This window comes from Bos taurus, chromosome 13, assembly GCF_002263795.3.
Source record: "Bos taurus isolate L1 Dominette 01449 registration number 42190680 breed Hereford chromosome 13, ARS-UCD2.0, whole genome shotgun sequence".
NCBI classification, from domain to species: Eukaryota; Metazoa; Chordata; class Mammalia; order Artiodactyla; family Bovidae; genus Bos; species Bos taurus.
Window position 1 is genome coordinate 38,211,795 of NC_037340.1, and position 59,457 is coordinate 38,271,251.

General features: G+C 46.5%; 2 protein-coding genes and 2 non-coding genes across 10 annotated transcripts; 1 reads left to right on the top strand and 3 right to left on the bottom strand.

Moving 5' to 3' along the window:
• Nucleotides 1-3,313: 3,313 nt before the first annotated feature.
• SNX5 (sorting nexin 5) lies at nt 3,314-28,368 on the bottom strand. Of its 5 annotated transcripts, XM_059892569.1 has the most exons (14): nt 28,271-28,368; nt 27,942-28,023; nt 17,466-17,570; nt 16,311-16,421; nt 15,358-15,479; nt 13,937-14,060; nt 13,149-13,244; nt 11,906-12,011; nt 11,748-11,823; nt 10,744-10,801; nt 10,563-10,649; nt 8,433-8,592; nt 5,199-5,284; nt 3,314-4,041 (listed from the first exon to the last, which is right to left on the bottom strand). In XM_059892569.1, exons 2-14 carry the CDS (start codon nt 27,990-27,992, stop codon nt 3,991-3,993), a joined length of 1,233 nt encoding a protein of 410 aa, XP_059748552.1. In that variant the 5' UTR covers nt 27,993-28,023; nt 28,271-28,368; the 3' UTR covers nt 3,314-3,990. The 5 variants fall into 5 exon arrangements, with proteins under 5 accessions (XP_059748552.1, XP_015329516.1, XP_059748553.1 ...); XM_015474030.3 differs by lacking the exon at nt 27,942-28,023 and having other exon boundaries at nt 10,744-10,783; XM_059892570.1 differs by lacking the exon at nt 27,942-28,023.
• LOC112449402 (small nucleolar RNA SNORD17) lies at nt 22,017-22,252 on the bottom strand. Its single transcript, XR_003037975.1, has one exon. It is a non-coding gene; the product is annotated as a small nucleolar RNA SNORD17 (small nucleolar RNA).
• On the bottom strand, nt 27,749-27,820 carry MIR12034 (microRNA mir-12034). Its single transcript, NR_162396.1, has one exon. It is a non-coding gene; the product is annotated as a microRNA mir-12034 (primary transcript).
• A 233-nt stretch (nt 28,369-28,601) lies between the features above and the next one.
• MGME1 (mitochondrial genome maintenance exonuclease 1) lies at nt 28,602-39,009 on the top strand. 3 transcript variants are annotated; one of them, XM_059892475.1, is made up of 5 exons: nt 28,602-29,647; nt 30,559-31,140; nt 34,456-34,675; nt 37,342-37,474; nt 37,822-38,985. In XM_059892475.1, exons 2-5 carry the CDS (start codon nt 30,627-30,629, stop codon nt 37,981-37,983), a joined length of 1,029 nt encoding a protein of 342 aa, XP_059748458.1. In that variant the 5' UTR covers nt 28,602-29,647; nt 30,559-30,626; the 3' UTR covers nt 37,984-38,985.
• Nucleotides 39,010-59,457: the final 20,448 nt, after the last annotated feature.

A 59,457-nucleotide genomic window follows, 5' to 3' on the forward strand; every position in this document is an offset into this window, starting at 1 on the left:
TGGCTTCTCACTCTAGGAGGAGGACCAAGCGTTCCCACAGGCACCCTTTAACCTGTGTGTCCAGCTGAGACTCATGTTCCTCATCTGTAAAATGGGTTTAATGAGCACTTGGCTCATGGTAATAACTGGATTCACCTAAACAAGGGGCTCTGATCCTGCCTCTACATCAGAACCAGGGGTGAGTGCTGTCCACTAACCCCCTACACTGGAATCAGAAACTTGGGGGTCGGCCCAGGCATCAGCAATTCTAACACATTTTGTTGTTTTGTATTTTTTTGGGGGGTGGGGGGTAGGTCGTGTAGGTCTAGGAGTCTAAGCCGCTGGACACCAGGGGAGTCTCCGGGCTTCAGCATTTTAAGTCTCCCACAGTAGCTCTGAGCCAGAGCTACCACCCCTCTGGACCACACTGAACCTTCCCATCCATCATACGTTAAGTCCTATTGGTCACCGGGGGTCTGGAGATACCTTCATTCACCTGCCTGGCTCCCGGGCTGGGAGGGCTTCAAGGCTGGGCTCAGCTGGCCCCTCCTGCACGTGGCTTGGCTTCTCCCAGCATTGCAGCTGGAGAGACAGACACTGGAAGAGACCAGAGGGAGCAGAGAGCAAGGCTTCCTCCTGTCCCTACGGGAAGGTTCCACCCACACCCACCCACAGTGCTGCTCTGTCTCATCCCATGGATTACAAGCATGTCACCAAAGCCAGCCTGGGTACGGGGGGAAGATCAGACTCCTGGGGCGGGTGGTCCCATTATAGAAGTACACGTGGGGTATGGACGCCTTGGGAGCAAACCACCTCAGGGCAGCATCTGCAAATCAGGTGGGGCTTTGCAGTTGAGGACTGGGCCTTTATGTCGCATCAGAAGAGTCTTTTGTAGACCAAGGTCATGATCAGACGTGGCCAGAGTGAACTCGGGCTGAAAGTGCTGGTGACGCACGGCTTCCTGACAACCCTGACCCCCACCGCCCTCCTCAGCTTGCGCACACTGGCCTGTCTGGGGCCCTGACTCTGTCCCAGCCCTGCTCTGTGGGACAAGCGCTCTGCAGGCAGTGCAGACAGGTCCAGAGGACTGAAGACACAAACAAGAAACACTTGTGCAAGCCCCACAGGCTTCACAGCAGTTTCCTTCTGGAAAAATCCACCCAGACTTGCCACTTTCTGGGCCAGGGCAGCTTTCCAGAACGAATGGACTTCATCCATCACCTGCCTGTTCAGTGGCTGCATCTCCCCTGGTCCTCAGGAGCCTCTTCCTGGGTTCTTCCTCCCACTCTTGCCCTAAAGTCTATGCCTGGCCACTTGCCTGCTAGAGTCTGAAAAGGTTGATGATACAATCAACTGCCCAGAGCAGAGATGAGTGACACCCCCGAGTGACTCACTCAGCTGTCTGCAGGCACCTCCCTTCCCTGGCAGGCCAGGCCAGCGGGGAGCTGAGCATCCATCACTAGGTCAGGAATTAGCATATTAGGCCTATATCTGGGAAAAACTGGCCCTAGCCTAAACCTAGCAGGGCTTTAACTTGCTGCTCTGGAATCTCGCCTGGTCTTAGGTCTCACAACAGGGAAGAGTCCCCTCCCGTGACCTTGCAATGTGTTGTTCAGTCGCTGAGTCATATCCAACTCTGCGACCCCAGGGACTGCAGCACACCAAGTTTTAGATACATCGTTCCCACCCCAGTCTTCAAACTCTACCAAAATGACAAGTCTGCAACATGGAGGTTAAAAAAGGCCAGTCTTTCCTGACCCCCTCAAAACCTCCACCCCTTTGACTGATGCTAAAAACCCTTGATAGGCTGAGGGTGCACATGAATTAATGCAAGAGCTGAAAGGCAGGTGTAGGATGAAGTGGCTGTAGGCTGGGATTACCGGCTCTCTTTTCCCAAGATTACAGGTCTCACGATTTAACAAGCTTTAAAAAGAGGTTTTGTAAAGCATGAAAGTTAAGACCCAATTAAAATTAAAATCCTCCTAAAATGGCTAGGCTAAATCTTTCTAAGTGAAGCCTTTGCAGAATGGGGAGGAAGGCTGCTGGAATGGGGGTGGGGTGTGTGTGGCCCACCCTCACTGCCTCCACACTTGTCTGCAGGGGGTCCTGCCGTTTCTGGTGGGACTAACAGTCCAGACAAAAAGATGTACAAGTGTTCAGGCTTCAGGACTCCAAGGCTCAAGAGACCAAGCCCTGGATCATTTTCTGTAAAATACCAACAACCACATGCATAGGTAGAGGGGAAATCAGAAACATTCAGTAACTGACTTTCATGGGATGCCGTATGATTGAGGATTTCTTCTAGTAGTCAGAAATAAAGATTATGAACAGAAAGTGAACACCTTTTGAATGGCAACAAGGAATCACCTCGCTCTGCTTGAACAGGCAGGGGTGCCTTCTGTCTGTGCTGAGGGGTGTAGGGACAGGGGAGCCTGTCCTCGGCACCAGTTCATCTGGCCCCTGGGGAAGAGCCCAGGTTTGCAGAAAGGCAGTAATGGCTCCACTGACAGACACGGGGTGAGAGGTGATAGGACTAGAAATGCCCCCACCTACCCAGAACCCCATGGAGCTTCATGACCAGCAAGATGTTAGTGCAGAAGGTAACAAGCCCATTACCATGAGGGGCACCTAGTTTAAAGCTCTGCTGCACTACAGACCTGGCTGGCTCAGAAGAGGAGCCCCTTAAGCCACTAAGCATGACCAGAACCTGGTCCCCAGCATCCTGGCCACCTTTACCACACCCAGCAATGGCTGTCCAAACCAAGTTCCCCCCATTAAGCCCTGAGGCAAGGTGGGCCGGCAGCCACCAACTCCTAGGTCCAGGTGCAACCCCAGACACACCCGAGTGTTGGTTACCGGGCCGCCAGGTGAGCAGGACGGAGACATGGTTAGGAACCCAGACTGTTTAAATCAACAAGAGAGCAGGAACGACTTGTGTCCAGGCCTGTTTTTAGCTGCTTAACTGGCTGGGAAGACAAGACTTCAACATCAGTTTAACATTTGTTCAAAACCAATGTTTTACAACCCCCACACCAGTTACAACTGATTAAGACTGCTAAAAGCAGTGCGGTGGGTGAACTTTTTTACAGTCTCCAAGTGTATCTTTCAAATAATTATAAAAGATGTAATAAAACTTCAGAGGTGGAAATCTGGCGGACACCACCTCAAGGCTCAGTGACGGACAATGGGGCAGATGGACCCTTATGAACAGGCCTGTCCTGTGAATGAGGATGAGAAGAGAGGCCAGGACAGCGCCAGGCAACTACCCCACCACCCCAAAGCTGGGCTGCAGCCCGGCACATTGGGCCTGTTTCCCCCAGAATCACTCCACAGACAGGAGAGCATGGATTATTTTATTGGATGCTTTATAAAACGTCCAAGCACACACATACTGTGCCCCCACCAGGAAGGGAGGGGTTCACATTAGTTGTTCTTATACCTTCAGGATAAGCCTCTCCCCACAAATATTTGTATCCCAGCTACAAAAATGGAGTTGCAAAGGGTATATATAAAGATATGATATTTTTCTTGCTCTTGTTATAGTACAAACAACTGAAGGTGACTACCGATCTGTGAGAGTAAGAAAGGGGAAAATCACTTGACAAAGGGATGGAATGTCTGTCACCTGCAACAAGTAGCTGACTCATCTGCTATTAACAGGCACCTACCCTAAATTACAGGGACCCGAGCACATGAAACTGGAGATGACATGTGCAGGGCCCCTGCTGATTACACTCGCTCCAGAACCCCTTCTTCATTACTACAAATTAGAGGAGAACCCAGTACTTAAGATTCTACCCACTGAGGTATTAACTGCATCAAGATTAGTTATGTCCAAGGAGCATGCAATAGAAATATTTTTAAACCAACATGGTTAAGTGTTAAGATCTTTAGAAATCAAAATATGTATTCACATAATTTTAAACTGAAGTCAAGATAAATCAAATCAATCTTCTGTGGTAATGATTTAAGTGCAAGTGATGCGGGCTTTCTTCACATTCCGTCCTTCACTCAGTTGTTCTTGAACAGGTCGATGCAGCTTTGCAGGAGGGACACATTGTTCTGGAAGAAAGGAATCCAGTGAATGCTCCAGACCTCGCACCTCAAGTCAGCTGAGCTCAGGCCTCAGACCCACGGACGTCTGGGCTGGTGCTTGTTTTTCACGCAGTGACACCTGAACCACAAGTCCCCTTGCCTGGTCACTGCTCTCAGCACCCTCAGCCCACGCCCACCCTAGGTCTGCTCCCACTGTAGCCACGCCAATCCCGCTGATGTGGCTGAACCTACACGTGATATAAATGAGAGGTCAAAGGCCTTGGAAAGACTGGATAAAAAGTTGCTAAAAATCAGTTGTGGGTGAGATTACAAATGATAAATATTCACATAGGACTTGGCGGGATATGTTTTACAAAGTTCTCACTTTAAAGGAATTCAAATAACTTAGAATACTCAGGACATTATGTATAAATGACACATAGACGATACTTTAAAACTCCAATTTAGAAGGTCAGATACAGTAGGACTTAAAGAACCAAGTGAGGAAACATCTCTGCTGTGATCAAAATAAAGGAATTCAACACACACACAAATGTCCAGTCTCCCTGCTTTAACCAGTGCAGATGAGCAGTGACACTGACCCAACCGCCCTGGACCAGACAGCACCCTAGGGGGTCAGGATCAGCTGCACCCAGGAACCACCCAAAGAGCTTTGGGCGTGGGCACAAAAACCCTGAAGAGCTCGAGTAGGACTCTAACATGCTCCAGCACTGAGAACCACTGCTCTCCATCTCTTCTGGGCTAAATTATCCTACACACATTACATACATGAGGACGTTTTTCTTCCTTTTTAAACCAAAAAGGAATTAGTATCAGAAGTCTAAGGTTAGTAAATTGGCAAACTTAAGCTTGCAATTGCTATGATGGCTGCTTACAAATTACTAGGACAAGCCCTCCACAGCATGGCCCACAGGGCGTCAGGAGGGAAGCAGGGTAACTGCCACCAAGAATGCTCTTCTCACAAAGCAGCTTTTCATCAAGACTACACTTCAGATTTTTGGTTTGCAGTGGAAAAAAAATACTCCATCAAGTGGCTCTCACCCACCCCCAGGGGATTAAGCCACAAAGCCAGCCCCCACTGCATGACGATACTGGAATAGTGAATTGGGAAGTTAATTTGAAAAACACCCTCCAAAGCTGACTCGTGTGAAGATAAGACTTACCCTGGCATGCTTTATTTCCAGTTCAGACATTTCAATTAGATTCTTCCTGAACGCTGCCACTCTCTTCCGTTTGAAATTGATCAGCTCTACAAAAGAAAGATTACCAAGAAAAACTGAGCAATTTCCATCTTTAACTTCCATACCTCATTTTCACAAACAAAATGATCTCCAGAGCTCTGGTTCCCACCACACCTCACCTTTCACTTCTCTGCCATTGGTACACACACCTGACATGGAAACTGTCCCTGAACACCTGGGGTTTCCTGAGCTGAGCTGCTTGGCCTTTTCCCTCCAGGATGCAGTGTGTGTGGGGAGTGGGCGGGGAGAGGGTGGGCCGCACAGACTTGCAGCAAGGGTCTTTTTATGGATTATTTTAAACTTCCTTTGATCAAATCCCCCTCAGCCTCAGGGGGTGCTGAAGGTCCGAGAAGCAAACTCACCCTTTCGGACCTTATCTACACAGCACTGAGTAGAAAAGAAATGTCATGTTAAGAGCCACGTAAAAACTCAGAAACATACTGACGTTGACAGTAGTTCAGATATTAATCAGGCTGGTCATGCAGAGTGTCATAATAAGCTCTCCTCCTTCCCTCCAGGACCAGACAGAACTCAATAGACACCCATCCGTCTCCCAAGACGCCTGCCCACTGTGCTGTGCTTGTCCAACAGCTCCCATCTAGTCAGCCACAACTTGAGAGCCTCAACCTAGGGCCATGAGGCTAAGAGCCACTCATCTTGGTATCCTAGAGGACACTGCACTTTTACAGGCAGTACATCCAGGCTTATCAAATGCCATCAGCACAAAACTTCCGCAATAGAGTTCGGCCTAAATTGGCACCATTTAAAGAAAAACACAAAAATTATCAAAGCCACTAACTCTGGTCTATATAATTACCTGAGATTTCAATGTGGTAGCTTTGAAGTCTCCTTTTTCCTTATACATTTAAATTAGCTATTTTTTTTAAGCTAGAATTTTACTTTAAGTAGACTGCAAGGAGATCCAACCAGTCCATTCTGAAGGGGATCAGCCCTGGGATTTCTTTGGAAGGAATGATGCTAAAGCTGAAACTCCAGTACTTTGGCCACCTCATGCGAAGAGTTGACTCACTGGAAAAGACTCTGATGCTGGGAGGGATTGGGGGCAGGAGGAGAAGGGGACGACAGAGGATGAGATGGCTGGATGGCATCACCAACTCGATGGACGTTGAGTCTGAGTGAACTCCGGGAGGTGGTGATGGACAGGGAGGCCTGGCGTGCTGTGATTCATGGGGTCGCAGAGTCGGATACGACTGAGTGACTGAATTGAACTGAACTGAACTGAGAGAGGAGGAGGTGACTCTCCAAAAGAAATCCCAAGGGCAGCCACATGGGCGTGTCCACAGGCCATGAGCAGAGATTCTGCACAGAGGAGCCCAGTTCCTCCCAGGGAGGGCCCCATGGTCCTGGCCAGACTCAGCCAAAACAAAGGAGCAGAACCCTCCAGATCCACAGAGGAGGGGAACATTCTGAGAGAACAGTCTTATGATGAGATATGGGTTTCACATGGAAACCTAGAGTTTTGAAGGGAGAGGGTGTCTTGAGGATGAATCAAGTACACAATCCACCATAACGTACATTCACATTCTGTAAGACCACAGTCCTCAACTTTTGCTCTGCTATGTTCCATGGCCCCTAAGAGTTTCACGGTACTGAGATCCCCTATGGAAAAGGCCACCTATTACACTCATATTTAATGGAAATGGTATGCCATCTCCCAATAAAGTTATAAAACTATATTTTATCTTCGTATTTTTGACATGTGGAATCTAAGTTTCCTGACCAGGGATTAAACCTGTTCCCCCCGTATTATAAGTGTGGCGTCTTAACCACTGGATCACCAGGGAAGTCCTAAATTATTTTAAAAAGCCCATTATCCAGGAATGGAAGAGGGCAAGAAAGAACCGTGGAGATGGACCAGAACTGAGTCACTATCATGGACTCATGATCCCTGGGGAGTAGGTGTGTATGCACACACCCTGACACTTCCTCACCGTCAGTGGAAGGGTCTAGAAGCACCGCCCCAGAAGCAATGTACACAGAGAGTACTCAATATGGGCTCCTGGAAGAGATGGTGATTTTCAGGGCTGGAGTAGAAGTCTAAGACTAAAACAGAGTATCTAAACGCTCAAAAATACGGGGGTGTCATAGGACACGCCAGCTTAAAGGCATGCCCATAGGCTCACTCTGGACGGTAGAAACACCAAAATAGCTTAATACACTGAAAAACTTTAAAACTTCTGGAAAATAGGAATCCAGACATTCTAGTAAAAATGATTTTAAAAAGTAAGGGAGAGAAAGGAAAGCTGCAGTGCAGGAGAGACAACTGCCTCGGCTACATCCGGGAGGAAGGGCGATGCCTGGTCTCATCAGCGGCTCGCAGGAAAAAAAAGTCAAGTACACAGTGGACAAACCCCTGACTGTGTCATCAAAACACACAGATATGAGGGGATGATGGATTCAACATATCCTCAAATATGATGCCCTCGAAAGGACACAATTACACAGCATCCAGAACCCAATCGTGAGGAGATAGACCAAACAAAAGTAAGGGACATCTATTAATATTTGTAAAAAGAAATTGGTCTTCCAAAAGACAACATGATTTAAAAAAAACCAAACAAACAAACAAACAAAAAAACCAAACTAAACCTGAAATGTGTTCTTTCTAGATTAAGGGAGATTTTAGAGTGAAAACTAAATGCAACCCACATTGGTAACTGTATTGCAGAAACATAGCCAAGTTTTTACAGATAAAACGACTAAGGATATAACTTAATCTCAAACAGTTAAAAAACAAACAAACAAACCACCCAGATATGTTTATAAAATCACACAAGTAGGAACTCATGAACGTGTGCAGGTGACATAGAGGACATGTGCGCATCTTCTGCACCATTTGGACAACTTCTCTCTGTAAACTTTTTAAATTGTTTCCCAATAAAAAGTGAAAGTAGGGACTTTCCTGGAGGTCCAGTGGGTTAAGAATCGGCACTGCAATGGTGGGGCTATGAGTTGGATCCCTGGTCAGGGAACAAGGATCCCATGTGCCAAGGAGCAACGAAGCCAGCCAGCGTGCCACAACTAGAGTCCACGCACAGCAACGAAATTATCTCACATCCTGCAAAGATGATCTGACAAAGCTAATAAAAATATTTTTTAAAAAGATAGCAAAAAGAAAGAAGAGGCCTCACTCACCATCTTTTGCAGATTCAGAGAGTTGTTCAAACTTCTGGCAGCATTCCTGCTGGTGCGCCTCGGCCAGCTTGACATCTCTGCTCTTTAACCGGGCCTTATCCAACGCTTTATTTGAATTCTCATAGTCGATGAGGGCTTTGGTGCGTCGGTATAAGAGATCCTAGAAGGCAAATCGACAGACATGATATACGGTAGTTAAACCTATACTGAAAAATCTCTAGAACAGAACAGGAAGACCAGCTAAAGTCTCTAAGAACCAGACAAGTACCTTGGTTTACTGCCTGAAAGGTCAGACGGCAGCCACCTCATGTACTTCCACCCCTTAAGATCTCAACATGAGGCAGGGAAGGGCAATTAATTAATGCAATGTTGAGTCTTCCCAGACTTCTCTACATGCATCAAGAGAAGGAACCAAACAGTGATGACCACAGGGTTACTTCCCAAAAGAAAACATGTCAAAAGACTAATCGCTTAAAATAAAACTAAACTATGGGGAAAAGAATTTCAACTTCCTGATGACCTTTCCCCATTAGCTTAAAATTTTATGCTGCCTAATTTAGTACATTTCATATAAAAATCGTATCAACAACCTCAGATATGCAGATAATAATACCACTCTAATGGCAGAAAGTGAAGAGTAACTAAAGAGTCTCTTGATAAGGGTGAAAGAAAGGGAAAAAGTTAGCTTAAAACTCATTCAAAAAAAAAAAACAGATCCTGGCATCCAGTTCCCAGCACTTCATGGCAAATAGATGGGGGAAAAGTGGAAACACTGACAAATTTTGTTTTCTTGGGCTCCAAAATCACTAGACATGAGTGCAGCCACAAAATTAAAACATACTTGCTCTATGGAAGAAAAGCTATGATGAACTTAGCATATTAAAAAACAGAGACACCACTTTGCCATGGTTTTTCATCTATGGTCATATATAGATTTGAGAGTTGGACCATAAAGAAAGCTGAGAGCCAAAGAATTGATACTAACTGTGGCGCTGGACAAGACTCGAGAGTCCCATGGACAGCAAGGAGATCAAACCAGTCAATTCTAAAGGAAGTCAACCCTGAACATTCACTGGAAGGACTGATGCTGAAGCTCCAATACTTTGGCCACCTGAGGCGAACAGCCAACTCAATGGAAAAGACCCCGATGCTGGGAAAGACTGGGGACAGAAGTGGGCCACAGAGGATAGATGGTTGGATGGCATCACCGATTCAATGGACATGAGTTTGAGCAACAGACAAATTTGAGATAGTGAAGGACAGGAAAACCTGGTGTGCAGTTCATGCGGTCGGTCGCAAAGAGTTGGACATGACTTAGTGACTGAAAGATGACATAAATAAAAATAATTTAAACATGTAGTCAGGACAGTGTAGACAGTGGAGATTACGTGTTCCATTCCCAAATGTCACTCTGCTTACATCTTGCTTTTGGTTAAGCAATGCTTCATGACTCAAAGGATGCAGTGACAACTACAATTCAATAAAAGATAACAAACCCCAAAGCCCTTCCTGCCTCACAAAGAGCCCCTTAGGTGTATGTCCACTTATGTCCCCATCCAGCAGCATATTAACTTCCCAAACTCTTATCTGTCTGTATTAACTGCCCAAACACTTATTGGCACCAGCCCTCCTCCTCCAGGGCCCTGAAGAACACACATTAAGGACTTGGTATCACACCTAAGAAGGCACGTCACTGAGAAGATCTGAACCTGGGGGACCCACGCACCCTCAGAGTAGGACGAAGGAACTGAGAGACTAACTTCCACAAACACCTGATGCACAGAAGACCCAGCCTGAGCTCCCCTCCCGAGCAGTGAGCGCCCAGCCAGTGAGCTCCTGCTCAGGACCAGTGCCCTCAGGCCAATGACATGCCTTCCCAAACTCTTTGTCTTTGCACTCCTTGCCCCAAAATACAGCCCACTCCAGACCTTCAATGCAATCTCCTGTGGCGTCCCATGCGGCATGCAATTTCTCTGCTCTTCCTGAATAAACTGGCACTTGCCTCAGTTTACTTCTTTATTTAGGGTGACATCACTTACATGAATGATCCTAACAAATTCCCATCTCCCTTCATTTCTAACCCAGAGAATACACTTGCATCACCAGGCCTTGTTTGGGAGGAGCCCGCACCTTGGCAGCCTCTATGTTGAGCATGTAGTATCGCAGGAGCTCCGTCAGCTTTAAGTCTTCATCTGAGGAGACTCGACTCTCCACTTTCTGTTAAAAAACAAAACAAAAGGCCACCATCATCTAAGAAGAAATCTACAGATTATGAAATGTCTACTATGAAGACCAATGTAAAAATCCTTACCCTAAGTTTTTCAAACAGCTCAGCCACCTTCAACAGGTACCTGCAAATATACACGATTCTGACATAAGGTCTTAAATATACTACCACCCACTAGACCAGGCCTAGTAGAACAGGCATTCCATGGTAACAGCTGAGCAGTGGCTCTAGGACCCAGCCCCACCCTGAATGGACCCTAGAATCCAGATGCTCAAGCTCCTGATATATATAATACATGTACACCGTCTTATATATGTTAAATCATCTTTAGATTACTTCCTGTGCCTGATAAAATGTAAATGGATACAAACAGTTTTAAGTACAATGTAAATGCTATGCAAATAGTGGCTGATGTGCAGCAGATTCAAGTTTCACTTTTTGGAACTTTCTAAAAAATGTTTTTCTATCTGCAGTTTCTTCTAGCTTGCAGATGCAGAACCCATGGATATGGAGGGGGCCAACTGTACCATCTCATACCAGAAATAACCTGAATAGAGACGCTGAAAAACCTCATTCAGTGACAACTCCAAATCAAATTAATCAAACCACCTGGTGGTTCAGGCGATAGAAATCTGCCTGCCCACACAGGAGACAATCCCTGGTCTGGGAGGACTCCACATGCTGTGAAAGGGAAACCAAGCCTGTGTGCCCAACTACTGAGGCTGCATGCCTAGAGCCCTGAGCTCCGCAACAAAAAGTCCACGCACCATAATGAGAACAGCCCCAGAGCAGTCAAAAATTAACTTAAAAAAAAAACCCCACAAAACAGACACATTTATGTCTGACAGCAATCAAGTCCTTGACAACAGTTGCCACACTTGGTACAGAAGTGCCCTGCATTACCTATAGACGGCTTAGGAGTAGTCCTGTTTGGAGGGTGTATAAAATGCATGCTGGAGACCATCCACCTTTGATGGGCTTGTACTCAGGACAGAACTGAACTATGCAGCCCTTACCCATTATACTCTTAATTGCACAACAGTTTTCAATTAGGGGATGAAAGAAAATGTCTCCCAACAAAAACTTACTTCTTGATGACTGTAGGCTCCTCTAAAGCCAGGCTATGCAAGCAGGCTGCGGTGTGGATATAATCATCTGCGACATCTGTGGAACAAGGGCAGTCCTTTCATGTGAACAGAGCTGGCACTTAAGCAGAGGTAGGGAGCTAGTGGGTGAGTGCACTCACTTTTATGAGATCTGGTCATCCTGTCAGCCTTTGCACAGGAATCCTTGATCCTGTTGTAATAGTTGATGAGGAAAGTTTTCTCTTGCTCAAAAAAGTCATCTACCTCCTAAAAGGGAAGGCAAAAAAGTTTCAAAAAAGCAAAACTTCTACGTACGAGTATATATTTTATATTTTAAAAATAAGCTTGGGCATAAGAAGCTTAACCTCTAAGGACCAGTGAAATTTAAATTATTTTTTAAATTAACATTTCACACCAGGGATTTAGCCAAAGTGAAAGGCTGGCAAGAAACATCGAGAGAACCATTTTGAAGAGCCATTTAGCACAGCCCAGTAAAGCTTGCTGACCTCCTGAGGCAATTCCACTAAAGTGGTGGTCCAGCTAGATGGGTTGCTACCTTGTCTCAGATACCTGCATTTCTGAAACATGGCCTAGGATGCAATACTGGCATCTGGGGGGCACTGACCAGGGATGCCGAACACCCCTACTATAGACAGGTATCAGCACACCTTCACCGCCACCCAGAGACAGCCCCAGAGCTTCCAAACTTCTGACCAGGCCTGCGTTACCCACATCCTAGTCTCCTTACTCAAGACCACAAGTGGCAAAGTCAGACACCAGACAGTAACTGAGGAGCAAAGAAATAAACCACACCTAGGCTGCTACTGAGAAACCTGGACATCTATTTATGTTCCAGAACAGCACTGTCCAGCAGAAGTAACGTGAGCCAAATGTGCCACTTAGAACTTTCTACTTAGCAGCCACAGTATAAAAAGAAACAGGTAAAATTATTTCTCATGTTTTATGTTTTCTTCATTACTAAAGGCCTACAAATCCAGTGTGTAAACAAAACAGAAACCTCAGTCCCTTAACTACACCAGGGCACAGCACCAGTCAGGCGCTCAACTCCACACAAGGCTGGGGCTACAGGGACAGTGCAGCTGTGGAGACAGCCAAGACTGGTCACGTAACTTATTTTCTTAAGGATAACTGAGTGTCATTTCCTTACAGAAAAGGAGACAACAAAAACCAAAGAGTGAGGCTCTTATCCCTTCTCCTGGGAAAGAACAGGTATTTTGGGAAAATGAGCCAAAGTTCAGTAAGTTGATAAAAATAACCAAAACTTGAAAATATTTCCATTTTGAGAAGCTAATACCATTTGTTTCACAAATACCTATTCTGAAGAAAGAAAAGGTCACCTATTCACACAAAGAAAATTTTCTTAAACAGCTAAAGGCCACTTACCTTAACTCCTGAAAAAAGAACTTCATCAGCACTTTTCACCACACTTTTAAAAAAGCCACCAAACATCTCTTTAGTATTTTTCCGCCTGACACTTAGCTGAAAAGAAATTCAAAATAATTAATGGTACATATATTTTCTATCAAGTTCTGAACACATCCCAAGTAACGTAAGCACACCCAAGCCACCTTTAACCCCACTGTAACCACATCTAAAAAATCAAACAAAACTAAACCTAAGGACAGGTGATAATTCTGACTCAGGAGGTATTCTGAAAAACTATCTATGTACCAAGTCTTGTGTGTGCGTGCTTAGTCATGTCTGACTCTTTTCGACCCCATGGACTATAGCCCACCAGGTTCCCCTGTCCATGGAATTTTCCAAGCAAGATACTTAAGTGGGCTAGCATCTTCTACTCCAGGGGATCTTCCTGGCCCAGAGTCTCTCGCATATTCTATGACTCTGGAGATACTTTGAAAAACTACCTAGGCATCAAGTCTTAGTGCCCTTAAATTCTGGGTAGAATTGTTGTTATGCTATTATTCACTGGTTAAAGACTATGAGGAAATTTGTAAGTCAGTGCTTGTCTCATATATAATAAAGAAAAAGAATGTATTAAGGCAACCATATGTCCCCTTTCGATGAAAAAAACTAGGATCAACTTTCAAATAACCCCAAAATTAACTGAAGGGGAAAAGGGAAATCCAACTTTGAAAGTCAACTTTTCAGAAAATATGTATTTTTTTGTACATTGCAATTAAGATTGTGGAAATGGAATTAAAATGACTTACATCTTGATCATATTCCAAAAACACGTGGAAGTTGCGGTCTTTACTGAGAACAGGGTGGGAGGAGAGCCGCTGGAGAAAGACTTCGTGCGAAGACACCGTCTTCTTGAAGACAGCAAGGTACTCCCTGCAACACAGGGCACACGCGCCGCTCAGCCCCCCGCCCAGCACCACTCCCGGGACGCCAGCGCTGCCCCACAGCTACACACACCACCTGAACCGGCCCCGAGCAGCCTGGCGTAATGCAGTATCCAGTTAGGTGATGAGGCAGCTCTCATTTGGGAATCTGTGGAATAGCCATGGAAGCGGAAGGAGCCGGCAATGGCACCCCACTGCAGGGCTCTTGCCCGGAGAATCCCAGGGACGGGGGAGCCTGGTGGGCTGCAGTCCATGGGGTCGCAGAGTCGGACACGACTGAAGCGACTTAGCAGCAGCAGCATGGAAGGGGAAGTGACATAACCAGAGTTGATGGACACACCTGTCAAACCCAAACCCACGTGCAATTACAGCACACAACAATGGCTTCTTTAAAACCATGGCAGTCCTTTAATTTTGCAGCCATGTACACAGCCATGTGTCTAACAAAGCTGGAAACTATCAGAAATTACAAAGTGGCTTTATCTCAACATACACACTCTACGCTCAACAGCAGAAGACCAAGTCTGCAAGTTTGGTGCTCTATCCTCAGAGCTGCCCATGCGGGCCTGGCAGGAGTATGAGCCCGGGCCTAGCTCACCTGGGCCTGTGGCAGCATATTGGCAAAAACTGCTGAAATGGACCCCAATGAATAGGAGGAGGGCAAGAGGAAGGAGCAAGAGGATAGTTCGTGCAAGCCTCCAACTATGGCATAAAGAATCCATTTTTGTTGCAAAGAATTACAATCAGATTAAAATAAGCTTCTTGCAGACCTGGACTTCTTTCAAGCCATCAATGTAGCCATTGTGAGAATGCTTCCTTGTTAACAGCATTTGCTACAACCTAATTTCAACTGTATTTCCAGTAAACAAACGTCAGGGAAGAAAGCTTTTGTACATTACAGTCAAAGGTTTAGTTCTTCACTTTGCCAGACCAACATTCCATGACTAGCATTGTTTGCAAAGAGAAAAATTAGTCTATCCAGTATCACCAGGTGGTTCAGTTGCTAAGTCGTCTCCAACTCATGGACTGTACGTAGCCTGTCAGGCCTCCTCTGTCCCTGGGATTCTCCAGGCAAGAATACTGGCATCAGTTGCCATTTCCTTCTCCAAGTATCATCAGGGAATCGTCTACAGACCAGGCCCCCACACCCCCATGCAACTTACTGACAGTAGCCATGCAAGTCATTAACTGCTACACTTGAAAACCTTAGCTGGCAGATTCTCTTTGCTGTACAACAGTCATTTTTCTCCTCAGAAGACAGGGCCCCATCAAGGAAAGTCACTTACGCTTCTAGCTCTTGCTTCATCTTGGCAAATTCTTCTTTTGTCATTGACCCTTCACCCTCTCCCAGCTTCTGCATCTTCTCTCGAGGGCCATCAAAGTCGGGCTTGGTCGGCGCTGGCGGGATCTGCAGGCAAGGCACTGACTTCCTGAGCACCCTCACCCCACAGGAGGCGGGGGAAGGGGGGCTCTCTGAAAGTCAACTATGCTTCTTCTTACCTTCGTTCCTTTTGGCCATTTAAAAAAGAAGGGTCCTTCCTACAACTGGGCACTCACTTTGACATCTGTTCAGTTAACAACTTAATTTATAAGGCAAACTGTATATCCTGCTGCAACTATCTAATTGATATATTACAACCAAGGCTAAAATAAAACCAATGAAGACGCAGCATCCAGGTAATAACCTCTGGACTTACAAGGAATTTTTTTATTCCAGGACAAAAGATTCTAATTTTGCATGAAGATTCTTAAAACATAAGCTTCAGTACTGATTTTGTTCAGTACTGATTCAGTACTATCTGGCCAGATTCTTGGCCCGGCAGGTCAAGCCACATTTCTCTGTCCTTTAAAATCAGCTAAGTCTCTTTCTGTAGCCAGGCATCAACTCTCCACAGCTGAGCACAAAGACAACTGCCTTCTCAGCAGACTACACACACCAACCACCACCACCACCACCAGGAATCAATTCAACCTGACGGCTGAAAGGAAATGCCACACCCAAAAGTAGACAAGACGGTACACCATGGAACTGCTTACCCTCTTAGACTGTAGACTATAAAACTGTGCTTCTAACAGTGTTTTCACTTACTTTAGACTTTACCAGTAACAGCTAACATATACTCTAGTTGACAGATGAACTCAGACTATTTTCACAACCCATGGGTAAATCTCTCAAAATGAATAGCAAAGTATTAGATACTTGCTTCGATAATTATCTGATTATTCAAAATGTACTTACAATAAGCCCAGCATAGTCTGTAGTTTCAATAAGAGTGTCATGTAGCCACACAAAGTCTTCATGTTGCCTTGTAACAGAAAACTCTGGGCTCTGAAACGTGGGCAGTGTGGTCTGTCAAGAAAAAACAAAGTGACAGTTAACTACCATTTTCTGAAAAAGTGGTTTGGGTTTCATGCAGTGCACAATGGGAAAATGCACAATAAATCATCTGGTTTTTAAGAGATCTAATAAAGAACAAAGTGGCAACACACGACCTCCCTACCACCAGCAAAGTCAGAGCTAAGATTCAATGTGTTCTTCAAGGAATTCTAGTCACACAGCTCCACCTTTCAGGTCAACTCAGACAGATACACGCACACTGCCTCCTGAGGAACAGGTATGCTAATCATGCACCAGGGCAGCAGAGAAACCCACGAGGGAGAGGACCTCAGGGACACACATGTGCTGGGGAGGCACCCGCCAAGGGCTCTCGCTCAAATGTCCTGCCTCACACTGTGCCTACGCCACTTTATCTAGACCTGTACCTCAGACCCTCACCTGTAAGATGGCCATCAGAAAAAATCATAATGGAAATCACGTCCAGAAAATCAGGTCCATGTAACCCCTTTAAAACAGTGCCTGGCGTAAGACAAGCACGGAGTACACTTAACTAGCATGGAAGGAGAAAGGCTAAAAATGTTCCTGAAAGGGCTCTGAGAAGTTAAACTTTCTGTAGTTTTCAGACTGGCATAGTGCTTTTGTCAAATGAGAAACCTGGAGAAGAATTAACACAACATGGTAAATCATTTACACTTGAAAATAAAATTTTTAAAATTTGGAGAAAAAGTCTTGAATCATAATAGGTTGGGTGATGGCCAAGAACTGAGCAAAGATGGGAAAAGCAAGCATTTGCCATGCATGCAAATTAGAAACAAAGGTGGAGCTGTGCAGGACTGGTGTGCTTCCCAGGCGGAGCACAAGCCACACTCACACCAGCAGAGTGGGCCCCAGGCTCCCCCACAGTGCACAGGGCTGTAACAGGAGCCGGTATCTGATGGAGAGGGAGGAGGGGCCTAACCCAGGAGCGCTACCTTCAGCAGCACTTCGGCTCACACCCACTGCAGCACAGATGTGACCTGGCGCTGCTTTCACTGCTGAGGTCATTCTGTCACTTACCTTGGTGTGCACTGTAAATTTGACTTTATCTCTCTCACTGAGTGCGTCAGGTATGTCAATCTGAAGCGAGGGGTCAACATTCAGGTCCACTGACACAGATCTCAGCTGAAATACATTTTTTAGCTATTAGTCTCAAGTCCACTTTAGTCCTAAAAAAGCATCCATCCAAAAATGGGGAGCTAGTAATAACTTTTAGCAATCTATCCATGACCATTTAGAACAAAGTCAGTTGAGGTATCTATTTGCAACTGTGGGGACAACTGCTCTTAAGTGCATGGGTGGGTCCAGTGAATTCCTATAATCTGAAAACAGCAACTATATGATTCTGATATCATGTACATTACATACTTTGTGTGAAAAATACATTTAACCAGATACTTAAAGAACTGTACTAAGAAGGCTTAAAATAGATAAAAATGAAGTTGTGAACTTCCTACATACATGCCCAAATTACAAAAACATTCAAGAGGTGTTAAAAGTTAGAGGCTGGGATAACAGAGACAGAAGGTACAAAGAACAGTTATGTGGTGTGAGGTCTTGGATGGAGAGAAAAATCCACTCCAGCGTGGACCTATGTATATTCAAGGACTGTCTCAAGGATACAAGAGATCTAGAACAGGAGATGAACTGTAAAAACCAACAAAGACATAAACTATCAGAATTCCACTGTGATTACATATAAATAAAGCAGAAGGGTGAGCACTACTATGGAAACAAAAATACCTGATTTTTGAGAGCTGGAAATTCAGGAGGAAAATAATACTCAACTCCAATTTTGCCAGTTTAAAAAGAATTCTTTAAAGAAGTGTATTTTTGGGGGGAAAGTGGCTAAATGGTTTCCCTTAAAAAAAAAATTCCTACTGAATCTAAAATATGGTAAAGTCTTTCATTCTTATGACAGATAGGCTAACAGTGGATCTGAAGGCCTGTCAGATGAGAAATTGCATGGATTAAGCATCTCATCCCTCCCCAGGCCCACAACTGTAAGCTAGAGCTGAAGGGAGGCTGCCAGGACACTCTGGGTTACTGAACACAGGAAGATGGAGTGCCAAGTGGAGACTGGACCTAAGAACTAAGATGAGGGAACAGGGAATCCCAAGTATTTCCCTCTGAATTCTTTTCTTCAAAATAAAACCACCAAAGACAGAAAAATTGGTTCCATCAGGTATAAAAAGATTAAATATATTTTCTAAAAATGTATGGGATTACTTCTTACTTCTTTGTAGTATCTCAGGAAGAGTCAATACGTCCCATTTTCCTTCAGCACTGTAACTAAGAAAAAATTTTGATTGCAATAGCCAGAGTTAGCCTTATAACAACAGCCTTCCTAGCTAGAAGAACTAAGCCTCATGTTCTTGCCACCAGAATTGATTTTAACATCAGGTATTTGTGAGACCACAACATACTTAACAGTTCCTGCCATGTCAACTTAAACATGTATTTCAAATAAATTCTTGATGACACCTATGAAATATTTGCTTGTTTGGCTTAATTTTCACATGTCTATTTATGAAATCTCTGCAAACAAAGATAAAGCTTCAAGGTCAGGGATACTTCATTTCATCAGAGCTGCGACTCTGGCTCTTGACACATTTCTGATAAAGCCTCCCTCCTGATAATTCATGACTGGGCAAATACAGTATTCAGAAAGACCTCAGAACACATACACACCTCACAACAGTCTGACTGCAGAGAGTACTGGCCACCCGCCTGATCTTATGTTTCTATGTATCAGAATTGGTACATGAATAAAGCTGGTCTGGTTAATGGTGGAAAGAAATGGCAGACCCGGGGCCAGGACTAAGGAGCATTTTCCTGAGCTCAGCAACAAGGGCCACGTTTCCTGAGACTCTGCTGCCTTGAGGTCACAAATCCTGGCTTCCTCTCAATTTCTGAACATGCTGACAATTCCATCTAAGTGCCAAACCCCATAAGCCAGCAAGCACCACCGGCACTGCCTCTGGAATTAGGGCTGGAGCACCCAGGCGGATGTACATGGGCTCATCACAGCAGGAATCAAAGCTGCAATGGGCTTCAAAGGTGAACGCTGAGGTCGGCCCTGTTCCCATACCTCCAACCTCACAGGTAACCCCAGACTTTTCAGTTTTCCTATCTTCCTTTCTGGTCAGCAAAGCTATTTCATTTTTTACTGTGAGATAGTGTGATAAGGACACAAAATTAACAGAGTCCATTCAAGGTTGGAAAGACTGCACCTTAAGAAGACATCAAGCACCCAGCTTCTTCTCCAGCTGTCATCACCACAAAACAGAGTCCGAACAATCTCACCCCTCAACATGATATAACACCCTTCTCCCACAGACAAAACAATCAACAATTAAAAAAAAACTCACAACAGATAACATGAAAGTCTGCGTTTGGGCCTTAAAGAATTGTCTGAAAAGTTAGGTGCAAAACTCTGAGTATGCAAACCCTCACCAACTCAAAAACCACCCCTATTCACAAGTCAAAGGAACTTCCTTGTACTGTAGCTCTCCAGACAAGGAAGAGATAAATCACAAAGGAGTAAAAAGTTGTGAAATGTTTCAAGCTTCTAAGTCAGCACTGTATCCTCACTCCGGAAGCATCCATGTGATTAAAAGCTCAGCACTCCTTCTGATCCGTCAACAGAGTCCACACCCCATAGTCCTATGCCACAGTACCTGCTAAATACATAAACCAACAGGGTGGAGAGTACAGGAGCAGGTGGCACGCCTCCACACAAAGCCCCTACTCACCACCTGTCCCCTAGTTTCAGCAAGCATCCCCAGGCTGCCTCAGCCCCTGGACACTGTGTGAAAGGAGACTTCAGAACCAAGTCTAACCTTAAGCATGTTAATTTTGGTTTTCATCCCCTTAGGCCACTTGTGAGAACCAAATTTAAAACTTATTTACTCTATGTGGAAGGCAAGTTTAAAAAAAGACTTTCTTTTGCAGATTTCTACAGAAACCACTGCATCACATACCAAGTTTTAGGTGGAATTTCAGTCCCCAAAATACTTATCACATTAACCCTGATAGTAAGGACTACAGTGATCTTTGTGAGAAAAACAGGGAGTAAACAAGCATTTCATTTGGAAAACAAAATTGTAACTGTTTTAAGAAATCTGGGGGGCCTCCCTAATGGTCCAGTGGTTACCAGTTGGTGCTTCCACTATGGGGTATGCAGATTTGCTCCCTGGTCAGGGAATGAAGATCTCACATGCCTCGTGACCCCCCAGAAAGGGAATCTAAATGCTTGATAAGAGAACTTGAAAAGGAGAAAAAACTAAAACCAAACCCCCGTGCACTCCCCTCATCTGTTCATCAGAGCTGGGGCACCTGACACTGGCCAAAGGATGGTCTGCAGAGTTCTGAGCTGATACACAGGGTCCGGATCTCGCACTTGACTCACTTTGGTACAAGGCCAAGTTAACACCATCTACAAAAACCCCCTCTTCAAAAGGTGAAGAGGTTCAAAGATGGCAAAGAGTACCTCTGCGGCTGGACAACACACAAAGCTCGATTCAGAAATTCAGAACCTTAGGTGGAAGATAAAGTATAATAAACGTTACCACTGGCTACAGACTCCAGTTTACACTACTGCCATAGGGCCAAATGACAAAAAAAAAGTGAACAAGAAACCATCTCCACGGTGACTCTCATCTGCCAGAATGAGGTCTAGCTGAACATTACTTAAATCTAACCAGTTTTGTATACATGCAAGAAACTGAATATGCCAGCCCCGGAATTTCCAGCTTAACGTGAACGTTACACGGAAATTGCCACAGGCAGAGGAAAGCCTGTCTTTCACATTGAAGTGCCTCTCCCTTCTCCAGTCCCAGAGCAGAAAGCACCCGGCAAGCACGGGCTACACCAGGTTCTTCCCATCAAACTGACGCTCTCTGAAGGATGTTCCTTTGCTATACCTTCACCTGACTGCCTAACATACGGAAGACCCCTACTGGGGACAGGACCAAAACAACAGATAACCCATTGTAAGCAACATGGAGCCATTATTTCAGCTGGAAAGTGAGGGATGCCATGCCCAGTCCAATTCGCTTTAGTAAGGAAATAAATCCAAAAACGCTCTGCTGCAGAAAATCCAAATTACTGGATTTGCAGCAATTTCTGAAAGCAGATTCACATGATGCATACTTATGAAACATACATTGCTCTGTTACTGTTTCAGCTCACAGGAAGGAAGTGTTCTGTAAGAAATTCCAGTATCACATCTTTCTTTCTCTGAATTTCTCTTTATGGTTCAAGTTCTCCTGCCCTGAAGCTAACTGAAACCTGTCTGTGTTCTATGCCAGCTTACCCCTGGAGAACCAGTACATGAAAAACTGAACTATGAGCAACACAAGAGCTCTGCCCTTCCAGGTAGCACTGTATCTGTGGTTTATTTCCTCCCTCCACTACTGTCTCTCCCCTCCCTGTAATTCCAACCCTGCCAATATCGTACCTCAGTCTTCAAGGAACACAGAACCAAAGACTTCCAGAAGATCTGTCTACTCACAAACATAACAGCTACGGAAAGTCCCTAATTAAAAACTAGGTAAAGAGCTGCAGCAAGTGATCAGATTTCCACCACTCATCTTGGTGAGATGAGCCCACAGGGACCCATCCCTGCTGACACCAGCCATTCTTACCGGTAGTCCACCAACACACAAGCCGTCCACAGTAGAACACAGCAGACTGCAGGGCATTTGGCAACCACGTAACCCAGAGTTCCCAGAACAGGAACCCAGGCTTGGAAGAAGGTCAGTGCAGCGCACTCAGCGAATGGATAAACTGAATCATCATTTCACAAGGCTGCAAGCCCATGAGCTAGTCAGATGCCAAGATGGAACCAAAGAGATTAAGATGAATCCATTGGCTAAGATGAAATTCATTGAGAAATCCATCTAATTACAAGATACCTGGATTATTTTCAAGAGTTCACACGGTGAAAGGCTGAACTACAAGATCTATAAACATCTCCTAGCACAGAAATTCTATTGAGAATCAACATACCACTGCTACAGAGGATGTAGCTGCCACACACGTGCGTATGCGCACACACAGACTAGTTTCTTCCTTTCACAGCTGCTGCCGCTAAGCAGCTTCAGTTGTGTCCAACTCTGTGCGACCCCACAGACAGCAGCCCACCAGGCTCCCCCATCCCTGGGATTCTCTAGGCAAGAACACTGGAGTGGGTTTCATTTCCTCCTCCAATGCATGAAAGTGAAAAGTGAAAGTGAAGTCGCTCAGTCGTGTCCGACCCTCAGTGACCCCATGAACTGTAGCCTACCAGGCTCCTCTGTCCATGGGATTTTCCAGGCAAGAGTACTGGAGTGGCTAAAACTCTTCATCTACTGCTTCCCTGATAGCTCAACTGGTAAAGTATCCGTCTGCAATGCAGGAGAGCCCGGTTCGATTCCTGAGTTGGGAAGATCCACTGCAGAAGGGATAGACTACCTACTCCACTATTCTTGGGCTTCCCTGGTGGCTCAGCTGGTAAAGAATGTGACTGCAATGTGGGAGACCTGGGTTGGATCCCTGGGTTGGGAAGATCCCCTGGAGAAGGGAAAGGCAGAATACTGCAGTATTCTGGCTTGGAGAACAACATGGACTGTACACTCCATGGGGTCACAAAGAGTCTGACACAACTGAATGACCTTCACCTACTATTTGATCTCATGAAGTCTCCCTACCAAAAGTTCCCACTGTATCAAGTCCACAACTCTTTACAAAGCAGTCTTACTTTGTGTTCAACCCAAGATCAAAGAGAAAAATTTGAGAAAAAAAATTTACCTTTACTACCAACAAAGATTACTCAGCAACATGGACAGAGCTGCCTGAGCTTAGGATTGTGTCATCTGAGTTTGAGACACAAAAAAAGGCAACAGAGAGAAGAGAAGGCTGCCTGTTCCTGGTGGAATTCTTGTGTTTAGGTAAAGGTACCACACTTCCCAGATCCTTCAGATGTTAAGTATTTTAACCTCATTTTATCACTCACCAGCTACCCGGCACCCCCCAGCACAACATGCGAGCTTTTTATGTCCTGCTCTTGAGGATAAGGCTGGCAACACTTGCATTTGTGCCCCATACCACAGGCACTATAACTAGACCCAAGGGCTTGTGGAGCTACCCCTCGGAAACAAGTAAACCATAAACTCTTCTGACAGAAAACACGTACCACAGGTTAACATAAGCAACTATTGAGAAAACTACAGTTTTCTCTCCAGACCATTTATCAGTCTGAACAACTTACACCAAATGTGTAAAAAGGAAGAGGGGAAGTCAAGCCAAGGACCCAATGTCTGTACTGAAGGTCAGTTGCTCTTGCACCTTCACTCTTACCTATGTATTTACGTTTTGCCTTTGGGGTACGAGACAGTTGAGAAATTTCACTTTCCCCTTTTAGAGGGGGGGATATTTCTTCTTAAGAGTTACTCCGTGGGGACTTCCCTGATGGTCCAGTGACTGAGACTGTGCTACCCAGTGCGGGGAGGGGGCAGGTTCGATCTCTGGTCAGGGAGCTGGGCAGCTAAAATACACAATCTTTTTTTTTTTTTTTTTAAGGAGTAACTCAATGGCTAATCAGAAAATATACAGGTGTTGGGGGTGAAGTATCCTTTCAGGGTGGGGGTTGAAGGAGCAAGTTTCTCACAGTAATGTAAAGATACTTCTCAATTTAGACCCACAGAAAACAAATCTGCTATTCATGCAAGACAAGATGTCCCACCATCCCTTCTCTCTATAAACCTGGGTTCACTGAAAGGTTGTTTCCGTAAATACTACCTAACTTCACTGCATGTGCCTGTCACCACTGGTCAATGGTACTATATCCTAATTTCCTCAAGCAATCAGGACAACAGAGAGCAACATATTTAAAAAGCAGGCTTTTAAACCATGTTCTACCCTGCAGCACAGTCTCAGTCAACTTCAATTCTACCCCACACCACTTTGGCATCAGAGCCTCAGGTTTCCACTGTCCAAAGTGGCCGGTGAACTCCAACACGGTGTTACAAAGCACAGCAGCCTTTGTAACCCTCCGCTACCCAGAACCCTTCACCATCTTTTGATCAGGTTCCTCAACACTGAGTGAAGGCTAATTCTATTAATGTCAAAGACAGTCAACAATGCTTATGTTTTATGCTATTTCTTTAGAATTTATCAAACATCTGAAAAAAACTAGAAACAAACTGGCACATTAAAGATTAGCCTCTAACATAAGCTGACCTTCCCCACCATACCATCTTACAAAGTCTAAACTGGTGATTCTCAACCAAGACATTTGACAATATCTGCATTTATTTTTGACGGCCACTAAGGAAGCCCAAAATGTCTGTCAGTAGTGCTCAGATTAAGAAACCCTGGTTCAAGCTGAAGTTCTACATTATTAGATCTTAGTCTCTTACTAGGTCTCAAACCAAAGGAGCACTTAGATCTCAGAATCCAAAAAATTCTCGTATAATCTCCCTGGGCCATTTCTTCCCACAGCACATCAAGTGGGCAGATCGTGATCTGTCACGGTAGCATTCACAAAGGGAGATCTTAAGACACTCTGTGCAAGCTGCTGATCCAGAACTAAGGCGTGGGCAACTCTGAGAAGTCATACTTCTCGAATTTAAAGTCATGCCATAAACACAGTCGGAGAAGGCAATGGCACTCCACTCCAGTACTCTTGCCTGGAAAATTCCATGGATGGAGGAGCCTGGTAGGCTGCAGTCCATGGGGTCGCTAAGAGTCGGACACGACTGAGCGACTTCACTTTCACTTTTCACTTTCATGCATTAGAGAAGGAGATGGCAACCCACTCCAGTGTTCTTGCCTGGAGAATCCCAGGGATGGGGGAGCCTGGTGGGCTGCTGTCTATGGGGTCGCAGAGTCGGACACGACTGAAGCGACTTGGCAGCATAAACAGTGGAAAATTCCAGCCCACAAGAATCAGTTACTCTGGACTTTGCAGTATTGGTGAAAATTCAGGTTGTCCCTGTAATATAAGTTATAGGACACCCCATCTAGGCTGGTAGAGTGGTGTCCCTACAGACAACTTCCACACGTGTCAACTGCCTGCAAACCAGAGCAGTAGCAGGTGAAACACTGATGACTGGCTCTGAAAAGGAAAACACCATCCAAAGCCTAGGTAACCAACTAGTGACAAGTTAAGGTGAAAGTAACAAGGCCAGGCTGCGGTGGGGAGCAGGCTTATAAAGCTTCTGTGTACACTGGCACATTGACTTCAGCTCACTAACAAGAGTCAAAAAATACCCCAGGAGACAATCAGGACCCACCCTCCATTTGCCACAGGTTGGCGAGACTCACAGGATCACAACAGACACACACCGAGTCTGTAGGTGGGAATCTAAGTGTGATGTTTAAAGGACCTTGAGGTGAACAGGAGACCTGGAGAACATGCAAATGACTGGAGGCCTGAATAAATATCTTAGGGGAACAAGGTTCTGCATAACCCAATTTCCCCCCCTAACCATTAAAAACTACAGACACCTTAGGATGTTGATCCAGCCAGTGTTTGTTGGGCGGGGAGGGGGTGGGGGGACGGCGCCTCAGTACTGCACTAATTTATCTTGGAGATGAACCTAATGGTATCAAAGTTTTAGTTAACTGTTTCAGGGGCTAGACTTGGCAAAACCTTACTTTTCTAAACTTAAGGAACATAACACAATCTTTCCCATCAGTACAGAATTAGTTAAAAACTAAATTAATCATGCAACTGCTTTCTGGGCAAGGGGACAAATCTACACCATCAGCTCAAATGGAAACCACTAAATGGAAGCACCAGGCTACTGGATACAGGCCAATTCTCCTGTTTTGTGAGCCAAAAGTTCTGTAGACAGATTAAAAATCCTCGAGATCAACTATGCTCCCTGACTTATTTGTGGGGCCAACCTTGAAGAACCCCTATCCTCATGGAAATCCCTAAGCAGACAATCGGAAAATTTGAACTTCTAATATTTTCAGCAAAAAAGCAAAACTTTTCAGTTAACTAACAAAGCTATATTACAGCAATATAACTGCCCAAGATCTGTCCGCCTGTTATTTCACTCTTGTCCCATTTGGAACTCCCTTTTTGGGTGAACATTAAAAACCATTTTAATGTTGGGTTTCTTAAAAACCTCAGAGCTCAGTTGGTAAAGAATCTGCCTGCAATGCGGGAGACCTGGGTTCGATCCCTGGGTTGGGAAGAGCCCCTGGAGAATTCCATGAACTATACAGTCCATGGGGTCGAAGAGTCGAACAAGCCTGAACTTTCACTTCAAAAACCATCTTAATCCACATCACAGGACCAATATCAGAGATGAGAAAGAAAAACGAAGCTGTGTTAAGAGTAACATTTAAATTTCCTATCTCCTTACTTCTGCAATTAAAAAAAAAATCGGGGCAATAATTCTATATAGTCCTTTCCTGCAGTCACTAAAACCAGAAGGAAGTAGCCTTCACAATTCTGTCCTGCTGGAGGGTCAGAGGGTGGTGAAGGTACTTAAAACCAAGCAGGGCTATACAATACTAACAAACAGAAAGGTCCACTGAAGTTTTAAACAGCAGTGTAAAACTAATTATGGGTCGCAAAAGGAGATGCAAGATGGGGGATATCAAAATTTCTATTCGGTCATCTAAACTTCTAGAGAAAACTACCTTTGGAGTCTCAAGTTCCCACTTCCGGCTTTAGGGAGGGAAAAAAAAAATTTCTTTCAGCTTTCAAAGAAATAAAAACACCCCCAACGAAAACGCTCTCCTTAAACTTTCAGTAACTAACCCAGCAGCCGTACAACCGCCACTTACTAGATGAAAAGGTCTGTCCAAAGACCTGTGGACCAAAAAACGTGCTTTGGTTTCTAAAGCGATGCCTTCCAGACTAAATCTGAGAGCACCTCGAGTTCCTAGATTACCATTTTTCAATTTTTTTTTAGAAACTTTTTTGTTGACGGTTCTGCACAAGCCGCTGTGGCTCACACCAACCCCTGTATTCTCCAAAGTAACTTGTCAAGACAGGACCAATAAAAGCGGAGACCTAATTCGATCTTTACGGTGACACGCATTTATTGCCCTGGTTACCTCCAGATTCGAGTGGCAGGGAAGGATAATTTAACATCCACACACACCTAAAGGGCGAAAAGTTCAGCTATTTGAGAACCTCATAAAATGACACAAGTACCGCAGCGGCGCACTGAGCGCTTTAGTGAAGTTGCAGGGAACACGGGTCCAACTTCGGCCTGGGCGGAATTTCCCCAAAATTTCTGAAGGGAGTGGGGGCGGTTCGGAGCTTCGTTGCACCGCGCAAAGTGGGTCTCACGTGCACCGCCGGGCTCCCCGGGGGAGAGCTGTGTACCGCATAGGCACAGCGTGCGCCCTCTGCCCGGGTCCCGGGAGCGCCCCGGACCACGCGGAGGGAGGGCGGCGGGGTCCCCTGGGGGCCCGCGAAAGGAGCGTGGGGCCCAGAGGCCCGGTGGGGCCTCCCGGCCCGGAGCCCGAGAGCGACCAGGGCCTCACCTTACTGCGGTCCTCCTCCTGCTGCTGCAACACCTCGGGAACCGCGGCCATGGCGACGCGGATCTCGAGCGGGGCCGCCTGGCTGTGCGAGGAGAGAAGAGGCTGGGCCGCCGCCACCGCCAGGGCGCCTCTCAGGGGAAGGGGCGGCCGCGGCCCCGCCTCCGCCAGCCTCCCTGCCCGACGGCGGCGGGAGGCCTCGAGATTCCGCCACTGTCCCAGCAGCCCCGGGAAAGGCGAGCGGCGCCCCCACGTGCTCCCCCAGGGCGGCCTCCCCCGTCCCCGCTGCCGTCCATCTTGGAGCCGGGCAAAGAAGCGACGCGGGGGCCTACCCTCGCTCCGGGCCACCCGGAAGCCGCCAACCGCAGGGCCGCCCTGGGGACGCGGAAACGCAGGGACTCTAGCAGCGAGGCGCGTCTCAAGAAAGGGTGCGCGCGCCTGTGCCGGGGGAATTTATTACTCAGCCAGAGCCCAAGATGGCGACGAGCTCTGACGTCACGAGATCTCGCGAGAGAGAAATGGCGCGATTTAGAGGCGCCCGGGCTCCCGCTGGAGGGAGGGTTTCCCCATAGAACGCTGGAAAATGCACGGAGCTGGGGGGCGACCAGGGATAGGGGCGGGGCATGAGCGCCGCAGTGCTTGCTGGGGCCGCCGTGCCTGGGCGGGGCGTAGCCTGAGGGCAAAGCGCGGGACGGACGAAAGAACCGGTCCGCGGAGACGTTCGCGCGCTGAAGCTAGCGGAGGGGCACCGGCTTCTGAGGTACCTCCCTGCCGGCTGTTCCCTACCGTGATTCTCGCGCGAGGAGTCGCCGCCGGCCTGGTCCTGTGGGGCTCCGCCGAAGCGCGTACATGGCGGCGGGGCCCTACTGACCGCCCCTGGCGATTCAGACCGGTCGGGAGCGCGAGTGCCCAGTCTTGAATGGATCCTAGCGGCGCCCACTGTAGGGGGTGTGAGGGGTTAGATGAGAGCTCTCCCTCCATGCTGCTTTTCAGAAAGTCTGGTTTTCAATCTTATGGTTACCTGGGGAGAAGGGGGGAGGAATAAATGGCAGATTTGGGAGTGACATATTGTTGCTCTTGTTCAGTCGTGCCCGACTCTTTGCGACCCATGGACTGCAGCAGCCGGTGGACTGCAGCACGCCAGACTTCTGTCCTCCACCGTCTTCTGGCGTTTGATCAAATCCATGCCCATCAAGTTGGTGACGTGAGCTTCCCTGGTGGCTCAGACGGTGAAGATAGTGATGCTCTCTCACCGTCTTATCTTCTCTTGCCCCCTTCTTCCTTTGCCTTCAATCTGTCCCAGCATCAGGGTCTTATTGGAAAGACCCAATCTTTCCTTATTGGAAAGACCGCTCTTCACATCAGGTGGCCAAACTATTGGAACTTCAGCAGCAGCCCTTCCAGTGACTATTCAAGGTTGATTTCCTTTAGGATTGACTGGGTTTGATCTCTTGGCTGTCCAAGGGACTCTCAAGAGTCTTCTTCAGCACCACAATTTGAAAGGGTTGTGACACATACCCCACTACTTCTGAAGAAGGAAATGGTAACCCACTCCAGTATTCTTGCCTAGAGAGTCCATGGAGTAGCAAAGAGTCGGACACCACAGCACATATGCAAACAAGGACCTGCTGTAAAGCACAGAAAACTCTACTCGATACTCTGCAGTGGCCCATATGGGATAAGAATCTTAAAAGAGAGGGGATATATGTGTATGTATAACTGACTCACTTTGCTCTACACCTGAAACTAATATAACACTGTAAATCAGCTATACTCCAATAAAAAAAATTTTTTTTCCCCCAGAAATCTGATGTTTAGGCATTAGTGGTTAAACTGCGAAGTGTGACCACCAGGCCTCTCTAGCGTCCTGTCCTGTGTTTCTTTGTATCACACAGAGTTCCCTTCATAGGCGGCAGTTGGCACCATAGTGAGTGTTAGGGACACGTTGTCCCAAGCTGTCTGCTATTTCACATTTAACAAATGCTGGTCCTTCAAAAGTAGTTTTGTACAAATGGTACCAATTCCAAGCTCACCTGCAGTACAAGACAAGAAATTGACTGTTAAGCTGTTGGGAGAAGGAATAGCAACTTTATCTGGAAAGCCAGCAGACCCAGAGGATGGTGGACTAGTGCCCCAAAGAGCCATTTTTCCAGAGTTAGAATTTAGACTCCTTTTATCCTAAAAGAGGAGTGGCATGTCACTGGTTGTTGCACACTTCTTGGTGCAGGAATCCTTTGTTCTTGTAGCTGCCCAGGGAGGTCTGGTCACAATGCTCCTAAAAACCTCAAACAAGACAATTATTTTCTGTTCTGTAACTTTTTATGCTTGGAAATGTGTTAATACCTTTAAAGATCAGAACTCTGAGAATGGGCCCTCCTGTATATTCCAGGCTATAGGCATAACATTCTCCTACAAAAGGTGCAAAGCCCACATTAAGCCCCGGCAGGGAACTAAGGTTAGAATTAAAAGAATAGATCCGATATGGAGTCATTTGTTCTCTGTTTAAAACATGTTGAAAAACTTATTGAATGCAATTTTAAAGAGCAATATCATACCGTTGCAGCTTTCACTTTGATAGTTCAAACATTTAACACATCTAACACCACTTTTTCTTTGATAGGAAAGCAAAAATTAAAAAGGCCTTCAACGTTACAAGTATACCAGAGGGAAGTGAAAAAAAGTCTAAAGATGGAGGTATTTCAGACCATCTGCAGACAGCTTCAGAGTTCAAAGAGGCTTTTTGTAGAAGCAGCCCCCCGTGTTGTTTTCTCCACTTCCTCTTATTTGTGTGGCCGGAAAAAAAGAGTGAACCCTTATGAACAAGTGGACCAGGAAAAATACTCTGATTTGGTCAGGTCTGTCTTGTCGTTCAGAGGCCATGCTCGGACTCCACAGTCTCTGTTCGAGGAAGATGCTTTACTCTACGGACCGGTGAGTAAGAGTAAGGCCCCAAAGCAAGAAGAAGAAGCAGGAGTTCCACAAAACTGGTTTCCTCTGTTCAATCCAGAGAAAAGCATAAAACCAGACCCAGCAAGGGATCCTCCAGTTCCTCTGAAAATCCCTTTGCAAAGGAATGCGATACCAAGCGTGACCCGAGTCCTGCAGCAGACCATGACGTCAGAACAGACTTTCTACCTGGAGAAGTGGAGGCAGCGCATGATTCTGGAACTAGGAGAGGATGGCTTTGCCGAATATACTTCAAGTAATCTTCTCAATCCTGATTCTTAACAGTTATTATGTTTCCCAGAGTAGAAGGCACCCCTATAGCTAAGGAGGAGCTGCTTTCAGATGATAGTATTAACAGCGTTTTTTTATAACTCACTTCATTATCATGACAACCCTATGAAGCACAGATACCATTATCCCCATTTTACAGATAAAGCAGAGATAAATACTTTGACTAAAAGATGTATAAAATTCATTTGTTTTATAAGCTATAGACTTTATTAGAATTTCCTGTTTTATTTTTTTTTTAATGGAATAGTCGATCATCACATAATGGAGTTCTAGTTGTTGCTAGGCTTTCTGTTCAGAATCTAGTAAATGCCCCTTTGGTCTGCTTATCAGCAGTGACTGACTCATAAATTTAAAGACGCAATAAGTCAGAATGTGTGATCTGTATTTAGATCTTAGTAAACTGAGGTAGATGTTCAGAGCCTGCAACTCCTGTCCTAACTCACTAACTTGAACAACCAAGGAGAATAGCTTTTGTAAAACAGATTCCACCCAAAAGCAAGATGAAAGAAGAGAACGTTAGTACAGGTGAATTCGTTGCTCCCCAGCAGGATCACCGTTGTTAAAGCTAAGTTTGCACTGAGCATCCTTTAGTCCGCACTTCCCAGAGTGCAGGACATGCACCCATACTGGTCCAGAAGCACTTTAATTTTTAATACAGGAGTAATACTTATTTTGAGGCATCTTAGAACAAAGATATGTGTATGCATAACACATTAAACTTGTGGTCATATGTGTTTTAAAGGAAAAATGTTAAGTATTTAGGTGGCGTTTGGATATGGCGAAAATGGTCAAGTGCTATATAAATTCCTCAGCTGCCTCAGCCAAGGACTGCATGCTGGGGCTGACTACCTTCTTAACGTGGTTAATTAGTAACAACAACCAAATTTCTCAGCCTGTTAAACAAGCAGCATTTTAAAAAAATATTTTAATGGCATTTTAAGTTTTTTATCTGAAACACTAGAATTTAAAATGGACATTGTTTCCTATGGAAAGTTTTGTTTTGTTTTATTCTCTTTAAACCAGAAACAGCTTGTGGGAATCTAAGAAACCTGCTGGGATGTTTCGTACCTAGGTCTGTAGCTCTTGGCGCAAAGGAAGGAAGTACTTTGCTGGCTCTTTGATAAAGGAGACAAGTTGTTTGGTTTGAGCCACCCCGATATCCCAGGCAGAAAGAAAACTGGTTGACTCCATGAAGTCAACTTTATAGATCTAGATTACTATGATATGATTTCTCCATCAATTTAGGATCAACCTTAAACAGGCAGAATGAATTTTTTTTTTTAATAATGGGGCAGTCACATACAGATTCATGTCATGGCCCAAAATAAAGAAGAAAGAAAAAGAGCAGGAAGGGACGCCCCTGGCAGTCTAGTGGCTCCACTGCAGCAGCGCTAGTTCATCCCTGGTCAGGGAACTAAGACGCCACATGCTGTACAGTGTGACCAAAAAAAGACCCAGAACATGGGGCCATTTTCCCAAGCACCAATTTACCTTTTGAAGATTGCAGAGGATAAGAAAGTCTGACTTTGATTTATACTTGTGTTGATCCTAGTGGGAAAGCTGGGGTTTATTTTTTCCGTTTTTTTTGTTTTTGTTTTGTTTTGCTACATTGAATATTTGTTAATTCTAAAATACCCATGCTTGTCAGTTAGAATATAGGAGATTCATGATTTTTTTGTTGTTAATATAAGACTTGAAAACACTGCACTTTTATTCCTTCAATTTATTCAAGGAACACTCCAACTTAATTGCTATCTGCAATAATGCTTAAATCTTTTAAAATTTATTTTCACAAGTTGAATCATGTTTAATGTTCTTAGCTTTACCATCCTAAGGGATCCTGTAACCCAGATCCTCATGTTTGTTGCCTTGCACCTTACATGTGAAGAGCTCGCCAGGGGTGAAGACTGCACTGGAGAGTGGGTTGTCTCTTAGCTTGGCTCTTGATAAAGCCGTTTTTCTCCTTCCTGTTTTTAACATGTTTGTGTTCTGCTTCATTAAAGCTAATCTGTAGATGAAAACTACACTTCTTTTCCCTGGGTTTTAATTCCATAAGTCTTAAACATGTGTAGGCCTTTTATGTAATAAGTCCAATTAAGCCAGGTAAATTTGGAGTGGAATAACTTAGGTCCTCAGTTGAATTTCACTTCACTTTCTAAGTTGTGTCCCCAGAGCAATTCCATTTTTTGCCAGTAATAGAACTGACCTTTCAAAATCTTTGTAAAAACAACTTGGCAAAGGTACTATGGTTCGACATTGCCTCATTAGCTGAGATGACTCCCCATTTTCTGTGGGTGTGTCTCCAAGCACGTCTGTTTCCTCCTCTGTTTCTGTGTGTCACGCTACCTGATGGCCCCTGAGTTTTCTTCTTGCTCTACTGGGTGATGGGCTGGAGTGAGCATGGACTCTGAGGCCAGGCCCATGCAGCTTTTTGCTTTGGGAAGTTTAATAGCCACTGCCTGGGCCTCATTAAAATGGGGGTGAAGAGCCTTACCTTGCCAGGTTGCTGTGTTTGAAAGTTAAGTTTGAAAGTGCCAAACTTAGTGCTTAGCGTAGCAACACCCTTAATCAAGAGTCTTTCCTCCCTTAATCAAGAGTCAAGTGAATATATATCTCGCACTTGTTGAATATGTTTGTGTCCTCTTTTCTTAACTTAAAAGTGTATGAGGAAAAAAAAACGAGGACAGAGCCACTATCTCAGGCTGCTCTCGTCCTAAAAGCAAGCGCAGGTGCAGAATGTCATGTTTTCCTCCCCTCCCCCAAGCCCCACAACGTTAATCCCTGCATGCCTTGATTTTCATGCCTTTCCTGTCACTAAGCCTATTGGTAAAGGACGCTTCCACCAGTGTTCATAAGTCAGATTTGGTTGTAAAAAGAACCATAAACAAGTGCAGTTCTCTAAATGTCTAACAACTGTCACAGCTGGTTAACTTACTGGTTACCTACATTAAATGAATTCTAAAATTCACAGTGCTTTGTGAATTCACTAGGTATGGTCCTGCAGCCCCCAAATCTTCAATTCTAGCTTTGGCCTAATTCTACTAGAAATGCTTCATTTTAATCCATTGTATTATCTAAGCTCTTCTAGTCCCTTTTGTTCTCAAAGTGCGTTCTTAGGTTTCACAGGAGGCCGAAATACGGTTTCTTAGAGGTTATCACTTAAAGGAAATTCATGTGATTTTTAATTTCACTCTTTAGAGTCTTATAGAGTATTTGTTCTTTAGTACTAGCTTTGTTTGGGGTATTTTTTGTTGTCCCTTTCTTCTGATTTTCTTTTCAGACATGTTTTTACAAGGGAAGCAGTTTCATGAAGCCTTGGAAAGCATACTTTCACCCCAGGGGAACTTAAAAGAAAGAGATGAAAGTCTCCTTGAATCTGGCTACATCCAAAGTGTGCAGCATGTTTTGAAAGACATCAGTGGAGTGCGGGCCCTGGAAAGTGCGGTTAAACATGAGACCTTACAGTATGTGGGTCTGCTGGACTGTGTGGCTGATTATCAGTAAGTATATTTGATTTTTCACGTCAAGTGTGGAGGTGAGTTAATTCTGGGTGGACGCATGGTTCCCATCCAGCACTAGTTTTTCCTCTCAACTCCTGCTTCAAGGTAGAGCCTGTGCTAAGTCACATCAGGTGAGAGCCACATCATCCTTGTCAATCTAAGTGCCCAAGTCAGGGTGTTTGGCAGAGGAAAGATGTAACTGTCCAGTATGGCTAGGATGGCCTGTTTTCCAGCATGTCCGCCCGCCCCCCACCCTCAGGCAAGGTACCAGCCATAAGATCCAATCTGATTCCTGCATTGTTTTTCCTGTTTCTCTAAAAATGACACCTTGGTCTATTGGCCCTGAAAATCAACTTTCTTCAAGGCTTCCATGCAGTGTTTGACATGCATAGGAACACTGAGCTCACTAAAACTTCCTGTGATCTTTAAATTGCTGCTGTTACTGTTTTCCCCACTTACTCCAGATTTCAAGGGTAGATATAATCTGCAGATATCCATATTCCCCAAAAAAGCATGTGAGCAATAAAGACGGTGGGGGCAAAATCTGTTAGTGTAACCTTTGGAACTCTGGTTAAAAGATACTGGGCTCTGGAGACATGCTGCCTGAGTTTGGTTTCTGGGTTTTCTTCTTAACTTTGGGCTACTTACTTAGCTTCTCTGTACCTTCATTTGTTCATCTGTAAAATAGGACAAATAATAGTACCTACCTCACAGGTTTGTTACAGAGGTTAAATGAGACATTCCTGGTACAGTACTTAAAATGTATACTATCTGTTCAGAAAGTGTTAGCCTTGTTATTTTGACCCTCTTCTGTATTTTTAACTGCTGTTTAGTATGAATGAACTGTATCCACTTCCATATTGGGAGCTCTCAGGTTATTTCTAGAGTTTCACAGTTACAAACTGTAGCAGTAACCAGGTCTCCTTGTGTTCTGTCTGGACAGTTTTTTTCAGCAGGTGCACAGGTTCATTGGTTTGTTTTGGTGAGCAACCTATGAGATATGAGCAAATCCAGTCGATCTGAAGTAGGCCTGGGCACGAATAGTTCTTAAATTCTCCAGGCACTTGTCACTTGCACCCGGGATATCAAACCATTGCTCTGTGGTACAGACCTGAAAGGGAAATTGCGGGGTCACAGGGAACGGGTGTTTTAACACTGTGTCTCATCATTCCAGTCTGCGTTTCAAAATAAATTAGGCTAAGCACCTTTTCATTTGTTAAAGAGCTATTTGTGGACTGTCCTACTGCAATTTTAATTTGGGTTTATACTATTAAGATTTTTTTTCCATAATATTAAGTTCTATAAGTTATAGTACATTTCTGGAAACTGGTACATGGCAGAAGTCGATACTGTAGGATATTTTGATTTTATCGAGAGAACTGGGAATGGCAGCCCCCTGGGGATGCTAGGGCCTCTCTTCGTTTGCAGAGATTGTCAAGCTTTACAGAATGGAAAACAGTTCCAAAGATGATGTGTTACCTCTACATCTGCACCATCCAGTAGGGCAGCAGTGGGCCCTATGGGCCACTAAGCACTTGACTGGGGCTGGGCCAAACTGACGTGCGCTGTAAATACACAAACTAGATTTCAGGGAGTTTGCACAAAAAACAATGTAAAATATCTCACTAACAACTTTTTAATGTTAATTATATACTGAAATGATCATATTTTGGATATATTGGGTTAAATAAAATGTTAAGATTTTACCTGTTTCTTTTTGGATGTAACTACTGGAAAATTTTAAATGGTGTGTATAGCTCACATTTTCTTTCTTTTAGATAGCGCTCCTCTAGCCTGGTTTTATAAATACCTTGCATAGGTTCTAACTCCAGGGCTATGTTAACAGGAGGATCTCCCTCTGAACAGCTGGTTTTGAACCTGAAGTCAAGGCAGAGCAGTAAGAGTGCTTGAGGGTCACTGGTTCTCAACCCATCCGCCTTGCAGTCCTTTTGACACGTGCGGTTGGCAAGTGTAAAACCCTACCAGGATAGGGGAGAGGAAGGAATGTACTAGTTATTTTACTAAAAAAAATGTGGCAGGACTTTTTCTTTTCCCTAAGATCCCTAATAGAAAGTAATATATCCCTGCCCTGTGTGTAAACTTCTAGGACAGGAACCAGGTCTTCTCATTTGAATTTCTACATATTGCTGGTACCTTTTAAGTGTTGATGGACTTGAGCTCCAGGTTTGCTTTCTGAGGCGCCATGATGCTTGGTCCCTTACAATGGGGACTTTGCTGCTGGTCTGTTGTGGTTCATTCTGATAGACATTTGAAGCAAAATCAACTAAGATAATAGCAGATGTAGTTTCAATTCCCTTGTCAACTATTAAACTGTGGAGGTCCAAAGAGAAGCCTAGAAAGTTTAGAGGCTTTCTCTGGGGAGACTTTCCCAGTCCTGGCCCTGGGCCCTCACTGCAGCCCTGTGGTCAACCCCTTCACACCTCGTCACTGACCTGAATGAGGGGCTCAATACCTCTTCAGTTCCAAGGAAAGCTCAAGAGGGCTGTCTGCTTGGAACTGGGGGCAATGGAAGCCATAGTCATTGCGTGACAAGCAGCAAACTATAGTAAGAACAGGGTTAACCTAACAGAGTCTCAGTTTGAGCTGTCACCTTCAAGGGCAGTTTGAGCTGTCACCTTCAAGGGCTTCCTTTGGTTTCTCTCTAGGGGCAAGCTTTGTGTGATTGATTGGAAGACATCAGAGAAGCCAAAGCCTTTCATCCGAAACACATTTGACAACCCACTACAAGTCGTGGCGTATGTCGGTGCCGTGAACCATGACGCCAACTACAGCTTTCAGGTCAGGATGCAGAGCCTGGCTTGCTTCAGGCTTTGCCCATGCCAGGCCATAGCGCCTTCAAGTTCTGTCCTGTGTGTATCTGACCTCTTCCTCTGTTCTGTCCTTCTGCACTTCACAGAGCACTTTCCCCACTTCCTGGGCTTTTTGTTGTTAATAGTTCTTCAATGATCACAGCGGGTTCTTTATGTTCATCTTTCTGTTCTTGTGTATCATCAGCCCATCTTAGAAACTGAGGCGGGAGCTCTCACTGCTGATTGTTTTGTTCTGGGCTTGCCCTGGAGTGAGAAGGGAGCGAGCCTCAGTCCTGGTGCCGCTGCAAACTCTGGAATCGCCCTGCTCTTTCCTAGGTTCAGTGTGGCTTGATCGTGGTGGCCTACAAAAACGGGTCCCCTGCCCACCCACATTTCATGGACGCCGAGCTCTGCTCCCAGTACTGGGCAAAGTGGCTTCTTCGACTGGAAGAATATACAAAGAAGGAAAAGAACCAGAATATCCAGAAACTAGATTAGGGGCAGGAAGCCTCATGGGAACAGGAAGCGCTTGTTCACAGTCGGGAAGTTGGGTCGCTGTTTGCTGTGATCTGAGATCAGGTGCCATAGGGTCTGAGAGCTGCATCAACACAGGCGCAACCAGTAACTTGGTGGAATTACTGCAACCAAAAAGGTGAAGCCAGAAAAGTTAAATTCAAAGAATCGGACTCGTGCCCATAAAAGACCAGCTCCGCTACCTCTGGCTGGCATTTCCCTGGATAAGGGGCAGGCAGCACTGGACTGGCACAGTGTTGGTGACTCTCAGACCTTCTGTGTCCAGGGCAGGACGTTCAGTCTTCACACTGAGACATTCAGGGCGGTGAGGTTTAGTGTGCCAAGCGCTTCCCTGGGGCACACCGCGGGGATGGGGCCACACACCCCCGGGATGTGTATGCAGTGAGAATTCCTATCAGCTAACTGCTTCTGCCAGTGGAGGTTCCTAAATCATGCCTTAGGTTTTGGGGTTCCCTGTATTTCATACGAGGAAGAAAGGATCCATTTACCATTTTTAAAGAATAAACGTGATCTCTTAGCCTCCAGTAAACATTGCTCTCTGGAAAGATGGTGCACACTCCCCATATCGTTGCATTGCCCCTTGGCCTTCCTCCAGGTAATTCTTAGAAGCGGCTGGGCCCTCTCTGACAACCGTACTTCTGGGTATTTTGGTAGCTATCTTCTGGTTTGAGTCAAGGAACTGTGTACATGGACAAAATTGTTTATGGAATTTTCCAGCTACAGGGAATAATAATGACATGTTTTGGTTTTTTTTTTTCCCCCTGTAATCAGTGATAAAATTGATTAGTAGTCACTGGGTTTGGGAAACCTAAATAAACACCCACTACCACCCTGAGGGATGGCTCCCTGTTTCATAGAGTAGGTTAGCACTTAAGTTACAGTTGCTATCTTAAAATAGTAGGTGCTACAGTCATTTTTTGCTTTCATTAGCCATTAATTATAAGAAATAAAAGATGAAGTAAAGGCTTTTGGTTTTGCTTTTTATTTAAATGTGTGCATTTACAGGGTGATTTCACAAACCTGGAATTGTTTAGATTTTGTTTGTAAATTCAGAATCTTAACCCATCTTAATCTTGACCCGGTAGCTTTGGGGTGTGTTACACGCATATGCACACACGGTCACCTCACAGGGAAAGTGAGCTTTGAGTGGGGCGGAGGATTGAGGGAGACTTTGTGATGACTCCCCACACCTCTCATGCTTTTCAAACAGCCTAGTGAGTGAGTGAGTGAAACTTGCTCAGTCGTGTCCAACTCTGCGACCCCATGGACTATAGAATCCATGGAATTCTCCAGGCCAGAATACTGGAGTGGATAGCCTTTCCCTTCACCAGGGGATCTTCCCAACGCAGGGATCAAACCCAGGTCTCCCACATTGCAGACAGATTCTTTACCAGCTGAGCCACAAAGGAAGCCTCTTAAGCAGCCTGTATTCCTGTAATTTCTGAAGTCAGGAATCATGTGAGACTATTTGGAGTGTCCCAGATGGTGTGGCCCCAGCCCCACCAAGCACCACCTTGGAGTTCAGAAGCCCAGACCCAGCAAGTTCTCTCTGGTGAAGATAGTCACACCCTGGACCTGTCATTCTGCACCCTGAGCTAGTTCAGTTCAGTCCCAAGCTAGTTCAGTTCAATCACTCAGCCATGTCTGAATCTTTGTGACCCCATGGACTGTAGCACGCCAGGCCTCCCTGTCCATCACCAACTCCCAGAGTTTACTCAAACTCATGTCCATTGGGACATGATGCCATCCAACCATGTCATCCTCTCTTGTCCCCTTCTCCCGCCTTCAATCTTTCCCAGCATCAGGGTCTTTTCCACTAAATCAGCTCTTCACCTCGGGTGGCCCAAGTACTGGAGTTTCAGTTTCAGCATCAGTCCTTCCAATGAATATTCAGGACTGATTTCCTTTTGGATGGACTGGTTTGATCTCCTTGCTATCTAAGGGACCCTCAAGAGTCTTCTCCAACACCACAGTTCAAAAGCATCAGTTCTGTAGCGCTCAGCTTTCTTTATGGTCCAACTCTCACATCCATACATGACTACTGGAAAAACCATAGATTTGACTATATGGAACTTTGTTGGTAAAGTAATGTCTCTGCTTTTTAATACGCTGTCTAGGTTGACCGTAGCTTTTCTTCCAGGGAGCAAGTGTCTTAATTTCATGGCTGCAGTCACTGTTTGGAGTGATTTTGGAGCCCAAGAAAATAAAAGTCTGTCACCGTTTCCATTGTTTCCCCATCTATTTGCCATGAAGTGATGGAACCAGATGCCATGGTCTTAGTGTTTTGAATGTTGAGTTTTAAGCCAGCTTTTTTACTCTTCTCTTTCATCAGGAGGCTCTTTAGTTCCTCTTTGCTTTCTGCCATAAGAGTGGTGTCATCTGCATATCTGGGGTTACTGATACTCCCCCTGCAATCCTGATTCCAGCTTGTGCTACATCCAGTCCAGCATTTCACATGATGTACTCTGCATATAAGTTAAATAAGCAGGGTGATAACATACAGCCTTGACGTATTCCTTTCTCAATTTGGAACCAGTTCGTTGTTCCATGTCCGGTTCTACCTGTTGCTTCTCGATCTGCATACAGATTTCTCAGGAGGCAGGTAAGGTGGTTTGGTAGCCCCATCTCTTGAAGAATTCTCCACAGTTTGTTGAGATCCATACAGTCAAAGGCTTTAGCATAGTCAATGAAGCAGAAGTAGATGTTTTTCTGGAGCTCTCTTGCTTTTTCTATGATCCAGTGGATGTTGGCAATTTGCTCCCAAGCTAAGGCGGTGCCAATTGTGCCATGAAGGACCCTCAATCTGCCCAGGAAGCCCTGCTGGGAGCGAGGACAATTACAGCCTCCCTGCAGCCCCCACCCCTCAGCCTCCCCAGTGATGGATGCTCAGCCCTGGGGGTGCAGGGGGGTCAAGCGAAAAGCAGTTTCACTGCTGAGGCTCAGAAGAGCACATCTAAAGGAGCCACAGCTTTTCAAGAGTCGCCGTGGCTGTTACCGGTGTCTGGATTCCTCCTGCTCCCGTATGTGATGCGGTGTATTAACCTCCAGTGAAGTGAAACAGGACTTGCAGCAAGGAGAGAGTCTAATTGAGGATAATTCAAACATTTTGAAAAGGAGGTACAGATGCCTCTCCTGAGACTTCCTCACAAAAGTGCGGAACAGCCAAACTGCCCTGAGCTTTGAGAGCATCCGGTAGATGCAAAGCTATCTGCTCAAAAACTATTCCCCTTTTTCATCTGCAATCTTACACTTTTTTTTTTTTTTGGCGTGTGGCTTGTGGAATCTTAGTTCCCTGACCAGGGATTGAACCCGAGCCCCGGCACTGAAAGTGCAGAATCCTAACCACTGGACTGCTGGGAAACTCCCTACACCTTATTATTATTAATGCATTTAGCAGCTAGCAAAAGCTCCATGGTGGCACTGAAAGCCAAATTTCAATTTTTTCCCCCTCAGACTTGGATTCTTGCTCAGAGCCATTAGCCCCCATTAATCTGGGACCATTAACCTCTATAAACCTCTTCCAGTTCTAGGAAAGCTTGTCAACAAAATCCAACATAACGATTTTCGTAAGCATTCACCCTAGTGAATACAGGAAGCAAGTTAGTCCTAAGTCATTGTGTTTCTAGGTAACCCATTTGCATGGAGAATCCCACGGACAGAGGAGCCTGGCGGGCTATACTCCATGGGGTCACAAAGAGTCGGACACGACTGAGAGCACATAAAGTCATTCTTACTTAATTTGCCTACAGGCTTTAGAAGGAGTTGGAGGGGATAATTTGTTTTAATCACTGATCTTTCCACCTGAGCAATTATACATTTGATTATAACCTACCCTACCCTCCTCCTACACACAAAAACCAAAGCAAGGTAGGTTGGACCTTTTATGTTTAAAGAAACACCTTAGTCGTTTGGAGTTGGTGCCTAAGGAGAAACACTGTCTTAAACCAATCAGTTACTAAGTAAAAGACAGAAGTGACTCTCCTGGGTTCCCACCACCTCCTTCCTTTCCTTCCAGGTTAACAAGATGTCCTGGCTGGCATCTAACCGCTCAACTTGAAAACTATTTACACTAAAGAGAATTTCTAGGGAGACCACCTTATGTGAGCAAAGGCTTCCCTGGTGCCTTGACAATCACAGCTGTCAGGTTTAAGAAATGCATTTGTGAAGATCAATCATAAAACGCTATTCGGAGTTAGAGTGGGATTTGAGATTTTCCTTTTTGCTCAAGAGGTTTAGGGAGGGAGATGGGGAGATGGAGAGAAAAAAATAATAGGCATTACACATAAAAGCTCTTCTCCCTAATCCTGTTTCCCTCTCCCTTGAGGTGTGTGTGTGCCTGTTAAGTCACTTTAGTTGTGTCTGACTCTTTGCAACCCCATGGACTGTAGCCTACCAGGCTCCTCTGTCCAAGGGACTCTTCAGGCAAGAATATCGGAATGGGTAGTCATTCCCTTCTCCAGGGGATCTTCCTGACCCAGGGATAGAACTCGGGTCTCTGGCATTGCAGGTAGATTCTTTAACCATCTGAGCCACCAGGGAAGCCTCCCTTGAAATAAACACCACTATAAATTTGGTGCATTCTCTTTCTAGCATGTCCTTTTACAGTCTTTAAACTTAACACCTGTGCTGGTCTCCATGCATAACAGACAGTTCTGCTTTCTGTGTTGGTTTCTACCTCTGTCTCAACACGAGTCTCAAGACCATCCAGGTTGACCCCTAAATCCAGCGCAGGGCCCCCAGCCACTCTGCATGTCCCCTCCTACTTGACAGTCTCACCCGTGAGCTGTTAGACTGTTCTTTCCCACCAACAGCGCTGCAGTGAGCACACCCACGTGTGCCTGTTCACAGGACACGCAAGGCACATGCAGTGCAGTGGAAGCAGATGTGGATCTTGGCCCTGCCACTTACCAGCTCTGTGACCTTGGGCAAGTTACCTGACCTCTCTGTGGCTGACTTCCTCATTTGTAAGTTGATGGGAAATGAGAGCATTTCTTTGAGCTGTGCAGATTAAATGTGGCTGCGTACCTGGCACACGACAGGAACCAGTACCTGTTGGCCATCCTCATCTTCATCAAAATGAGGCCTGCCGTGTCCACCAGGTCCCCATCGTGCCCGGTGTGAGCGTCACTGCCCAGTCCCCCCACCACTGTGACTTCAGCTCCTGCTTCCACCATGCTAAGTCTTTTCAGTCGTATCCAACTCATGGCGACCCCATGGACTGTAGCCCTCCAGGCTCCTCTGTCCATGGGATTCTCCAGGCAAGAATACTGGAGTGGGTTGCCATTTCCTGCTCCAGGGATCTGCCCAACCCAAGGATCAAACCCTCGGCTCTTAATGTCTCCTGCATTGGCAGGCAGATTCTTTACCACTAGCGCCACCTGTGAAGCCCTTCCCGCTCCCACCAGTGCTGCTGAAATATCCTGCTTTCCTGCATCTTCACTATTAAGAGCGTGTAACATGCCAACATGATGGGGTGAAATTTTTTACTTTATAGCTTCAAAAGCATTATTGCTTGAATTGTTGTTTGTGTCGCTAAGTCGTGTCCGACTGCAACCCCAATAAATGTAGCCCTCCAGCTCCTCTAAAATCTGTGTTAAAACAGGCCTGCCACCTAGTGGTGGGAGAAGATGGCCTGCAGTTAGGGCAAGAAGCCCACTTACGGGTGGACCCACGTGTACCTCATTGGGCATTTCAGTCATTCACACACATCTGAACTGAAGCAAACCACATGAGAGTTCTCTTCTCTTCTTCCCATTTGAGGCAGCTTGTGATTCCTCATTTTTTCTGATACGACAGCGTGGAGACCTGGCTGCCCAGTTGTGGGCAGCCTCTTCCAGCCAATGACTGGGTCCCTGGCTCACAAGAGCAGTGGGGTAGATAGGAACAAAGCTGTTTACAGAACGCCGGTTTCTGAGGCTCCAGCCGGGGAGGCTTTCCCTGAGCAAACATCGTCCCATGCGGGGAGGTTCAGGAGCAGGTAGTCATCAGGGCTGTGCTGAAAAACTGCCTCCTGGGGCTGATCTGAGCCCAACATCCTTCTAAACCAAGGCCTTGGACAGTCTGCTGTGAAGACTTCTAAGATCACAGCTGAGAAAGATGAGTGCACGAAAATGTTCAGTCGCTAAGTCAGGTCCAGCTTTTTGCGACCCCATGGGCTGCAGCATGCCAGGCTTCTCTGTCCATCACTGACTCCCTGAGTTTCCTCAAACTCATGTCCGTTAAGTTGATGAAGCCATCCAACCATCTCATCCTCTCTCACCCCCTTCTCTTGCCCTCAGTTTTCCCCAGCATCAGGATCTTTGCCAATGAGTAAGTTCTTCGCATCAGGTGGCCAAAGTATTGGAGCTTCAGTTTTAGCATCAGTCTTTCCAATGAATAATCAGGGTTGATTTCCTTTAGGATTAACTAGTTGGATCTTCTTGCAGTCCAAGGGACTCTCAAGAGTCTTTTCTGACACCACAGTTCAAAAGCATCAATTTTTAGATGCTCAGCTTTCTTTATGTTCCAACTCTCACATCCACACATGACTACTGGAAAAACCATAGCTTTGACTAGATGGACCTTTGTCATCAAAGTGATGTCTCTGCTTTTTAAAACACTGTCCAGGTTTGACATAGCTATTCTTCCAAGGAGCAAGCGTCTTTTAATTTTGTGGCTGCAGTCACTGTCTGCACTGATTTTGGAGCCCAAGAAAATGAAATCTGACACTTTGCAACATGAAAATATTAATCCATACTAATCAAGGTTAGCAATACATATTAAAAGATCTCTCAAAAAATGTTCCATGAACGATAGGGTGTTAAAAAGCAATGAGTGGGACTTCTCTGGTGGCACAGTGGATAAGAATCCACCTGCCAATGCAGGGGACGTGAGTTCAATCCCTGGTCCCAGAAGATTCCACATGCCACAGAGCAGCTAAGCCTGTGCGCCACAACTATTGAGCCTGTGCTCTGAAACCTGGGAGCCCCAACAACTGAAGCCCATGTGCCCTAGAGCCCATGCTCAGCAACACGCAAAGCCACCGCAATGAGAAGCCCTCTCAGCGCAACTAGAGAAAGACCGCACAAAGCATTGAAGACCCAGCACAGCCAAAAATAAATAAAAATATTTTTTGTTAAAACAATGATTAACATAACACTGTAAAGAAACTGTACTCCAATAAAATTTTTTAATTAATTAAATGATTTCCACACTAAAAAAAAAAAAGCAATGATGCTGAGATGTCATATAACATGTCTGTAAGTCAGGACTGTCACTAAATGAATGGGATAGGAAACAATAAGAAAACAGTCTAAACAACAAGCAAAGGTCAATTGTGATTGGAAACATCCATTCAGGCCAGTCCCGTCTATGGCATGGGCTCCCGCACCTCTGAGCTGTTGTTTGCACCAAAGCCTTTGCCGAAAACAACTTCCCTTCATCCCTTTGTTTGACCGAGCCTTAGCTCTTTAAGTGCTTGGACCTGAGCCCCAGCCTGCCCTGATTAGTACAGAGCGGAGACAGGGAGCCTCAGCATCGGGCGGGCTGGACCCAAGTCCAGCCTTGCAGTGTCAGGCAAGTCACTCCCCGCCCCTGTGTTTCTCTCCTCATCAGGTAACTTGGACAGTTCTGACCCCAGTGCTGTCGCGAAAATTATTTCAAGGAAACGTGTGATGATGCTGGAGATGGAAGGGGTACTGGACAAGTGTCCGTTCCATCCTCCTTGGAGCTGGCACCGATCAGCACGTGACGGGTCCACCCTCCTCTGGCCTCCTCTGGAGCCACTGTTTTCACCGCCCGTTTGCATTCTTAGTCATGTCCTACCGTTTCTCTCGCTTCACCCTTCCAGATGTTTGTGTCGCCTCCCCACTCACAGGACACATCAACAGTGCCTGACAGATGCGGGGTCTTCAGTACATCCGCGTATGTGCTCATTAAACTGCCCCACGTGTGAATGCTTCTTTATCCATCACCAGGATCAGCAGTTACACACAAGGTGGGGAATTTTTTAAAAATCCAAGACCTGGTGACCAGCACAGAACATGACACGAGGGCCAGGTGGGCACAAGTTGTAAGCCTGTGTGCATCCTGAATGCAAGACCGAGAAAGTGAAAGAGGCTGATAAAAGTCACATGGAACAATTTTAAGAGAGATGAGTGGAAGGACAAATAACGAAAGGGAACTAGCCTGCCCGAGAAGAGCAGGAAAAGACCTGGGGGGTCAGGGTGGCCCCCAGAGACATTCTGGTTAGTTCTGGTCAGCTCTTTGCTGAGAGGCTGTGGCTTCACTCGTGAGCTTGGCAATTTGAAAGGTATTATATGTAGATCTGAGCTCTTCCCTGGTGGCTCAGAGGTTAAAGTGTTTGCCTGCAATGCGGGAGACCTGGCTTCAATCCCTGGGTCGGGAAGATCCCCTGGAGAAGGAAATGGCAACCCACTCCAGTATTCTTGCCTGGAGAATCCCATAGAGAGAGGAGCCTGGTGGACTACAGTCCAGGGGGTCTCGAAGAGTCGGACACGACTGAGCGACTTCACTTTCACTTTTCACTCTCATGCACTGGAGAAGGAAATGGCAACCCACTCCAGTGTTCTTGCCTGGAGAATCCCAGGGACGGGGGAGCCTGGTGGGCTGCTGTCTTTGGGATCGCACAGAGTCGGACACGACTGAAGCGACTTAGCAGCAGCAGCAGCAGACTGTAAACTCCATGTCTGTCTTGTGTCCTCGAAATAAACTCTACCTCTTTTCTTGTTGCTGTTTTATTTATTTAACTTTTTAATTTTTAAACTTTTTATTTTGTATTGGCAAATAGCCGATTAATAACACTGTGATAGTTTCAGGTGAACCGCAAAGGGACACAGCCATACATACGCATGTATCCACTTCCTCTCCAAACTCCCCCTCCATCCAAGCTGCTGCATAACATTGAGCAGAGTTCCCAGTGCTGTACAGTAGGTCATTTTTGGTATCCATTTTAAATATACCAGTGTTAAACTCTACCTTTTGAAAAGAAAAGCCAAAAAGTTACCTTGCAAAGGTGTGTGAATCCAGAGAAGGGAAGAAATGGGGCTATTTTTACAATTCACCATGCTAATGGCATGACCCAGACAAGTTATACAAAGTCTTTGAGCCTCAGTTTGTAAATGGGCAAGATCATAACTACTTTGTAGGGTTTTTATAGAGATTAGAAATAACAAATGTAAAGTCCCTTGCACATAACTGATACTCAGTAGTAGCTGTGTTATTGTTGCGAGTAATGAAGACATTTCTTCTCTATTGGGCACGAGTGTTTCCTAAACTTCTGTCAATCCTGTACCACCACCAGGACGTTCACCATACCCAAGGACCACTTAGACAATTATTTACACAATGTTTTTCTTTCAACACTCTCTTATTTGAGGAAATGTATTTCAAAAGCAAACTGTATCTCACCACCACTCTGAAAAAGAGCTATGACCTGCTGTAAACAGGAGGCAATGTAAAATAAAGACAACAGAAATAAAACAGTGCTCTTCATTCTAACTCAGTTCGCTTGCTTTCTGAAGGTCAAATCTGAGGCCCACTTTCTCTTGGTTAAAGAAGCGCCAAAAGCTACGGCTACAGAGGTTTTCTTCTTAGTGTAACTGGAGAGATAAGAGGCCTTTTTCATAGTGCGCTCAGGTTATTTGGAGCAGCACACAGAATGGTCTCGAGTTACCAGGAAAACACTGAGTCCAGACTAGAGACCAAAGGGAGAGAATGGCCTGTCTGGCCCCCTCCCACCCTCATGACAGCCGTGGGCCTCTGAGGGGCTCTAAGACGGGAGATATACCTTGGGACAAGGTCTCAGGTGTGCCTCCTGGACCTGTCACTTCCTAGCCACATAACCTTGGGCCCATCCATTGGTAAGTAGGAAACCTTTGTTTTCTCAATGGCAGAACGCAGCTGGTAACTTCTCACGTGCCTCATGGAGTGGCCATAAGACCCAGTTGTGAACGAACTTGTATGTCGTTTTCCTTCTTAATCTGTAAACTACTGTATAAACAGAGCCAGTTGTGTGGATAGTCCCTGAGGCCAGGCATGAAGAAGTGGGGGCAAAGGGGTGAAGTCAGAGGAAGGGAGAGCCTGCCTGCTAGCCGCTGGTATAGCTAGATGACCAAGTGCAGGCACACTGGTGATGGAATCAGTGCCCTTACAGGAAGAAGCCAGAGAGCTGGCTTGCTCTCCTTCCGCCTCCTGGGGACACAATGAGAATTTGGTGGCCATCTGCAACTGGAAAAGGACCTTCACTAGAACATGCTGACCACTGATCTTGGACTTGTGGCCTCCAGAACTGGGAGAAATACATTTCTGTTGTTTCTAAGCCACCCCATTTATGGTACTTTGTTATAGCAGCCTGAGCTAAGGCTTCTTAGTAAAAAGCTGAGAACTTCAGCCTGCAGGTTTCATGGTGTTGCAGGTGGACCAAAGCTCCATGGGGCTAAATGCCCCTAGGGCCACCCTCAGCCAACAGATCACACGCAGTGGATGAAGAGCCAGCTCCCCACCCCTCGGGGTGCCCTGAGCCCCCAGCAATAACCTGCTTCTGGTTAACCCTGGGCTGTCTTCTCTTTCCCTTTAACTTCCCTGGGACCACATCACAGCCCTGTCTGCTGCCCGGACAGTCATGATCTGGTCAACTGGATGAATGGACAAGATGCTTGGCAGCAAAGGACAGGGGCACAGCTTGCCCACCGCCCCACACAGGCTGCTGCTCCCAGCACGTCCAGACCACATAGGGCACGTGCGCAGCCTACAGCTCCTGCACAGGAAAAGTGCTTCTCAGCTGTCCCCACCAGCCTGCTATTTGTCATCCCATCCATCTGCTGTCCCCACGAAACACTCCCCCACGTCAGCTAAAATGGTGCACTGGGCTTGGAACCGGTTGAGAAAACGTCAGGCGGATGGAACTGAGGAAAAACCTGAAATAGCAACCCTGTGGACTGTTGTGGCGGCTGCAGGACTCGAGCCTCGGCACAGAAGGCCAGACTCCGGGGCCCAGGAGGCCTCTCCAGGGGGATTGTTCCGTGGTGTGGGGTGCAGGGAAGGCCCTGGGAGGTGTGAACAGCTGGGCCATCTCCCTCCACTCATCTACCTGAGGCCTGGTGCCTCTGCCCCTTCTTCCAACTTCCTTTCCCTCCTGCTTCTTGTCCCCTCTCTGGGAACAGAGGCAATTCCCCAGACATAAAACAGGATATGTTTAAAGCTGCTATTAAATATGTTTATCTATTAGTTTTCCAATCAATCTTCCATGTGGCAGGAGTACAATAAGAATGTGTGGATTCTTGGAACTTCCCTGGTGGTCCAGTGCTTAGGACTCCATGCTTCCACTGCAGTGGGCTGCAGGTGGACCAAACTAAGATCTCTGTGTTCTTGCAAGCTGGAGATTGGATGTTTTTTTCCTCAGAGGAAAGGGGTCATTCTCACCAAGGCTGTTTTGATCTCAGAAGAGTGGGTCCTTACACATTCATCCATTCAACAAGTATGTACTGAGAGCCTACCATGAACCAGGCAGTGTCCTCAGCCCCAGGGATAACACGATGAGCAGAACAAACAAAATGCCCACCTCGTGGAGATTGCAGGGCAGTGGGAGAGACAGATAGTAAACAAATGCATGTATAAATGTCATGTTTTAAGTGCTGTGAAGAAAAACAACACAGGGGAAAGGAAACAGAGATAGAGGCTACCTCTTGAGTGGTAATCAGGCAGTGTTCCAGCCCCACAGGGCAGCATGACAAACCTCCTCAAATCTGAGTGATGGAAGCAACAATCACTTTGTTATCATTCCAGATTCTGTGGACTGACTGGGTTCAGCTGGGTGGTTCTTCTGCTCCCTGCAGAGTTTTCCTGGTGCTGCTGTCGTATGAGGCTTCGCTGGGTGGGAACATTCGGGGTAATTCATTTACACACCTGTATCTCGGCTGGATGGTGAGAAGCCCAGGCTCTGCTGGGATGTCAAAAGAGCTGAGCCCCCTCTGCGTGCAGTCTCAGGGCTGTTCCCTCTTCGCTTGGCCTGTCCATATAGCCTTTCCCACAGCCTTTCCAGCAGGGTGGTCAGACTTCTTATGTGGCAGCTCAAGGCTCCCCAAATTCCAAAGTGTAAGGTGCCAGGACTTCCCTGATGGTTCAGGGGTTAAGAATCGCCTGCCAGTGTAGGGGACACAGGTTCAGTCTCTGGTCTGAGAAGATCCCACATGCCATGGAGCAACTAAGCCTGTGTGCCACAACTACTGAAGCCAGCTCCCTAGAGTCCATGCTCCATCACAAGAGAAGCCACTGCAATGAAAAGCCTTCACACTGCCACTAGAGAGGAGACCCCACTCACCACAACTAGAGCAAGCCCTCACAGCAATGAAGACCCAGCACGGCCGAAAAATAACAAAATAAAATTTTAAAATAAACAAAATTTTATTTAAAAGACAAAAAGCAGAAGCTACCAGGCCACGTTAAGGCATAGGTCCAGAGTTGGCACAGCATCACCTCTGACACATCATGTCGGTTAAAGTAAGTCACAGGACCAACTCAGATTCCACTTAGGAGGGGGGCTGCATGGGACAGAGCACTGAGGGACATGGTTCACTGGGCGCTGGTCACCCAGAGGCCTTGATGATGGTGTGACATTTGGGCAGAGACCAGAATAAAGTGAAGAGGTGAGCATGCAGCTATCCAGGGCGTGTAAAGGCCCTGAGGCAGGGATGTGCTTGGGCTATGAGTGGAAAGCAGAGTCCACTGTGGCTGGAGCTAAGCTCTGGGCCGTGAGGTCAGGGTCAGCCTGCAGGCCAGGGAAGGGGATCAGGGAGTTGTGACCTCCAGGACCCACAGCAGTCACCTGGTCTCAGTGCTGCTGGATCCTGGGCTTTTGGGTCCAGACTCCCCATCACGCTCACCAAGGCCCCAGGACCACCCTGTTTCACCTGCAGCCTCCCCTCCGCAGCTCCTCTGCTGGCTGATGTCTCCACAGCTCTGAGCACCCCCTACATGCTTCCAAGTTTTACTCATTTTTCCTACCTCTGTCCTGTGTGCATGTGCACTCAGTCATGTCTGACTCTTTGCGACCCAATGGACTATAGCCCACCAGGCTCCTCTGTCCATTGGGATTCTCCAAGCAAGAATACTGGAGTGGGTTGCCATGCTCTCCTCCAGGGGATCTTCCTGACCTTCTGTAAATCAAAATGTACTGTGAACAGACAGGCAGGGATTTGGGTTGGCTTTGTGTGCAGGCCCACGAATAATACTTGTGTGAGCAAACTAGTCGGTCACTCCCTGCAGCACCCCCACCCCCGTCCTGATCTAACAACGTTTGGGACATATGGGGCGGGACTGCCTAGTAAATAATGAACAACTAAATTAACTTGGCAACAGAATAGCTCTTATATTAATAGTTCCCTCTGTTTATCTCAGTCACCTTCCAGTAAGCAATTATCCAGGGAGAATGAGGAAGTAAAGAAAATAGCCTTGGAAGTAGCCTCAATGGAGACTGCAGGTCACAGGACAGCCTCCACTTCACCTGTGACCCCAGTGTGCCCTGCAAGCCAGTCCTCAGACCAACTATCACAACCTAGAGAGTCCTGGCTTAAAGGCGGAGGGGTGGTGAGAGGACATGGAGAAAGTAAGGCCAGGGCAGGTGTGGCCTCCTGGGCTGCAGGGCGTGGAGACAAGCAGCCCGTGGGCCATGGTGGCTCGGGAAGCCTTGACCATAAATGGTGTGACAGCAGGTGACGTTTATAAAGTGACCAGGTCACTCATAACAGATCAGATTGTGTTCACCGTCTTCTATTTAAGATGAGGAAGTACACACATCTGGGAAAGATTTTCATTCGAAGGGACAGAAAATGTGATATAAAATACCTGTGAAGTTGTGCCCACCCCACCACATCCCTCCTTTCCAATGGCAGCTCCTTCATAGTCCCTGTCGCTGGGCCCTCCTTCACTCCCTACTGCCACGCTTGCCTGCCCACATGCCCATGACGAACCTACAGCATTTCTCTTCCCTGGAACACTGGCATCTAGCCTCATGTCTTCATGCTCTCTCTGCTCTAGCAAGGCTCAGGCTCTCGTATCCAACTCCAATCTCGAGGCAGAGCTCTCACCTTCCCAGACTCCTGGACATCTCATCAACTTGAAAAGATCCAAACCAGAACTCCTGACTCCAGACCTCCCCGGACCTAACTCCTCACGCTTGGTCATCCTCAGATCAGTAAATGGCACTTCTACTCTTGCACAAAAGCTCTGGAGTCATCCTTGACTCGAGGGTGACGATCGTGTCATTCATATTTAAACTGGAACTGCCCCAGGCAAAGAAAGATGTATGGTCTGACGATAACCCACATCCAATTCATCAACAAACCCAGTTAGCTCCACTCTGAAAAATATAACCCGGCATCTAGACATTCTCACCACCTCCTCCACTATCACCCTGGTCCAAACATACCTCATGTCCTGCCTTTATTTCTGCAGTGGCCTCCGAGCTGGTCTCCCCACCTCCACCCAATCCTCCCACCTCCAAATCTGTTCCCATGGCAGCCACAACCACCCTGCTCCAACCTTGGAGTGATCACTTTTCTCTTCAGCTCAGAACTCTCAATGGTCTCCCAATTCATTCAGGAGAAAAGCTGCTGTCTTTGCAACAGCCTGCAGCGGCCGCCTGCTGCCCCACCTCTCTGACCTGTCTACACTTGTCCAGCTCTCCTCAGCCCCTGCTCTCAGACATGCTGAGCTGAGCGCATGCTTGTCCCAGCCTCGGCCTTGGCTCTCCTCTCTGCCCTCACTTTCTCCAGGCCACATGTCCCCTCCCACCTCCCCAACACAAAACACCTAAACTCCCCATCTTTTCTGTCTTCCCTTGTCCCACCGTCCTTGCTGTAGATGGCAGATTTTGTTGCCTAAAAAGGGCCACAGAGACATGGACGGTTCTCATTAGCTCATCTAGAACCATCCTCCCACCAAAGGGGAAGACTCATTTCCCTCCCCTCAATGTGGACTGGCCTTAGGACTTGCCTCTGACAGAAAATGTGGCAGAAGTGACCCAGCAGGACTCTGGAGGCAGCCTCCTTGCAGGAGACAGCAGCCTGATGCTCCCTGCACAACATTTCCTAGGAACCCACCACGTCAGAGGAAACCCACAGAGAGACAATGAGAGACACACAGGGAGGGGAATCCAGGCCCAGGCGACAGCCAGCATCAGGTACCAGATGCTCAAGAGAAGCAGCCTTCAGATGGGCCCGAGGCCCGGACTCCACACAGCAGAGGGCAGCTGTCCCCGCCGCCCCGTGCTGTGCCCTGCCCCCGTCCCTGCCCACCCCCTCCCTGAGCCAAGTTTGGCACAGTGCTTATGGTCATAGTAATGGAGCACCAATTCTGATCTTCTCCATACTATGTAACATGGGAGACTTCCCTGGCGGTCCAGTGATTTGGGCTTGGCATTTTCACTGCCATAGGCCTGGGTTCAATCCCTGGTCCAGGAACTAGGATCCCACAAGCCACACAGCGTGGCCCCCCAAAAAGTATATGTTTATTGCTTATTTCTCATCTGTCTTCCCCCAAGAGAGACAGTACTCCTGGAGGGCAAGGACTTGAGTCCATTTCTTCCAGCCTCGGTATTTAGTACCGCACGCACAGTGGGCACTCAGTCAATATTCGTTGAACACACGAATCTCTGCTAATTAAAGAAAACTGCTCCTCACTATAATTCGCAATACCTTCTGCCGAGGCATAAGACCTTTTCCTGAAGACAGCGTTCTCTGGTGTGTTTTGGACCAGCTCCCTGTTAAAAAATATCTCTTGTCAGCCATCTGGAAAATGATAAAGTTGGATCCATACCTCCCACTATACGCCAGGAAACAGTCCAAACGGATCAAAGATTTATACGCAATAAAATGAAACCATTAAAGTCCTAGAAAAAAGCATGACAGAATTCCGATACAACCTTAGAGTAGAAAGGCCTTTCTAACTACGATTCACACTCCAGCAGCCATAAAAGAAAAAGATGGATCAATTCAAACTACAGAAACATCACAAAACTTCTGCTTGGCCAAGAAAAGCCAGCATGAGCAAAATTGAAAGATGAATGATGATCTGGGAGAAAACCAGCAAACAAACAAATTTCTACTGGTTGGACAGAAAAAAAGGCCAACATCCCAACAGAAAAATGGGCATTCAGGCAGTTCATGGGGAAAGGAACTACAAACAGGCCTTAATCAAATGAAAAGCATGCAACCTCTTTCTCTCACACAGAATAAGAAAAATGTGAAACAAAACATGTGAGAATTGCACCATAAAGAAGGCTGAGCACCAAAGAATTGATACTTTCAAATTGTGGTGCTAGACTCTTGAGAGTCCCTTAGATAGCAAGATCAAACCAGTCAATCCTAAAGGAAATCAGCCCTGAATATTCACTGGAAGGACTGATGCTGAAGCTCTGATACTTCGTCCACCTGATGGGAAGAACCAACTCACTGGAAAAGATCCTGATAGTGGGAAACATTGAAGTCAAAAGGAAAAGGGGGCAGCAGAGGATGAGATGGTTAGATAGCAGCACTGACTCAGTGGACTTGAACTTGGGCAAACTCCAGGAGACAGTGAGGGACAGGGAGGCCTGGCGTGCTGTAGTCCATGTGGCTACAAATAGTTGGACAAGATTTAGTGACTGAACAATAACAACAAAACAAAATTACACTGAGAAACTATTTGTCCCCTATCAGCTTGGTCCAAATCCCAAACCATGGCAAAACAAGGTCGGTAGGGTGTGAGGAGAGGGCAATCTCACACTTTGTGAGACTGCTAATCAAACTGGTATATCTCTGTGTTGGGGAATTGGGCCATATTGGTCAATGCTATGGAGGGTCTATCCTTAGCCCTAACAACTGCATTTCTGGGAATTTATCCTACAGGTATGTATACACATATGTGAAATGACAAATGTACAAAGTTACTCACTGTAGCATTCTTCATAGTAGCAAAATGTTGGAAACAACATAAATGCCCATCAGTAGAAGTTAGTAGTGTATCCACAGGATACAATAGCAGGGACCTATAAAGGAGAATTCGGAGCAGGCAATGGCAACCCACTCCAGTACTCTTGCCTGGAAAATCCCATGGACGGAGGAGCCTGGTAGGCTGCCGTCTATGGAGTCCCTAGGAGTTGGACACAACCGAGTGACTTCACTTTCATACATTGGAGAAGGAAATGGCAACCCACTCCAGTATTCTTGCCTGGAGAATCCCAATGACGGAGGAGCCTGGTGGGCTGCCATCTATGGGGTCACACAGAGTCAGACACGACTGAAGCGACTTAGCAGCAGCAGCGGCATAAAGGAGAATGAGGTTTCTTTTTTGTACTATTATGGTAAGAGCTATGAGATGTATTATTAGAAGAAAAGTATAGGGGTGGGGAGAGGGATAAATTAGGAGTTTGAGATTAGCAGATACAAACTATTATATATAAAACAGAAACAACAAGTTCCTATTATATAGCACGGGTTATTATATTCAATCTTTTAATAAACTGTAATGGAAAAGAATACGAAAAAGAATATGTATATGTGTAAGTAAATCACTTTGCTGTACACCAGAAACTAACACAACACTGTAATTTAACTATACTTCAATAAAAAATAAAGAAAAAAAGAAAAACGCAGGGTTCCAAAGAGTATGCATGATGCTATATGTTAATTTTAAAAAACAACGGTAGAGAACAAGGACACATATGTTCATATTTGCTTCTATAGGAGTAAAGAAACTCCAGAAGGTTCCCAAGAAGCTAACAGTGGTTGATCATGATGGATGGTAGAGGAGAGGCTTGGCAGATGAGAGACACGTATGGAGGAAGGACTTGTCTTTGCATACATTTAAAACTATTTTTTATTTCTCTCCCAAACACAAGATAATTTGCAATAAGTGATTCACTCCTTTAGCTCCAAAAGAGGTCCCTTATCAAATGTAAATATTGGACCTCAATCGGTTTCACAGCTAAGAATCCATTCCTATGATCTCTCCCTCCCTCACCTTGGAAACTGCCACGTGAACCACCCCTGGATGCCAAGAGTGTGGGCTGCTTAACAGCCCGATGGTCCTGCCTCCCCACCACCTCCCAGAGACAAGCCACGGCCAACAGCCTCCCTCGGCCTCAAGATGAGACTCCGTCTGTGGCTCCTGAGATCAGGCTGCGGTTAGACTCCAGCTGCACCCACATCCTCACCTGGTTTCTCTCCGTTGTACCCGGCGCCCCTCACCTCCTTCCCGGTTTATCTTGAGAGCCTCCCCCAGTAAACCACATGTCCTCGATTCCCGGTCTCAGGCTCTGCTTCAAGGAACCCAACCTAGGACATCAAGCACATACAGCACACGGGTGATAACAGATCCCTCTTTCCAAAACAAACCACCAGGAGGCACTTCTGACGAGCACAAGAATTCGTTTCCATTCTCCGTGCTGACCAAAGATCAACCAACAGAAGAGAACTTCCTGACCTAGCCTGACTTCGTACAGGCTAACGGATGGATTCCGATGAGGGCAGAAGATAACAAAAGTTCATCCATATCCATCCTCACCACTCTGGACTTAAGTTTCCAGGGCTGCCAACCTGAGAACCAGGGCCCTAAATCCTGATCCTGGATGCTGTAGCGGGATTTCCTGACAATTGGCTGAGAGGAGGACAAGCAAACCGGTGGGAGGAGGGGACAGAGGCTTGGGTGGTCGTCAGCTGGTTTTGCCTGCGGAGGCAGAATCTACAAGCTGCTCCTGTGATCTGTCCCCTCTGCCCTGGCCTACGAGAGCCCGTGGCTGAGAACCTGTGTTCCCTCCCCCGCCCCCACCCCAACATGGCAAAGTCCTCACCCTGAAATATGACTGAAAGGGCTATGTGCCATTTCTGGCCAGCCGATTCAGAGGGTGGGTGGGACCTGTCCACACCTGAACCAGACCCAGTGCCGCCCCATCCATGTCCCCTCAGCATTTGCTGTACTTGGTGTATTAACATTGCTCACGGCCAAGCCCTCGGGCTCTGCCTGAGGGGTTTTCTTGGCACTTGAGGCATGCCTGGTCAGTGCACAGGGCAAGATGGAAAGGCCCAGAAATGAATGCTCCCACGCCAGCATCCTCAACCAAACCCCAGGCATGCAGAGCCAGTGGACAATGGCTTGCTGTGCCCCTCCTGTGGGCAACTGCCTCCCAGGGACCCCCCCGCTGGGATTGACTGCCCACCAGTAACTTTCCTGGTTGTATTTGTTTGTGTATGCTCAGTCGCTAAGTCATGTCCCCCTCGTTGCGACCCCATGGACTGTAGCCCATCAGGCTTCTCTGTCCAGGGGATTCCCCAGGCAAGAATATTGGAGTGGGTTGCCATTTCCTTCTCCAGGGAATCTTAAACTCAGGGATCAAACCCGCATCCCCTGCATTGGCAGGCGGATTCTTTGTCACTGTGCCACCTGGGGAAGCCCAACTTTCCTAGTTATGGTCCCTGTATTGTCTTCCTTCTCCTGTCCCACTCCCCCACACCCTACATCTGTTCTTTTCTGGGATCACCTCCTAAGCCAGCAACTTGACCTTGAACTCTTACCTCAGAAGCAGCTTCTGGAGGAAACCAAACTGCGACAATTCTCTTACTGGCCGAAACCCAGACACTCAGCTCCTATGAAGCACATATTGACAAGGAACCAGAGCGGCAGGCACGGGAAGTCCGGGTGCCTAAGTAATGGCATGGAGGTGAGCTACCTGCCAACCCAGAGCCACCAGGTGAGGAGGAAACATCCTGCTTTAAGCCACATCACGTGCTGGGAATCTTTGTTCCCACAGCTGTGCCCTGTCTTAGCTGGTACACCTGCCCAATATCCATGTCCTCTCTGGTCAAAGAACCCTGCTTTCCTGCTGGGGACGCACTCAGACCTCTCCTAGGCCAGAGGTGTAGTCAGCCTGCCCTCTCAGCCCTGCTTCAGAGGAGGCAGGAGCCCCAGGTCAGGCCTGGGCACAGAGCATAGTAATTGGCTGGGGTCAAGGGGAGGCAGTGATGAGAGAGAAACCGGGCCAATCAGAGACAAGAAGCATCAGCCCAGGATAAAGCCCCGTCCGGAACAGTGAATGGTCATCCAGCCCCCATTCGAACCTGCCTGAGAAAGAAGCCACCTGGAGGAAAACTGGATAAAAGAAAAAAAGATACAGGATCAAATGATTTAAGCACCCAGGCCCAGCCACCCCTGAAGCTGGAAAAACCCCAGACGTTACAGCTAATACATTCTTTTTCTCCATTAAAGTCATTTTAAATTGACTTTTTGTCACTTGCAACCAGAAGAGTTCTGTTTAATAAAAATCTGACCCTAAAGAGAACACCACATCAGCTAGTTCACAATTCCTTGTGCAAAACCGACCACAGGGCAGCTGGTCCAGAGTCACTTAGGTATTCCTTTACAGGAATGTCAGATAACCGAGGAAAAAGAACCAGCCGCCTCCTGGCTTCTCTCTCCTGGGTCAAGTGCTGAGACCCAACGTCACTCGCCCATTGGAGCCAGGGTTGAGCCCTCAGCACTGGCTCTGTCCCAGGAGGCTGCACCTGGCAATCACCCCACCCCACCCCACACGCCGCCGTAGGTCCCAGGACCCACGTGGCCCCGCAGTGCCGTCTACCCTTCACCACTGCCCCGGGGCGGTGACACAGGTGGTGAGGATCCCCCAAAGCCTGCCTTCGTCTCACGCCAGCCTCAGGTGCAGCCAACGTTGAACCTGAGGCCTTGTCTTTCCTTTCTGAAGGGAGGGTGGGGTGAGGCGGGGAGAGGAGTTCTAACCAGATTTAGGATCCCTGGACCCTTCCTCCAGCAGCCAGTTCCAACCGCAGCTCCAGGCACAGAGATGCTGACCCTATAGGAGCGACCAGAGAACGTCATGCTTGGCTTGGTGCCTGGTGCATCATAGGTGTGAAAAGAGAATTTATTTCCTCCTTCCTTCTGAAGAAAAGTGCTGCTGACTCTACAGAGAAGTGTTGAGTTATAGGATGTACCACTTAAACCAGACTGTAACCTGAAGCCTGACCACAGTGTTGGGGGCGGGGGGAGGAAGTGGGGGAGAGAAGGTGGAAGCGACGAGGGAGGGAAGAAGGGGAGGATGATGTGGGCAGGGAGGAAAGAAGAAAACAACCATGCCATCAGAACGTTCCCAGACCAGCCCCAAAGCCAAGGTTTTCTGAACTTTCCAGAGGGGGAATGAACCAGTGCACTCACCCAGCGCCTAGGGGTCAAGGGGCAGCGAGGTGCTGTGGATCAGCCCTCCTGCCTGGTTCCGGCAGCTCCTGGGACTGGGGTAGACCTCTCCCACCACAGTGGCTCTGGGGAGATCTGGGTCCTTCTTCCCACCCCTCCAGGCATGGGGGGGATCCTGAAAACCACCCCACACTCCCTCCCTGCCAGCTTCCCTTTTGCTCCATCTCAGTCTCAGGCCGACTTTCTCGCTAACGTCCCAGG

Excerpts from the sequence above, each read along its gene's own strand:
- SNX5 (XM_059892569.1), bottom strand. The coding sequence starts at position 27,992 with ATGGCCGCGGTTCCCGAGGTGTTGCAGCAGCAGGAGGAGGACCGCAGT. Across the intron at positions 5,285-8,432 it reads CTCTGAATCTGCAAAAGATG|AGCTGATCAATTTCAAACGG; the intron begins GTGAGTGAGGCC and ends TTTCTTTTGTAG. Across the intron at positions 4,042-5,198 it reads TGGAAATAAAGCATGCCAGG|AACAATGTGTCCCTCCTGCA; the intron begins GTAAGTCTTATC and ends CCTTTCTTCCAG.
- MGME1 (XM_059892475.1), top strand. The coding sequence starts at position 30,627 with ATGGAGGTATTTCAGACCATCTGCAGACAGCTTCAGAGTTCAAAGAGG. Across the intron at positions 31,141-34,455 it reads CTTTGCCGAATATACTTCAA|ACATGTTTTTACAAGGGAAG; the intron begins GTAATCTTCTCA and ends TTTTCTTTTCAG. Across the intron at positions 34,676-37,341 it reads GACTGTGTGGCTGATTATCA|GGGCAAGCTTTGTGTGATTG; the intron begins GTAAGTATATTT and ends GTTTCTCTCTAG.